The 72,089-nt window shown below is 37.8% G+C and overlaps 7 protein-coding genes across 9 annotated transcripts in view; 3 read left to right on the forward strand and 4 right to left on the reverse strand.

Annotated features, from left to right (window-relative positions):
• Nucleotides 1–1,119: 1,119 nt before the first annotated feature.
• LOC148563566 (uncharacterized) lies at nt 1,120–1,803 on the reverse strand. The gene is made up of 2 exons (XM_088486854.1): nt 1,348–1,803; nt 1,120–1,176 (listed from the first exon to the last, which is right to left on the reverse strand). Exons 1-2 carry the CDS (start codon nt 1,801–1,803, stop codon nt 1,120–1,122), a joined length of 513 nt encoding a protein of 170 aa, XP_088342980.1.
• A 306-nt stretch (nt 1,804–2,109) lies between these two features.
• On the reverse strand, nt 2,110–2,592 carry LOC107640339 (uncharacterized). Its single transcript, XM_016343864.1, has one exon. It carries the CDS (start codon nt 2,590–2,592, stop codon nt 2,110–2,112), a length of 483 nt encoding a protein of 160 aa, XP_016199350.1.
• Nucleotides 2,593–5,658: 3,066 nt separating this feature from the next.
• LOC107643285 (uncharacterized) lies at nt 5,659–8,144 on the forward strand. Of its 3 annotated transcripts, XM_088487921.1 has the most exons (3): nt 5,678–5,839; nt 6,274–6,369; nt 6,519–8,144. In XM_088487921.1, the coding sequence occupies exon 3, from the start codon at nt 6,565–6,567 to the stop codon at nt 7,981–7,983; it is 1,419 nt and encodes a 472-aa protein (XP_088344047.1). In that variant the 5' UTR covers nt 5,678–5,839; nt 6,274–6,369; nt 6,519–6,564; the 3' UTR covers nt 7,984–8,144. The 3 variants fall into 3 exon arrangements, with proteins under 3 accessions (XP_016202365.1, XP_088344047.1, XP_016202367.1); XM_016346879.3 differs by lacking the exon at nt 6,274–6,369 and having other exon boundaries at nt 5,659–5,839; nt 6,490–8,144; XM_016346881.3 differs by lacking the exon at nt 6,274–6,369.
• A 959-nt stretch (nt 8,145–9,103) lies between these two features.
• Nucleotides 9,104–10,769, reverse strand: LOC107643286 (uncharacterized). The gene has a single exon (XM_016346883.3). The coding sequence runs from the start codon at nt 10,571–10,573 to the stop codon at nt 9,305–9,307; it is 1,269 nt and encodes a 422-aa protein (XP_016202369.1). The 5' UTR covers nt 10,574–10,769; the 3' UTR covers nt 9,104–9,304.
• Nucleotides 10,770–27,484: 16,715 nt separating this feature from the next.
• On the forward strand, nt 27,485–28,003 carry LOC148563567 (uncharacterized). The gene has a single exon (XM_088486856.1). It carries the CDS (start codon nt 27,485–27,487, stop codon nt 28,001–28,003), a length of 519 nt encoding a protein of 172 aa, XP_088342982.1.
• A 24,363-nt stretch (nt 28,004–52,366) lies between these two features.
• On the forward strand, nt 52,367–53,293 carry LOC107640340 (uncharacterized). The gene has a single exon (XM_016343865.1). It carries the CDS (start codon nt 52,367–52,369, stop codon nt 53,291–53,293), a length of 927 nt encoding a protein of 308 aa, XP_016199351.1.
• An 18,281-nt stretch (nt 53,294–71,574) lies between these two features.
• Nucleotides 71,575–72,089, reverse strand: part of LOC107640341 (uncharacterized) — a 528-nt gene continuing 13 nt past the window's right edge. The window contains exon 1 of the mRNA XM_016343866.1: nt 71,575–72,089. This exon is cut by the window's right edge and continues 13 nt beyond it. Coding sequence (XP_016199352.1) covers nt 71,575–72,089 — 515 coding nt within the window.

A 72,089-nucleotide genomic window follows, 5' to 3' on the forward strand; every position in this document is an offset into this window, starting at 1 on the left:
AATTAAAGGAATAGAGGTAAGTAGCGCTCGGACTTTTAGTACGATCATGAGGTGCTAAAAGTTAGGGTGTTACATCCAGTCAATTGTTGCACGTCTTTGATTGTGCGTGGAGATTTCATTTCTATTATAGATCGGCACTTCTCTGGGTTTGCCTCGATCCCCTGATGGGTTAACATGAAACCAAGGAATTTGCCTCCTTGAACTCCAAATGCAAACTTCTCAGGAATCAATCTCATATTGTATCTCCTGAGCTGTTGGAAAATTTCCTCGAGGTCGGAGCGGTGTCTACTTTTAGTTTCTGATTTGACAACCATGTTATCAACATACACATCCATGTTTCGACTGATTTGATTTCAGAAAATCTTGTCCATCAACCTCTGGTATGTTGCTCCTGCATTCTTAAGACCAAAAGGCATTACTTTGTAACAAAAATTGCCATGATCAGTTATAAATGCGGTTTTATCCTAATCTTCAATATGCATTTGTATCTGATTATAACTTGAATAAGCGTCCATAAAGTTTAAAACTCTAAAACTCAATGTACTATCTTCCAATTTGTCAATATTCGGCAGGGGATATAAATCCTTTAGGCAAGCCTTGTTTAGATCTGTGAAGTCAATGCACAAATGCCACTTGCCAGAGGTCTTCTTTACCATGACCACATTTGCCAACCATGACGTAAACTGGATCTCCTTTATGAAACCTGCACTCAATATTTTCTGGGTTTCTTTGATCGCTGCTTCTTTTCGTTCTTGTCCGAGATTATGTTTTTTCTGACGGATTGGACGAGCTTTGGGGTCCAAAGCAAGCTTATGGCACATAACATTTAGGTTGATTCCAAGCATATCTGCTGGTGTCCATGCAAATAAATCCGCGTTTGCTTGCAGTAGGGCTACAAGCTTAGATGTTTCTTCTACATTGAAAGCATAGCCAATGTTAGTGCATTGTGATTCATTGGTAGTAAGATTTATCTTGCGGAGGTCATCTGTTGGTGTTGGTCATGCTTCTTTATCACATCGAGGGTCAAGCTCGGCTAGTAGAGGTATATCATCAGCATTGTACACCGAGTTGATCTGCGGGATTGATTCTGAGGTCGATGGTCGGACTTTTAGCCCAATGTTATAGCATTATCTTGCCTCCTTTATGATCGGAATGTATTGTTGCGATGATGTCATCCTGCATATGAAACTTAACACACAAATGAATCGTAGAAATAATAGCTCCAAAAGAATTCAATGATGGTCGCCCCAATATGATGTTGTAGGGGGCTTACACAATCAACCACTAGATATTGAATATCTAAGGTTTTGAGTGGGGATGGTATCCTAAAGTCGTCCTTAACCATACATAACCTGTTACTAGAACCCTTTCTCCGGAGAAGCCAACTAGCTCTTCGGATGAAGGTTGCAAAGTATTCTTGTTCAGCTGCATCTTCTGAAATGTTGATAAGAACAATACATCGGCGCTGCTCCCAGGGTCCATGAGGACTTTTCTAACTTTTGTGTCTCTTATGGTCACTAATATCACCACTAGGTCATCGAGATTTGGGGTTTGGGATTTGAAGTCAGATGCTTGGAAAGTGATACTCGGGGTGGAGCATGTCGGCTGATGTAGCCTTGATCCCTCTCCTTCGAGGGTTAGCATGGTCCTGTAGTTTCTTTTCCTAGTAGAGCTAAAAATTCGTCTGCAGGTGAACCCTCCTGAGATGTAATTAATGATCTTTCGAGTCAGGGGAGGTGGGTTTGAAGTAGTCCATCTTGCATTATCTTTTGCTACTGAAGTTGAATTTGGTTGTTCTGCCATTGTAGGAGAGGTTGTCGCATCCTTTTGGATTTTGCCGTTGATATATTTATCCAGTAGCCCTTGTCATGCCAATCGCTCTAGGAGGTCTTTTGCTACTACACATTCGTCAATTGTATGTCTGAACATCTGGTGAAATGCGCAGTGTTTGCTTTTGTCGACATATTTTCGGTCTTGATAGGTCCCAGCCCTACTGGGGGTTTTGATGATTTTGGCATGTAGGATCTCTTTGATTATATCTTCCCTCCTTGCATTGAACTGTGTGTATGAGTCAAACTTCGGTGTCAACTTAAACGGCTTTTTGTTGTCTCAAAGGTTGTTTGTTCGACCTTGCTTGTCATCGTCTCTGCGAGGTAATAGTTTTTCCAATCTTCGAGCTTCCCGTAGTTCTTCAATTTCAATTTGTCCAATCGCTTTATCCCTGAATTTTGCTAGCGTCTTTGGTTTTGTTACTACAATGGCCTTGTGAAACTTTCCAAGGCGAAGCCCGCTTTTCAAGGCATGTAAATGAACCTCGGGATTTAGATCGGAAATTTCCATCGCTGCCTTTGCAAACCTCGTCATGTAGTCTTTCAGACTTTTGTGTTGTCCTTGAGTAATTGTGCTAAGATAATCTGAGTCTCGTACATAGATTTTGGATGCTGCGAAGTTGTTTACAAATAGATCGGCAAACTCATCAAAACTAGCAATGGAACTTGCAGGCAAATTTGAAAACCAAAATAAAGCAGCTCTATTCAAAAAGGTTGGAAAGGATCGACACAAGATAGGGTCAGAGGCACCATTTAGTAACATTATGGACTCGAATGTGGTGACATGCACTTTGGGATCGCCAATCCCCTCATAAGGCTTCAATGTTGTTGAAAGTGTAAATTGGGCATTTGGAAGTTCATTATTTCTTTGAAAAACGGATTCGTTCTCCACCTTTCTGTCTTGTGAAGTGTTCCTCCCATCTTTGTGTTTTCATCATTAAGATTCTTGCGTTCCCCATTCTCCTTATCGTTATTTAGTTTAGCTGCTAGGGGTTCGGCCATTTTTTGAACCTCGACCTACAAAGCAGCGTTCATAGCCAAAAACTCCACTTAAGTTGGACGTGCTTGTGGAGCTATAGCATTGTCCGTCATGATTCAAGAAACCTTGCAAAAAGAAAAAGAAAGAAGAGTGGAAAAAGGTAGTAAAATGTGGGAACACATTTTGAAAAATAGGTCCATAGGCGCCAAATGTTCCTATCAAAAACTACCTTCTGAAGTATAGCTCGTTAACACTCGAAAGGCTCCTTCTCCAAGACCTTCAGGTGAACTGCAGCTCTTCAAAGGCCGGACTTGTGCGTTGAACCTGCAAAAAGGATTCTAACGCTCAAGTTAGTAATCGATCTTTATAAATACAATTAGAGTTCTTTTTTAAGAGTAAGTGAAAATGAATGAATCTATAATCCTATTTGCCCTGTATTTATTGTTGCACAATGGACCGTTATGTACATGTCATATCCGAAATATGTATTGGCACTTTGAAAATGCTCGGAGTCAGTTATTTTAATAGGACGAAGTATTTGAATTTAAAATTCAATTCCAAAATGTAGCATTACACATTCGAGTTATTCATGTACGGATCAATAGATAAAATTAAAAAATATAAATTTAAAAGATATTAAAAAATTAAAAATCATATTTTATATTTTTAATTAAAAAAATTTAAGAGAATCGATTTTTTTTTCTAGCAATAACCAAGATTTTTGTCATTTCGCAATAACCAACCATTCATTCATTTATATTCTTCTTATGAGAGAGATATTAATGAAAGATTGAACATTTTATGAACTTTTGATATTAACATTAAAATAAAGGAAAATGTGTATTTTTATTACGGTTACATGCATAATTTTTTAATTTAATTTTTCTGAAAAATGACTTTTTTTTATGGAAGTAAAAATATTGATAAATTTTAATATTATAACTTTTGGTGTTTTTAAAAAATGTGACAGATATATAAATTGGGGGGTTTGATTTCTGTACTTCAAATTTTTAAATTTTTTAACAAAAATCTCTCAGTCCGATTTCTATATCTCTCATAAATTGGATGGTCTGATTTCTGTATTTTTTACAAATCGGATGATCCGATTTTTACTTCTCGATTCCACATTTAAAAATAATACTTCATCAGTTTATATTTTAAAAAAAATAATATTGTTACTCCAATATCAAAAATAAAAAATGGTGAATAACATTTTGTATTTTTATGTTAAAGTTAATTTCTTAATTATAATGGAGAAACAAAAAGTTAAGGAGGCTTAGGATTCAATGGTCCCAAAATGTTTGGATCATTAAATGGTCCCATAACAAAACATGTTTTTTAAATTTTTTTAATAACTGCTAAATAGTCTTTTTTTTAATTTTAATTACAAATTAATCCCATATATTTTATTTAATTATAAAAACTATTTTTTATTTTATAAATTATTATTTTATCATTCATCTACTATGTTTATGAACAATCAAACGTTCGTCGAAATTGTGTTTTCTTGAAAATCAATCGATTGGATTACAGTTTATCACAAAACAATCGATTGGAAATTGCAAGGTAGCATAGTTTTCGCATAAATCAATCGATTGGTCATATTACCTAATTGATTGAACGATGAATTAAATGTGAATTTTTTATAATTCAATCGATTGTTTATACTGCTTCAAAATAATCTGAGGTCTCACAATTCAATCGATTGCTTTTGTTACTCAGTGGATTGAATTCACCAAAACAATATGGATTTGCCAAATTCAAAGACAATTACCCTTAATCAAAACACAAAACAGCATTGCATCACAAGCATGGGTTTAAGAAAGATCCAGCCCCACCACTTGAATAAGAATCCAACAAATCAGAAACTTATTTTCAGTCAGAATAAAAAGTGAAAAAAAAAAAGAAAATTGAAAAAGAAAGTGATTGAAAATGGAGACCATTGAATGTCTTTCTTCTGAGCCAACAAGCACTCGAGAATGCACTCTTTACAAAAGACATGACCTTTGTGGCAGCTCATGGGGTCAATGAAGGGCTTCAAGCAGAGGCAGCAAGCATCGAAGGGCTTGATGAAATCCTTGCCCAGCCTCTCCTTCTGGGTCCCATACCCTACTTTATTATACTTTCTTTATGCTGTTATCTGCGGACAAGGTGTGGCAAGTTCCATAGATGTTTTTTACCCTATTTTATGCTGTTTTGGTGAATTCGATCGATTGAGCAACAAAAGCAATCGATTGAATTGTGAGATCTCAGGTTGTTTCGAAGCATTCAATCGATTGGAGAGTATAAACAATCGATTGAATTATAAAAAAATCCACATTTAATTCATCGTTTAATTGATTGGATAATATGACAAATCGATTGATTTATGCGAAAACCATGCTACCTTGCAATTTCCAATCGATTGTTTTGTGATAAACTGTAATCCAATCGATTGATTTTCAAGGAAACACGATTTCACAGCCCTGGACAAACGTTACGGATCAAATATAAACTTATAATCGATTGGAATAGCAAAATCTAATTTGTTCTTGTTTTTGTTTTTGATTGTTCATAAATATAGTAACTGAATAATAAAATAATAATTTATAAAATAAAAAATAATTTTTATAATTAAATAAAATATATAAAATTAATTTATAATTAAAATTAAAAAAAAATTATTTAGTCATTATTAAAAAAATTTAAAAAATATATTTCATTATGAAACCATTTAATGATCTAAACGTTACGTTATGTGGCCATCAAATCCTAAGCCTAGTAAGGAAGTAAGGAACTACTTTAAGCTATAAAGAAAATGGTTAGGTTAGTTATGTGATGTAAAAGTAAAACAATAATAAATAATTATTTGAATTAAGTGTTAGCCAATTGCAGAATGTAGCATTGGCAGAAGCAGAGCGGAGAGAGGAGTGAGGTCAAAGTGGCATTCTCAAAGACGAGCTGACTACTTTTGGTGCTAAAAAAAAGTCTCAGGCTCTCAGCTCTCAACTCGTTGCGTGCTTCCCTACTTGCCTTCCCCTCCCTCACTCAGGTGAATTCCTTTCCTCTTCATTTGTGGACCAATGCTTGGCCTTCTTTCCCCATTCAAAGTTCCATACTTCTCTATCAATTTCCTACTTGCCTTTTTTTCTTCCTCTACTGGGGTTTCTTTTAGGGTTTTGTGTGTGCTCTCTTTTTTTTTTTTTTTTTTCGCGTGAAATTGTTTTCAGCTTTCTAACCCCTCCTCAGTTCTCTTTCTTCTCACTCTGTATTTCCTTTTTTAAAAAAAATGTTCCATTCTGCTGCTCCCTGTTTCCTTTCCTCGGTCAATAAATATATTCGATTTGGAGAATCCCTTAAATTAAACCATTATGATGCCCGCATTTGTAGAAATTTTCTGGTAACATAGATTGCTTTTTGCGTGATATTATCATTTCCCCTCTTCTCCTTATGTATGTTATATGATGGTGTTGCCATTTGTGCAAGGACAAATATTGTTAGCTGCTTCGATATAACTTTGTAGGAAGGGGATTCCTTTCGGACTTTACAGAGATGGATTTCTAAGCATGACGTCAAATCATGGTGAATAACTATGCATAATGACAGCCGTCCACCATGATTTGTTCATTTTCTACAGTTGTATTGGTTGACATTGTAATTTATCACTCAAAATGCATAGAAATTATCATCCAACTCCATTAGGACTCTGATCATTGCTTATTCGGTTCCAGGCTATTTGGAGAAAGTAAGAACTTGGGCGTTGTAAGTAAGTTAAGCATGATAAGGCGGTCGCCAAGTCGGAACCAGAGGTCCAAAGGCATCAAGGTGAAGCATGTTCTGCAGATTATTCTGTTGCTTTGTGTTTGCTTCTGGTTGATCTATCAGATTAAGCACTCACATGATAAGAAGAAGGAATTTGATGACAATACTGCACATCAGATTCCAAAACTTGGTAGAAAAGACCTTAATGCACAAAAGGTTGAAATAAATCAAAATGAAAAGCATGAGGAAGAAGTGGAAGATGAGAATATCGTGGAGGAAGAGGATGAAAACAAGCATGAACTCCATGAACAAGAAGAATTACAAGAAGGAAAAGAAGAGAGCCAGCACGGAGTGAGGGGACAAAAGGAAGAACAAGTCGAAGATGAAAACAAAGGTGAGGAGATGGAAGACAGACAAGAGGTAGGAGATGATGAGATAGATGAAAAGAATCAAGAGAATTCAGGGAGGGATATTAATCATGACGAGCTCATTGATGAAGAGAAAGATAAAGAAGAGGAGAGTGAGGATAAAGAAAAGGAGGAGGGTTCAGTTGAAAACCACAACACTCATGAGGCCCGGGAGGAGCATTACAAGGGCGATGATGCCTCCAGTGCTGTGACTCATGATACTCATTCAAGTAGCACTGAAACTGAGACTACATTTGCAGAAGAAAGTAGCGGGAATCAAACTGATTTGGATATTAAGGTCACAGGAGCTCAACTGATGACGGGGGAGACTTCTAACACAACTTCTGGTAAAGAAACTGTAAACAAGACTTTGCCCATCCCAGCGGATAGTTCATATCTAAATAATACCAACAGAACACATTCTCACAATAACTCGGAGACAAGCAGTAATTTGACAGTAGCACTAGCAACCAGTGCAGCCAGCAATAACATGACAGGAACTGGAGCTGACACTTCATCTAAACAGAATAACACGGGGATATTTTCCGAATCAGACCATGCTCAAAATAATACAGTGAACGTAACAGTCACAGGAGAAGGAACAGAGCAGGGAGGCAATAGAGGATCTGAAGAAAACCTTCCTGATTCTAAGGCAACAGACCCTATCAAAACAGAAAATGGAGAGGTCGATGCAGCTGCTGGTGAATTTCAAAAGGTAACAGGATTTGTAGCATTAAACAAAACTGTGAACAAGGATAACAGTGAAACAAGCAACACACGGAGTAATTCAAATTTGAACATGAAGAACACAGATGTCAACGACAATGACAATGAGAAATTGAAGGATGACACTCAGACAGGTGAAAGTGGAGAATCATCAGGGTCATTCACTGGGAAGGGAACTACTAGTTCAGATGATCATAATGCTACTGATTTTCATGTTATCAAGGATGTGATGACTGATCCGGATAAGTTGGCCGGTATTAGAAATGGAATAGATAATAGTGACAAAAGTGCAACAGAATAAACTCGTAACATGGTCATGTTTTGTAAGTGATAAAGTTTTTCTTTTTGACCTTGTGTAGTTAGCTAAACCCTTCCACTTGATCCCCTTGTAAGTGTGTTTGAAAAACGTACTAAGGTAGTTTGGTGGATATTCATATCAAAGTCTTTAATTCTTTGGTAGATTAGTCGAATGTCTCATGCTATACAATCCTTGTCTTCATACTAGAGTCGGATAAAAGTTACATACTTTGTGCTAAGAAAGGAAAAATGTGTTTCAAGAGAATGGACAGCAAGGATACAGCACAACGTGAACCAAATTGGTGACTAGCCAATTTCTTACGATTCATTTTGGGCGTTGTGTCGTGTGCTTTTCAAAATTGTCTAAATTGGACTACGTTACGTGTTTGGTCATTGCTTCTATACTTGAATCCTCACAATCCTATCACCGTCGTCTCTTAGTTGAAATTTCTTCAATCTTACAAACAACTATGGTTAAATTGAAAGAATGTTAACTTGAGGAAAATCCACTGAAATAAGCCCCAGGCTCTTCTAAGCCGTTTGCTCCTGGCCAATGGCCACGCATAATTTTGAAGAGAATTTCACAGCAAATGCTGTATCCTATTATTCCTTTTCCACTGTTCTTTATTCATTTATTTATTTTGTGCCTCTTTTATTTTGAAGTCAAGAACAATTTCATTCACGCAGAATTTTGGAGTGTAAATGAAAGAGGGGGATATAGGGATGAAATTCTTAAAATAAAAAAAAAATGGGGATACTATAAAAATTACAAGGTACTTCTTAAAAAAAAAAAAAAACTTATTAAGGTAGAATACATAGACATCATATGTTAATTAACGTATATGTTGGAGCGAAAGTAATGTGCGGGTTCCAGGAAACCTGATTAAGTTATTATATACATGTCCAGTAATGGTAGCAATGAAATCGTGCAAACCTAAGCGTGACAGAAGATACATGTACTTGAGACAGCACATAGGATTCTCAGGCTCAATCTCGCATTCCGTTACAACGCACGAGACATGAATTAAAAATTCTACTTGTGCCAGAACCAATTAATTGAAAAACAGAAGCTTTACGAGACCTAATCTGTAAGCAAAATACGAATCCAAAACTTCACCAAGAAGTAAAAGAATAACAAAAATAATACTAAACTGATACTTCCAATCTCCCAACTGTACATAGTTCTCATCGAAAACCGTAAAAAAACAAAAGGAGGGTTAGTGCTGAATTTGATCCAGCGCCAAGAATATTAGAGTAGTGTTAGCTGAACTGACAGAAACGGCACTCAGAATACGACAAAAAATACACACACTATGTTTTTAGTTCTACTGCCTCAACTCCTTTCGGAGCTTCTGAGAAAACAATTTGCAAGCGTCCATGCTCAAGTCCATCGCCGCCGCAAGAGCAACAAAAGCCGCAGCATCCTCCGTGCAAGTCACATGCTTCACCCCAACCTCCACCTCCGGCTTGCTGCACTTCCCCTCACCGTCCACCCTCGCCGACATCACAAACCCCTTATACATCAACATCGGGTCCAACCCGAAATCCACACCCGATCCCGATCCGGGTCGAGACCCGGACCCCAAATCCCAGCTCCCATGTGGAGTGCTCACAGGGGTCACGCCGGTAGCAACGTCGATGGTGAACTTTCCGCCATGCTGGGAGCTGATAGTAGCGGCGGCCAGGGTCACGGGATCGGCGGTAGCCGGAAGCACCTCGAATCGGTACCCTACGGCGTTGGAGCTGTTGGGTTCCCGCCAGGCCTCCAGACGACCCCAAGGCTTCCAGGTGCCGTCCCCGTCGGGTCGGATTATGAGCCATGCTCCTGGGTTGGATCGGCTGACCCGGTGCGACCCGGGTGAGGGAACGAAGGGCGTGACCATGGAGGCCGCGGCGACTGGCGAACCCGACAAATCGTGGACTGTGATGGACCATCCCTTCCGCTCCGCCATGTGATTCGCATTAGCCGAAGAAGATTGGAACTGTCCCTGATTCTTGTCCCGAAAGCTGAACTTGCAACTGAAAACCGGTTGCTTCACATCGCCTTTTACTTGAAAAACCTGCGGGCTGCACTCCGGTTCGCCGTCGAACCGGAACACAAACCTGGGGTCGGGCTCAGCCCGGACTGTTAGGTGCAGTGACTGGGCGGAGGAGGATTTGTCGTCTGCTTTGGCGAGGTTAACCCAGCCGGTGTGGAACGTGACGGGTTTTGAGTCTAGCATGGTGAAATCGATGGGAACTGAGATTTTGCCGAGGAGTTTGGGTGAGGAGAAGAAGGAGAAGGAAGTGGCTGCGCGGCCCTTGTAGAGGGAGATGGTGATGGTGGTGGGCTTCTTGGAACTCAGGAGCTTCTCAATTTGGGGTTTGGTGAAGTCGAAGCATGCGGCCATGGAGTGCGGAGTAGGGTGCGTGTCTGAGGTTATAGGAACTGTGGCCGCGTGGGATCGCTGTGAACCTGCTCCCCTGAGCTTGATCTCGCAGAAGCACGACGAAGTGGAAGGGTGCACCTTGCCGGAGAAGGAGGGCTTGGATGACGCCGGTGATTTCACGGCCAAGTTTCCAACGAGGAGCCGCACGTAGTGGCACGGATCCATGTTGAGATGAGACTTGATGAGTTTATGGAGGGAAGGAATAGGAGAAGACTGAGTATATATGCCAACGCCTTTTTCTTTTTTATTTTTAATTTAGTTGATGGCTGACAGAGTGAAGGCTTCTTTGTTGAGTAGGAAAACTGGAAAACTGGATGTGACAGCCTGTATCCTTGCATATTTTGATTTATTCTATTTTTCTTTCTGTTTTTGCTTCCTCCCTCAATTTTCTCTGCAATATTATGGTGGGGACGTTTTATCTTGCAACAACTAATTCTTAACTGTTATTTTTATTTTTATTTATATTTCATATTCGCTTGTTCTTTTTTGAAGAAAATATACTTATTATCAGTAGCAGATTACTTCAGTTATTTTTGGATTTCGTTTTCGTCTGGTTTCCCATTATTATTTTTATTATCAGTATCTCCAAAAATTGCACGTAATCACGCTAAATCACTCCCACAATCTTCCTTTTTGGTATAATTCGTACATAGGAACAATTTTACCTCAACAATTATTCTTTCCGGTTCTAGGCTTACCAATCTTCTTAGATACTATTTTCCAAAAGTAAATGAATAAAGAATCTAATTTGAGATCATCAAATATTAAATATAAAAGATATACCTGTATATGTATCCAAGAAAATATAGAGATGATAATATCACTTTTAGGATAATATTCTTTTTTAATTTATATAAAATATAATACAAAAAATCATATAAAAAATAATATTATTAAAAATAAGAATACTATTATCATTTTCTCAATATATATATACACACGGACGGATTTACGCACTAAGGTATGGGGACAAGTGCCTCCTAACCTAACAAAATTTTAGTAGCATATAATAATAATAATAACAATAATAATAATAATAATAATAATAATAATAATAATACGTGAAACATCCTAAATTAATTTATATTTTTTAATCAACAATATTAAATATACATTAAAATTAGTCATTAAAATTAATTATTAGTATTGTTCGTGCAAGGATGCGCGGCTCCGTGCTATACGTCGGCTTCCGTTGGTCAATGAAAGAGACTTTTGTTCTACAGCGGAGAAACGCCAAGCTTGAGCACGAACCGGGTGGAGAACCTGCAAAAAGGACTCCAACGATCAAGTTAGTGGAGAGCAGTTACAAAACAGAGTATAAGCGTAGGAAATGTGTACGAGAGTATTCAAGTGTTGCCGTGATTTTCCTATTCATTTGGTAGCCGCTTTTTTTATAGAGTTGTAGGTTGATTCTAATTGATGGTTTGTTAGAGTGGATTTCGGTTTTAACCGAGATTCTTGGGGTTGTTAACACGTTGTGATCATCTGCTGCTTGTGACTGACGTGGCCGAGATATAGGGTGGCAGTTCCGAGCTGTAAGGTACGGTACATAGCCCCCAAGCTTGACTTGCTTGGGTATTTGGTTTTTAGCAAGTTGAGCTTTTAGGATGACCTATATCTCGGCTAGTCGTGCCAGCCCCCAAGCTCAACGTTGCGTGCGTTTTGGGCGTGAAGCACTAGCCTTTGTTTTTGAAAAAAATGTTTAAACGAAACGACTGGCATAAGGAGGGCGTTTTCCCATTATTTTAGGAAAACGTGCTGCCATTACTTCACTTAATGTTTGTAACTGAACCGGTTTTGACCCTTGGTTTCTCTGCGGTTTTTGGTTTTGCATTCCCACTTTGTTAGTGGGTTGTAATAAGCTGTTTGTGTTATTGGTCTTTGGTGATTCTTCGAAAAGTCACTCTTTTTCCCTCTGATTTTGAAAGAAAATGTCTTCAAAAGGTTAGATTTTCCATTCCCTTTATCCTCTATTCTTTCTCCATCTTTTCGTAATTATGGTCTGTAATGGATAAAGAAAAGTTGAAGGAGAAGCAGAAAGTTGTAGAGGTAAAAAGGGATGACCTTTATCATTGGGTCCATGACGACGTTAAAACTCGTGCTTCCTCGTATGGTAGTTTTGATTTTCTCCAGGAGCTTCGTGCGATGAAGTTGGTGAAGGATGGCTTTAATGTTGGTGTCGAGCTTCTCCCTTGTTCTAGTGACGATAGAGTTTGTGAACGTAGGGGTGATTGGGGGTATTTTTATATGTATACTCCGTGTTTCTCTGAACTGTATGTTAGGTTTCCTTTTTCTTCCTTTGAGTGCGACGTATTGACTCAACTGAATTGTGCTCCTTCCCAATTACATCCCAACTCCTGGGCATTTCTAAGAGCTTACCAGTGTTTGATGTCCTTTCTAGAATATCCTCCTTCCCTTGGCGTTTTCTTTTCTCTGTTTCAGTCAAAAGGGGTTCGGAGGGGTTTATGGGTTTGTTTAAGCAGTTTTCCTGGCCGTTCTATATTTCTTCTGTACAAGTCGTCTTTTAAGAATTTCAAGTCTCTGTTTGTGAAAGTCCGATCTATAGAAACAGAATACCCTTTTTATCTTGATGACGAGCTGATAGAAAGATATCCCTTGTATTGGTGTTCTGAGCCTATGCAAGTACTTGAGGCGTATAGAAGTGACGAAGAAGACTTGATTATTGACTTTTTGGTGAAAAACTTTGCTTCCGGCGAGTGTCTCTCAATCCCTGAGATGTTAAATTTTGAAAAAGATAATGATAAGGAAGGGTTGCGTACTTATATAGGTAATGTACATGTTTGTCCCTGGTATTAGTTTTCTGTTTCGACACTGATGTCTTTCGCTTGGCTTTGCAGGTGGACGGGTACCGCATCTGAATTCCTCCAGGCTTCAATCTTTTCTTGACAGAAAAAGGGAAAAGGGTGTAACTACTTCTGCTGCTCAGAATGTTGATGAAGGGGGTGCTGCTTTTTCGACTGCGCAACCTGTTTCTTCAAAAAGAAAAAGAAGGGTGGCTGATGATTCATTGGAGGTGCTATCCGAGGAAGATAGGGAGGTGGCCGAGGTTTCTACTACTGTTTTTGATCGCCAGCGCAAACTTCATGGGTTTATTCCTGGGGCAAACGCCCATTCTTTGTGGAGCGACCAATTTCCCTTGGCCGAGCTCTCTGATAGAGCTTCCCAGTTTCCTGGGGATATGCTGCTTACTCGACGTGTGGGTCTGGAAGCTTTAGGCAAATATGTTCAGGTAAACTTTTGTGTCTGTCTTGTTCCTGTCTGTTTTGCTGGTTCTGCTTGTTTGTTTTTAATGCTGGGTTTGGTCAGGTTGTTGCTTCTCGTTTGCTGTGCGTCGGGCGTACTACTGAATTGCTTGGAGCTGAAAGGCAGGCTGAGGTTGATAAATTTGCTACTTTGGAATGTTTGGTGAAAGAAAAAGAGAGAGCCATTACTGATATGACAGCGAAAATGAAGGAGAAAGAAAGGTCGGTCTCTGATGCGGCTGCTAAGCTGGAGGAGAAGGGACGAGAAGTTGCTCGCCTTCAGGATCAGATTCGATCTTTTCAAGCCGAGATTAGGGACAATGATAAGACGAAAGGTGAGATGACTGGGGAGTTGTTCGTCAGCTCGATGTGACGAAGATAGTCGTTAATAGGGAGTTGGTTCAGGACGAGGCTGGTGAAGATCATGATGAGAACGTGCCTCCTCCTGTTTGAAAGAAATTTTTAATATTTGCCTTTAGTAAGTAGTTTGGACTTGTATGTTTTTTTGAAAGACTTGTTGGTTTTTATTCCGACTTTATCGACTGTTTCTCCGATGTATAGTGTCAGAGTTTGCTTTTGCGAATATTTTATGATTACAGCGTTTTATTGCTGCTTTGTATATCCATGTATGGGGAAATGTATGATTTTATTCAGATGAATTTGTCCCTCATGTTCGAGGTGTGCAGGATGGTCGGCCTCGTTAAAACCTACCCGAGTAAACCCTCCTTAGGAAAAAACCTCGTGGTTAGGAAAAAGAGTACCTCACCATCCTGTATGTTACAATATTGTGATCAACTATAGTAGTATTTGAGTGATGAGATGTTCCATGTGTTTGGTAATGCTGTCCCATTCAATGCTTCTAGACGATAAGCTCCTCTTCCGACCACTTTAGTGATTCGAAAAGGTCATTCCCATGTCACTGCTAATTTTCCATGGCCTGGTGGTTTTCGAACATCTTCTATCTGTCTGAGCACTAGATCTCCCTCCTGGAGGGTCCTTGGTCTCACTCTCTTGTCGTACTGACGTTTTATAGCTAGTTGCATTGATTTTTGCCTTAACTGCGTGAGATTGCGTTCTTCATCGATGATGTCAAGCTCGGCAAGCCGAGTTTGTTTGTTAGCACTGTCGTTGAAATGCTCGGTCCTAGTTGACCCTTGACTGATTTCCAAAGGGATCACGCATTCTGATCCGTATACTAAGCGGAAAGGACTTTCTTTAGTTGTTGATTGCGGAGTTGTGTTGTAACTCCATAGTATCTCTGGTATTAGCTCGGCCCAGCGACCTTTAACCTCGGTTAGTTTTTTCCTTAGGGCCTGCAAAATTACTTTGTTAGCCGCCTTTGCGAGTCCGTTGGTCTGTGGGTGCTCAACAGAGGAGAAATAGTGTCTAATATTCATGTTAGTAAAAAATGATGCAATCTTTTTGTCAGTAAATTGCCTACCATTATCAGAGATAATTTCACGTGGCATGCCATATCTACAAATGATAAATTTCCAAATAAACTTTTGTACCTTATCCGAGGTTATTTTTGCAAGTGGTTGCGCTTCTATCCACTTTGTAAAGTAGTCGATGGCTACCAAAAGGAATTTTACCTGGCCTGGTGCTATGGGAAATGGTCCGAGGATGTCCATGCCCCACTTGTGGAATGGCCAAGTTGCATCCGATGTATGTAACGCCTCGGCTGGGTTGTGTATTAGCGGCGAGCATTTTTGACATGATTCGCACTTTTTGACCTTGTCTGTGCAGTCCGACCTTAAGGTCGGCCAATAATATCCCGCACGTAAGATCTTTGTTGTCAAGCTTCTGCTTCCGATATGATGTCCGCAAATGCCCTCGTGGACTTCTTCTATTGTTAATCTGGTGTCTTCTCCTGCAAGACATTTAAGCAGAGGTCGAGAAAAACCACGTTTGTATAGATTATCTCCGATTAGGGTGAACTGGGTTGCTTTCCGTTTAAAAGACCTCGGATCACCATCTGGTACGATTCCCGTCTTCAGGTAGTGTATTATTGGCGTTCGCCAGTCTTCATCCTGTGACAAAAATACTGCAAATCTAGGCTAGGTTTTGTTAGTGTGAGATGTACCAAACTTCCTGATTGCTGATCTTCTCTGTGTGTTGCTAATTTAGATAATATGTCTGCCCTAGAGTTTTGTTCCCGTGGTATATGTGTTATTTCAAATTTTTGAAAATCTTGTATCATGTCCTTAGCAATATGTAGGTATTTTTCTAAGAGTGTATCTTTGGTTTGGAAATTACCGGTTACCTGCTGAACTATGAGTAGGGAATCGCAATATACCTGCAAGCTCGGCACGTGTACCTCTTTCGCGAGCCTTAGTCCTGCCAATAGTGCCTCATACTCGGCTTGATTATTTTTCGCTTGAAATTGGAATTTGATTGACTGTTCGGCATATACACCTTGGTTGTCTTTTAGCAGAATTCCTGCTCCGCATCCGTTGTCATTGGACGCTCCGTCCACATACAATTCCCATGGTTTTATTTCTTCTACTTCATTTGTGAATTCTGAGATGAAATCGGCCAGAGCTTGGGCTTTGGGGGATCCTCTGGATTGATATGTGATGTCAAATTCGGAGAGTTCTACCGACCATTTGGTTAGCCTTCCTGCTAGGTCGGGCTTGGCTAGGATCTGCCGGAGTGGTTGATTGGTCCGAACTATAATTCGGTACCCCTGGAAGTAATGCCGAAGTCTTCGAGCTATGACGATTAGTCCATATGCTAATTTTTCTATCGTCGGGTACCTTGTTTCAGCACCCTGTAGGACTTTACTTATGAAATATAGTGGGTGTTGTTCTTTGTTGTCATCTGTTACAAGTACTGAACTGATTGTGTTAGTGGAAATTGAAAGAAATAGGTGCAAGGACTTGCCTTGTTCTGGCTTTTTCAATATGGGCGGTGATCCCAAGGTGTTTTTGAATTTGGTAAAAGCTTCTTCGCATTCTTTCGTCCAGACAAATTCGTTCGACTTCTTTAAGGTGTTAAAGAAGTGGTATGACTTTTCCGCTGCTGCTGGCAAGAACCGAGAAAGAGCTGCCAGCCGACCTGTGAGCTGTTGGACTTCCTTTTTGTTTCTGGGGGATTGCATGTTGATTACGGCTGAACATTTGTCGGGGTTCGCCTCTATGCCTCTGTTTGTCAGCAAGAAGCCGAGGAATTTGCCCCCCTTGACTCCGAACGCGCATTTTTCTGGATTCAGTCTCATATTGTGTTTTCTGAGCTGTGCAAATACTTCGTCCAGGTCGTGTTTGTGCTGTTCTTCTGAAGTTGATTTCACCACCATGTCGTCCACATATATTTCAATGTTTCGGCCAATCTGATCTTTGAAGACTTTGTCCATAAGCCGCTGATATGTTGCTCCCGCATTCTTTAGCCCAAAGGGCATGACCTTGTAGCAAAAATTTCCTTGGTCTGTGATAAATGCTATTTTTTCTTCGTCTTCCGGGTGCATGAGAATTTGGTTATAGCCGGAATAGGCATCCATGAAACTGAGCACTGGAAATCCCGAGGTGTCGTCTACCAATCTGTCTATGTTGGGGAGGGGGTAACCATCCTTAGGGCATGCTTTGTTTAAATCGGTGAAGTCCACGCACATGCGCCACTTTCCCGAGCTTTTTCGTACCATTACGACGTTGGCTAGCCATGCTGAGAATCGAAGTTCTCGGATAAACCTTGCTTCTAAGAGCTTTTTGGTTTCTGCTTCTGCTGCTTTTCTCCTTTCGTCTCCCAAGTTTCTTTTCTTCTGTCGTATAGGTCAGACATTTGGATTGACGACCAGCTTGTGGCAAATGAAGTTAGGGTCGATGCCGGGCATGTCTGCTGGCATCAATGCAAACAGGTCGGCGTTGTTTCGTAATATCGTGATAAGGTCGACCTTCTGTCCTGCAACGAATGCCGATCCTATGTTAGTAAATTTCTCATCATGACCTATTTTTACCTGTTCAAGGTCGTCTGTTGGTGTCGGACGACTGTTGTCATTTCTGGGATCTAGCTCGGCTAGCGTTGGTATGTGCTCCGAGTTGTAGACAGTGTGAATCCGAGGTGTTTCCTCCTTCTTTACTGTTTTGAGGCTTGCGTTGTAGCATTGTCTTGCCTCCTTGTGGTCGGCATAAACCGTCCCCACCGCGTTATCCTAAAAGGGAAATTTCACACAAAGATGAACAGTTGAAACAATGGCACCAAAAGCATTTAATGATGGACGTCCTAGAATGATATTATAAGGGCTAGGGCAATCGACCACTAGAAATTGGATATCTAGTGTTTTGGTATGTGGAGGTTCTCCAATTATTGTTCTTAGCCAAATGTACCCGGATACCGATACCTTTTCCCCAAAGAACCCTACCAATTCTCCGGGTGACGGTTGTAGTGCGTTGTCGCTGAAATGCATCTTTTTGAAGGTGGAGTAGAATAAGACGTCGGCGCTACTCCCTGGGTCCAGTAAGACCTTTTTTACTGTTAGTTCCCCCATGTGAATCGAGATGACGACTGGGTCATCAAGATTCGGATAGGTTGTCTTAAGGTCGGCCGTGCTGAAGTCGATGCGTGAGGCCGGACTTGATGCTTGTCGTTCCAGGCGAGATCCTTCCATTGTCATCATTGCTCGGTAACTTCTTTTCCTTGCCGAGGTGGTGGTCCTGCCTCCAGCGAAGCCTCCTGAGATGTAGTTAATGATCCCTTTGGATGGGGGTGTTTCGACCTGTTTATGTCTGCTATCCCTTTCTGCTTCTCTTTCTGTATCCCGCTGCTTTCTTGACGAGATATATTTGTCTAAGAGCCCTTGCCTGGCTAATCTCTCCAGTAGGTCTTTTGCCACGATGCACTCGTCTGTGGTATGGCCGAACTTTTGGTGAAAAGCACAGTGTTTGCTTTTATCCACGTACTTCTGATCTTGGTATGATCCTGCTCGGACTGGTGGTTTGATCAATTTGTTGTGTAAGATCTCTTTGATTATATCCTCCCTTTTCATGTTGAATCTTGTGTACGTGTCAAATTTCGGCGCTAGTTTGAATGGTTTTCTAGAGTCTTTGCTTATGGGCCGATGAGACCTCTCCTCTTCCTTCTTCATCGGCTTTTCGCTCCTCCGTGCCTCCCTGAGTTCTTCGATTTCGATCTGGCCCTGGGCTTTTTCTCGAAATTCCTCTAGTGTCTTCAGTTTTGCCACTGCAATTGCTTCCTGGAATTTTCCGGGGCGGAGACCGCTTTTAATGGCATGCAATTGCACTTCAGGGTTAAGGTCGGGGATCTGCATTGCTGCTTCTGTGAACCACATCATGTATTCCTTCAAACTTTCGTGTTGTCCTTGTTTGATCGTGCTGAGGTAGTCTGAGTCCCGCACATAAATTTTAGAAGCTGCAAAATGATTAATAAATAATTTGGCAAATTCATCGAAGCTTATTATTGATCCTGCAGGGAGGTTAGAAAACCACAATAGGGCGGCCCCGTCTAAGAAAGTAGGAAAAGACCGGCACAAGATGGGATCGGAGTCGCTATTAAGAAACATCATTGATTCAAATTTTGTGACATGGATTTTAGGATTTCCGATCCCCTTGTACGGCGTTAGGGTCATTGGAAGTGTAAAGCTTTTGGGCATTTTAAAACTCATTATTTCTTCTGAAAAAGGATTCGTTCGTCGTCGTGCCGTTTTGGGGATAGTTTTCCCTGTCTTCACGTTGGATTCTGACTGACGTTCTTCATGTTGATCTGTGTGTATTTTCTTATTGGCCTTCTGTTCGTCGTTTTTCTGCATCTCTGCCAATTGCTCGGCCATCCGCTGGTTTTCCGCAAGCAGGGCGGTGTTCGCAGCTAGGAGGTCGACATTGGTCGGATTGGTAGAAGGCGTCACTGAGTGGTTCGTCATGGCTTGGTCCCTGAAGAAAAAGTGGAAAGCAGGGTGTTACGTTGTTAGCCTCAGCAACTTAAAGAGCGAGGTGGGGTCGGGCCTCACGGTGGGCGCCAAATGTTCGTGCAAGGATGCGCGGCTCCGTGCTATACGTCGGCTTCCGTTGGTCAATGAAAGAGACTTTTGTTCTGCAGCGGAGAAACGCCAAGCTTGAGCACGAACCGGGTGGAGAACCTACAAAAAGGACTCCAACGATCAAGTTAGTGGAGAGCAGTTACAAAACAGAGTATAAGCGTAGGAAATGTGTACGAGAGTATTCAAGTGTTGCCGTGATTTTCCTATTCATTTGGTAGCCGCCTTTTTTATAGAGTTGTAGGTTGATTCTAATTGATGGTTTGTTAGAGTGGATTTCGGTTTTAACCGAGATTCTTGGGGTTGTTATCACGTTGTGATCATCTGCTGCTTGTGACTGACGTGGCCGAGATATAGGGTGGCAGTTCCGAGTTGTAAGGTACGGTACAAGTATAAAATATAAATTAAAATATAAATACACATTAAAAATAAATTGAACAATATATATTTATATATAAATATATTTGATTTTGATATAAAAATAATATTTTTATTTTTTAATTAACCTTTTTTATTTCAACTTATAGAAACGCAAATTAAAACCAAAACGCAATAGGAGTAATGGTCCAAAAGCACTTCATTTTCTCCGAGGAAGTTTTGGGATTGTTTAACTTTTTTTCATGCATTTTATTATTTCAAATAATAACATTTTAATTTCCATCACAATTGCAAATGCTTTTAACATGTTCATGTGTTTGGTTTATGAGAATTTTGGCCTGGAAGGAAGAAAAAGTAATGAGAATGTGTTCATCAGTTTTTTATTTTTTATTTTTTTTTACCAGAGTTATTGTTGATTATTTGACGAGTTTTCAATTTTTTATTGTATTAAAAAATATTTTCCAAAATTCAAAAAGTGTTACAAAACTGCCTTTCTCCATGCACATCAGACGTGATCAATATGTCTATACCCTACTTTACCTATTGATCTAGTGGTCACCTCCCTCTTCCTCTTAGCAAACTTGCAATTAATCGGAAAATGAAGCAAATCCCCTCACTCTCATATTATAAAATGATTCTAACCCCAGTTAACCGAGAGTTAACTTGAGAGTTCAAGTGTTGTTGTAGGTAACTTCATTACATATATGAAACACTCGGACTTGATCTCGCTCGTTTTCCTCGCCATCCAACCTGAAGAACAGATCTCTGAAGGACCATTTCAAAGAAGTCTGACGATCCTGGCACCTTACTTGTCCTATAACCCGAAATACTCTGATCTCCATCATCGTACCTTTTAGACAAAAGACTAATCTTTTTTCTATTAAATCTTTTAAACTCGTGAATAAAATGGAGTTTAAATGCCTTAAACATTTTTTCTATTTTTTTTTTTCTGTTCTCTTTAAAATTTTTAATTTTTCTATGAACATTCGTTAAATAATGGTGAATTTTATCCAACTTTTTTAAAATAACATATCATTTATTTTTTATAATGCATTAAATTTTAATTGAATGTTATTTTAATAATAATTAACTATATTTATAATTTAAGTTATTTCAATTTAATTAAAATTAATATCTTAATTATAGTAGAATTATTTTGTAATTAAATTATTATTTAAAATGAGTAATTATCTAATTTTTTTAAATATTAATAACTAATTTTTTTTTAAATTATTCTTTTTAAAAAAATATTTTTGAGTTCTGGTTACTTAAAGCACACTGTCACTCTTTAATATAACTGCTTACTATCTACCAAGATAATAGTTGAATGCCTTGGATATATATATATATATATATATATATATATATATATATATATATATATATTTAAATTTTTCAAAATATATTTTAAATTTTTAATGAATCCAACTATTCATGCTAAAATTTTAATTTTATTAGACGAAACTAACATAAAGAATGATATATTATTATTAAAGGAGATAATAAAAATAGTCCAGCTACATATCTAAGTTTTTTTGGCAATCAAGTTCACTCAAGTTGATCCAAACTCAACAAAAACCATTCTCATTACACCAGTATGTACACACGTGCTTTACTAACGCAAACATATTTTTTTCGTCTTTACGTTATTCCTTCCTCTTCTTCGCATTCATCCTTCTTCATCTTCGCATTCTTTCTTCTTCGCGTTTTTCTTCTTCGCATTCCTCCTTCTTCATCTTCGCATTCTTTCTTCTTCGCGTTTTTCTTCTTCTTCTTCTTCGCATTCCTCCTTTTTCTTCTTCGTGTTCCTTCTTCTTCGTCGTGTGTTTTCTGTGAATTGTTGTTCTTATATTGCTGCGTTTTTTCTTTTCCCCCTTAGTTTAATTGAGGTTTATATGGATTTAGAAATGAATTCAATGTGTTTTTTTTATGATTGAGTCTTTTTTATTGTTTGTTCAAAACTGAGCTAATTTCGATTTATTTGTGTTAATTGACGTTCACCTAATGCTGCTGATAAGTATTGACCAAATTAGTTCAATTTTGAACAAGTAGTCAAAAAATTCAATCATCAACAAAACACGTATCGAATTCATTTTTGGATCAAAATGAACTTCAATCAAACTAAGAAATAAACCGAAATTACTTAAGGAATAAAAAAATTGGTCAATACTTATCAGCAGTATCAAGTAAACCTCAATTAACACATGAATGAATTGAAATAAACTAAAAAGTGAACCGAAATTATTTAATGATGGCACTAGAAAAAATTAGAACCAATAAAGATGTTAGCAAAATATTGGTATTATTAACGAAAGAGAAGGAGGAGGAGGAGGAGGAGGAAGAGGAGAAGGAGGAAACAGAGAAAAAGATGCGTGATTTAAAAAGCGGTTATAATAACTTGGTTAGATTTAGTTAAGTATTTTGCTTGAATGTAGAGATTTATTTTAATAAAAAATTAGATAGAAATGAGATTTTATATATTCACCTCTGCCAAAGTGTATTTAAATTAAGGACATTGTACTCAAATAAATAAAAGGAGAGAAAGCTTTACGTGATTGCAACAATTGAAAATTCCTTATCTGTATGTCCTTTTTTGTTATTATATAATCCGTGGGAGCTAATCACGGTTTCTTATTTACATGTAAACCGTGGCAGCCTGCAACGGTTTAACAAGGAGAAGTGCTGAACATAAACTGTGGTAGGTCACAACGGTTTAGCAATGCAGAAATTTACCCAAAAAACTCTGTAGTCAGCCACGGTTTATGAAGGATTTTTTAAACTCATAAATTCCTGTAGGATGCCACGGTTTATGAGAAAAATTATTAATGTTCAACAAATTAAATAGTGATGAGCATAAGGGTTTTGAAAAAGCTTGAACACCATTTGATGTCAACTACAATGCTATGATTTAACTGTAACTATTAGATTGAATAAACCTTATTAGTAGCACTATAATTTAAAGCTATTTTGACTAGCATACAAAAATTAATTTGACTTCAATTAAAAGTTTTAATAAATATAGCTGTTAGAAAAATCCTAACAATATATTTTAAAAAACAAAGTTTCATTAATAAAACTAATAGTTAAATTTATAATATTTAATTAGTAAGGAAGAACCAATGTTTAATTAAATAATATTTTACAATTATTTTGACTGTTAAATTATTTTTTAAACTTATTTTTTTAAAAATTTAGTATTTTTATTTATTTTTTACATATGTTTTAGTACATTCGAGTATGACGGATCAAGCATGGATCTGAATTTTATTTAGGCAAATTCATTGGTTAAATATCAAATTCTTAAATAAAATTCAGATCCATGCTTGATCTGTCATACTCGAATGTACTAAAACATATGTAAGAAATAAATAAAAATACTAAATTCTTAAAAAAATAAGTTTAAAAAAATAATTTGACAGTCAAAATAATTATAAAATGTTATTTAATTAAACATTGGTTCTTTCTTACTAATTAAATATTGTAAATTTAACTATTTAGTTTTATTAATGAAACTTTGTTTTTTAAAATATATTGTTAGGATTTTTCTAACAGCTATATTTATTAAAATTTTTAATTGAAGTCAATTTAATTTTTGTATGCTAGTCAAAATAGTTTTAAATTATAGTGCTACTAATAAAGTTTATTCAATCTAATAGTTATTCCTCATAAACCGTGGCAGTCTACAGGGGTTTATGAGTTTAAAAAATCCTTCATAAACCGTTAGTTACAAGATTTGTTGGGTATATTTCTGCATTGTTAAACTATTGTTATCTAATAACAAAAAAGGACATGCAGGTAAAGAATTTTTAATTGTTATAATCACGTAAAGCTTTTTCTCTTTTTATTTATTTGAGTATATTGCCCTTAAGTTAATTATTTGACGTGGTAAATGATTTTGGGTATGATTTTGGAAGGCGTTACAAAAATAAAAGAATGAGAAGAAGTGAAAGAAATTAAAGAGATAGTTAAAATACCTATTTTAGAGAAAGAATTTTTTTTTGTTTTAAAAAACATTATTGGAAGAAAATAGGATTTAGTTATTAATATTTTAAAAAATTATATAATTATTTATTTTAAATAATAATTTAATTACAAAATATCTTATTATAATTAAGATATTAATTTTAATTAAATTAAAATAACTCAAATTATAAATATAGTTAGTTATTATATTAAGATAATATTTAATTAAAAATTAATACATCATATAAAAAATAAATTATATATTATTTTAAAGAGAATTGAATAAAATTTATCTTAAATAATGTATGAGTTATATTAGTATGTTTGGGTTATTGCAGTTATGTTATTTTAAAAAATACTATTAAAAATAAAATAATATTATTAAAATAGGACCAGAAACTTAGGCTTATCTGATTAACCTTTTGTAATAATAATAATAACTACAACCTATAAAATAATGGAAAATAAATCGTTGGTTGGGGGAATTCAGGAATGAGTAAAATGGTCGCCTTAGAGAAAATTTCTTAATGATATTTACCAAAATGTAAGATAGTTTTAAAAATAGGTGACAGATAGTAGTCTAATCATATGATTAGAAGAGGAAGAAACAAGATGTTTTGTGTTGGCATATTGTGATAGTACTAAACTACTAATTAACGTATGGGTTGTGGACTTGTGGTGAAGTGGCATATTGATTAGAAAAAGGAGGAGAGGGTGCAATTTTAGTGGAGCGAAAGGCGAGTGAGGAATGAGCTGGAGAGAGAGAAAGGGAGAGAGAATCAAGCAAGACTCATTGTCGCTATGCATCCCAGTCCCCACTGCCTTGCCGGGGATGGATCCAACCCTCACACAGCTGTCTCTCATTCTTATTCTAATCACAAAGCTGCTAATGCGTCATCACCCTCCCCGTTATTATCTGGTTTATGTGGTCCCCCCTTCTCACTTTCACCCGCCACCCTCCAATCTACCTTTCCTCTCTTCCTATTCGATTAAAACTGAAATATGTATCATTAAATCAATTCAATTTCAAACTCACAAATTCTGTACATTTCAAAATTTTATATTCACTCTTTTTTTATAATTATTTTCATATATTTATCCAAAATAAATTCCATAATCACTTTATTATAATGTCTAAATTATCTAACTTATTTTTAAAAATAAAAAATAAAATATTTAAAGTAAAAAATAAAATATTTAAAATTTAGAGTAAAATATTATTTTAATTTCTGATGTTTGAGGTGAATTTCATTTACTTCCTAACATTTTAATCGTTCTATTTTTATCTCAAAATATTTAAAACGGCATTAATATTATCTTACCGTTAGATTTTTCACGAACAATTAACGAAATTAATGTACTATTTATAATGTTTTTGTTAAAGCTACGTTTACTTAATCCTCTCTTTCACCTTCACCCTCTCAACAAGCTCAAATTTTATTCTCTTACTCTTTTTTATACTGTTAATTTTTCAAGAGAGGTTTGAGGAGAAGGAAAAAATGAGTAGGAGATTGAGGTTTCACTACAAGAAAAATATTCGTTACCGTGAGATTTACCGTCGAATTAATCAAATAAATCCGTCGCTAAATACATTACAATCGAATTTACCATCGTTTTGTAGTTGACGGTATAAACGGCGCCGGAAACTCCTTTCCGGCAGATTCTTTAGTCCGATGCTAATTACCAGTGAATTTTCCGTTGGTGTTTTCAAATGGCACTAAAACTTACCGTCGGATTAATCCGAGGTACATCCACTGGTAGAATTTTAAATTTATATTTTTTGGCACAGTTTAACCACAACTAACAGTCAAATTAAATTAAAATTCATGTTAACAAAATTATTATCAGAAATTTAAAATTAATAAAAATCAACAAATTATTTTATTAAAAATAAATGTTATGAATACAATAAAATGTCACAAAAGTAGAGTAATATATCCTAAACAAACAAAAATGCATAAAATCCTAATCCTTATAGATCATGATAATTGTCGGCGGCGGCGACGGCTTCATGGTCCCCCTACTGAAGTGTCGTTGTCGGTGCCACACCAACAGCGTCGCCGCTGGAACCAAATCCTCAGTCGGATGACAGACAGTGGTGGACGGGCATCCTGCTCAGGGGTATCATCCACCGCAAGCTCTGTCGACATCGTCGCTGTTTCACAGGGCGTAGAAGAAGGAGGTACCTAGTTCGGGTTTGGGTCCATGATAAATTGCTGGTCCGATGGACCCGCCTGTGACGTTACAGGGGTCGATGGGATAGCCGGGGTAGAGGGAGATGACTGGGAAGTCTTGGAGAATTCGGTGGAATCCCGGCTTCTACCATGACCACGTGTCCCACTCAACCTACCTCTACTGTTTGTCATCATATCTGTACAGCAAATATATTAATAGCATATTAATAACATAGCAAACACCAACAAATAATAACATAAGAATAAACTCAAGAAATAATAAATAATTTAAAAAGTGGTTTAGTTTAGTAAATCAAAAAAAGAAAAAAAAATTACATAGTATTTTAGTTTCAAAATAATTAAATTAGACTTTCAAACCATTCTAACTTTATTCTAACAAAGCATTCTAATTCTCAAAGTATTCTAACTTTGTTAACAATTTTTTAAAATATTGTAATTTTCAAACCATTCTAACAATAAAAAAATTATCCTATACAAACTCAAGAAAGCACAAAATAACATGATGAAACATCACTAGCAATGCATACGGCAAAACGCTGTAATTAATCAACATAAACCAGCAGTTTCCGCAGCAATATGAATAAGCAAAATAAGCATCAAAATAGTAATTTCCTAACAAAGTAACAATAACCAGCGAATCATCAAAACAGTTGAGTGTTGCTCAAACAAATTTAGCAACAATTCTTCAGTCAAATTAACGATAAAACGCAGAATTAATAATTCAGATCAATTCAAATAATCCCAACAATAAAAATCGGCAATCTCAGATTATAACAAACATATTGAGTAGAGATCAAAACTTATCAATCTAACTAAATTATCCTAAACTTACCACCTAAAAATAATTTACAATAGAAATTAATCTACCTAAAATCAATGAAAACTAATTCAATGAAAATTCCTAACCACCTAAAATCAACTAAAACAGAAATCAATCTAATTAAAATAATTAGAGGAGAGAAGAGAGAAAACCTAGAACAAAAATAGACGGTTCGAGCAGCGGTGGCAGGGCAGCAGTAGTGGGAACAGAGAACAGAGAAGGGAGTGTATCGAGCAATGGCGGCGATCTTTCCAGCGGCAGCAGGGGGTTGAGCAAAGTAGTTCTGCTCACTGCCGGAAGTTCATCTGGAGAGAAGTCATCGCAAGGTTTAGGATCCCAAAAGTTGTGGTCATAGATAATGGGACTCACTTTACGGACTCCAAATTTTAGGAACTGCTAAGTGGGTTAGGGATTTGGCAAGTATTCGCCTCGGTAGAACACCCATAGACGAATGGACAAGTTGAAGCTGCTAACATGGTAATCCTAAAAGGGTTGAAGAATAGACTAGACGAGTCTCCGGGTTCCTGGGCTGACGAGGTATGGTTAGTATTATGGTTTTATCGAACTACAGTTCAATCTACTACCAAGAAAACACCTTTCATACACACTTATGGTGAGGAAGCAGTTATACCAGTAAAAGTTGGTGAGCCTAGCCCGAGAATGCTCTTGGGTACTTTGAAAACTCACGAGAGCATGGATTTGATTAATGAGGTAACAAATGCGGCTAACCTAGCTAAACAAGCCTTGAAGCAAAGGGTAGATAAAATATACCATACCAAAGTTCGACCCAGAAGTTTCCAAGTCAGAGACCTAGTGTTGAGACAGTCTAATGCTGGAACATTGGGAACTCGAGGTAAGTTAGCCTTCACTTGGAAGGGCCCTTTTAGGATTAAGGAAGTACTGGAAAAAGGAGCCTACAAACTAGAAACATTGGATGGCTCCGATGTTTCGAGAAGCTGGAATGTAACTCACTTAAAGAAGTACTATTCTTAGAATTTTTTATGATAGATCTATGGGTAGAATAAATGCACTCTTTTCCTAGAATAAATGCACTTTTCAATAAAACATCCCTTCAATATGTGTAAAAATAGAATTCTGGTTAAAATTAAAGCTCAAAGTATAATGGTTTAAAGTAATAGGATCCGATATTTTAATGCATCGAAACGGTAAAAATGTTAGAGTATTTAAGTTAATCCCAATTACACGAGAAACGTGCTACATAAAGTACTACACAAAAAGTACTATGAGTACTAAGAGCTTAGAACTACCAAGTTCATAACACTTAAGAAAATACCATAAAAACACTATAAAATAGAAACAACTTTTTCATCCACCACTTTCTTGAAAGCATCGACTTCGAAGACTCCAAGTCGGGAGCTCTCAGTTCGATTTGGTCAAGGATGTTCTGCTTAGCATTAAACTCTATCCATGGCAGTACGCTCTGCCTTCTTTTTGGGAGAATGGTTAGGGGAGTCTTCCTCCAGAATATGGACTTCAGGACCTTGCTCCTCTCTGCTTTTCTCAATTTTCTGAGGTTGCGGCTGACGGCTGATAGTGGCGGAAGAAGAAACTCTATCACCACCTACACTAATCGGTGGTTGAGTCTCCAACCTCTTCTTCATGGCGGCAATGGCAGCAATTCCTCTGGCCATATCAACTGAAATAAGAATATAAAATTTTGGTAGGGTAAAGAAATCATGAGTATATGAAATCATGAATATAAAAGGAAGCAAGGAACAAAGCTTACTGATAGCATTTCGAACAGTCTGTTCATTCACTATTATACCCCTCAAATTGAGAGGGCGCTCATTCCACAACGACATTAACAAATTAATGCTCAGAAGCTCGGAAGCATTAACATCGGTAACTCAGATTTTGGAGAGGACACATTGTAATTTCAGTATAAGTTAAACTTCTTTTTACCTTCTTAGGTCATGAAAAAAAGAGTTGTATCCTCTACTCTTTCAATATTAAAAAAACTTTTCTTTAAACCGATGGTAAGATTCTTTAAATAAATTAAAAAAATTTCTATTTGGAACACCTCGGAAGGAGGTGAACCCACGTCCTTGTAATCTAAAGAAAATTGTCAAAGTAAATAAATAAAAAAAAAATCCTAAGAGAGGGTTTGATATCCAAAAACGAGCATAAAAGCTCGAAACAGTGAATAATGATCCAGCTATTTAGATGGATTTAGGAAGGGACACATCCGGTGTGGGTTAACACACTCACTTGGAAGTTAATAAAAGGAAGTCAAATCCTAATTTGAGAGAATAAGGTCTCATACATCCACAACCAGTCTGAGACAGTACCAGCATGTTTGTTCATAAGGCATAATTAATCTTCAGACATGGGAACTGAGAAGATGTACAAATTACTCAAATCAGAATAAAAAATAACCCTAGCCTCCCTCAGGTTATCAAGCTCTTCTTGTATTATGGTGGAAGGGATAACCTTAACCTCCTTGGATACCCAGGAGTAAATATCCACCTCGAGCTCACTATTCATTTGCGAAAGGGGGCAGGTCAGGACCTTGGCTGGTTAGCAGCTCCACCATGTTCACGGTTTCTGATAACCTTTTTCCTTGCCATCTCAAGAAAACCTACATGGGCACTACTAGAAAATGCAAAATTTGTTAGAATTCTAGAAAATACAGATGAATGTGAAAAATAGAGGCAAAAACAGAAATCATCGCTATCGAATTAGGAAAACTTAAAATAGTGGTGGCCCTACTACGTTAAACCTAGTCAAAGGTAACGAATGCGAATACATTTCAAAGCAAATGAAGAAAGGAATGCCAGAAACCATAAGAGAGAACACATGAAGCAGTAGAAAAAATTGAAACACAAAGTAAAATGAGGAAGATTCTCCAGCAAAATAACAGAGAAAGGAAAAAGAGAAAAGCATAAAAGCTTCACTAACATTATCGAAGATTACTGTGAAATTCGTTGAAGAACACGCTTGCAAGGATGATTTCTTCTAGCACGGCGGAGGAGGAAGATCAAATGGAGAAAAATTTCTTGAAAGGAAGAAGAAGTATTTTCATGTGGAAAGTAAAGTTAAAGTGTGAGATTATTTTATTTAAAGTTAATGCTGCATTAATTGATGGAGAGAGAATTTATAAATGGATTGACGGTTCGCAAAACGAGGGAAGTTATATTCCCGCCAAGAGAGCCAAAAGAAACTATTTAGTTCCTTATAGATACTTTAGGTTCCGATTAAAGGACATCCCCTAAACCTGACTTCATAAACTCGGATACCCTTGACAAAAACATCAAAGTCAAGAGACCCGAGTTAGGGGCACTGTTTTAGATAAATAACGTGATAAAATAACAATTAAATAAACATCCGACAAACCTGACATTACTAGATAGCGTCGGATACAGTACAACGGCCACACCATTAAGCCTCAAAACTGTTAAATCGTAAAATTAAGAGCACGACATAAAGGCACTAAATGTTGGGAAAACGATAATCTCAGAATGCAGGGATAAAAGGAGAAGAAACTTAGCAATAAACCCAAGATAAGATATGCTATCAAAACACTTAGCTAACTTAAGCATTAGAGGGTATTGCAGGTTGTCCTTCTAACCTAGTTCTATAACAATCCGAATTTTTAAAAAATTAAATAATAAATTATTCATGATTATTATTTTATGATATTTTAAATTTAAAATCAATTAGAATTTTTAAATAATTTTTATTATAATAAAATATTTTAAAAAGAATAAAAGAATTTTAATAATAATAATAATAATAATTATACATATAAGCCATTATATATATTTTCATATTATATATATATAACTAATGACACCTGCTCTCTTTGTATATATAACCAAAAGAAAGCATTAGAAACGTGGCTTATGTGCTTTTGTGTGTGTATATATATATAATTGTTACATATGCCACCTTTATCTACTAATCAATGACACCTATCCTTTCATTTATTAATTACCATTACCATGCTTAGTTCATTTGGTTTCTTTCATCACCAAAACAAAAATCAAGGAATAAGGGAAAGAAAGAGTGACCGAGGGTGAGGAAGAGAAACCCTGGAATCTCCGAGTTTTTGACTCTGATTTTTTGTGATATGTAATTTTAATAAAAAATTTAATCTAAAAAAAAATATTTGTATTCTCCTTTTTTATACGTTGATGTTATTTTTGTCCCATAAAAATTGACGGTAATGTAACTCCTCTTCTCTTTGAGATCAATCAATTGAAGTTCTAAGAGGCATAAACGATTTCTGACGTTTTCTTCTTCAGCAGTTCAGTCAAAAAGTTTTTCTAAATCCTTCGTTGACTTTGATTTCGTACGGAGATAGGGAGTTTTATTTTAAAATTAACAGTTTTAAATTTAAGGATACCCAAAAGTATAGTAAATATTTGCAAATATGTTAGTAATTATAATGTATTGAGTTTGGATTTTTGCCTGTGAATGATTACTGTGTTTGTGATTGAGTTTTTGATTATGAAAGTGAATGGAAATTGATTTCTTAACTAGAAATAGTAATTTTGAGAGTTTATTAATGATTTTACAAGAATTGGAATTATATGTCGATTATTGAGAACCTTATGTTTAAAAAGAGCTAATAGAAAGCTGGTAAACTGTCGAGAAGTTATGAAAGTGAGGGAGCTCGTAAGGGTGGTGAAGTCGAGTTTTAAGGGAAAGTTCTGTCCGAGTTTTTGTAAAAATAAATGAAAATGTGGTTTTGGTTAATGTTAAATGTAAAAAGAATATGGTCGGAAGGTTTTGTAAAGTTTGAATGAATGTGCGAATTTTTCCTTTGGTTTTAATAGCAAAAGATTTGAAAGGGAGCTAAATTTTATTGAAATAGAAATAGGCTTAGCTTTAAAGAAAATGATTTGATTATTGAAAACTTATTTGATATTTCGAACGGTGTGATTATTGAAAGTGATTTGTTACTTGGAAATATTTTGAAAAGTGTTTGAAAGGTGGTTAGGTTGCTAATGCGGGAATGTCCGCCTAATTGATAACCTATGGTAGAATGGATGAAATTATAAAAAAAATAAAAAAATATATTTTTTATGATTATAAAAAAATTCTAATAGAATAATTAGAATGAGGCTAAACTGCTGGTCAGACCATTAAAGTACAGTACTCACAGACATACTTAAAACAACACTATACAAACAAAGACTAACATAAAATTAAACAAAACATAATTAAAATAAATACCTCAATATAATAAGATCTATACAAAAAACTATTTATCACCACTGGTTAAACACTTGTTGGTTTCTAATTATTCTTTTTCTCATTTCATATGTGGCCACAAAAATAAACTTTTTGACATCGTCTTTACCTAGTTTAAAATGTCACAAAAACTTATTTAAATAATTATTCCGTACAGAGAAGAGTTCATAAGATAAAGGAGAATCATAAAAAAAAAAGAGAGATTGCGGGAGTAAAGAATTGAATAGAAGTTATGATGAGTTGAAATAGAAGTTATGCGTGAGTTGAAATTTGTTAGTGAAATAAGTAACCGTAAAATATTTTTGAATTATGTTAGTAGGGTTAAAATAGGAAATAGAAAATTGGACACCAAACCCCCATGTTTTGGCATTATATATTGTTATAGATTTTTGGTGATTCAATATGGATGATCTGGTTTATTGAAATTAATTTATTCCAACATATTTTTTTCGAATGTACGTATATACGCTTTACTGCTTTTTCTTTTTTTTACTCTTCTTTTACTATTGTTCGTCAACATTTTCATCATAGCCGTCTTTTTCTTTTTTAATAACGTCATCGTCGCCATCGTCATACTTCTTCTTTTATTCTTTTTCAACGCTATCTTCTTTTTCTTCTTTTGTTTGATGTCTTTTCCTCCTTTTTTCTTTTTGATTTTCCATCGTTACCATACTTGTCGTAGTCTTCTTCTTTTATATAAATTCAGAAAATTAGAGTACATAAATTTTGATTCACAGTTCAAAAAATTTAATGTACAATATAAAAATTTTTGATACAGCACATAAATTTTTAAATAACTACATGATCAGAACATTAACACATAACTAAAAAAATATACACAACTTTAGTACACAGCACATAAAATTTGGTGTACAATACAGAAAAATTTTAGTGCACAATACATAACTTCTAATACATAATACAAAATTTTTTTATGTATAGCACACAAATTTTTAAAAAATCACATGTCCAGAATATTAACTCATCCAACCAATAAATTACAATCATAACAAAAATTTATGTGCTATGTACAAAAAGACTTTAATTTGTCGTATGCGTAAAAATTCATATGGTGTGCAAAAATTTATGTTACATCGATAAGTTTGTTATTTGCGTAAAAATTCTATATTATGTTAATAATTTTTTGTCTTATTCAATAAAAATTCCTGTACTAAAAAGCACAAAAAAACAGTGACGATGCATGTGCGCATTTTTTTTTTAGGGTTTAATATGATTTTGGTTCCTAAAGTATAGGTCGAAAATTTTTTTCATCCTCAACTTTTTTTTTTGCATGCAACATCGTCTCTAAGGTTTAACTTAGTTTTAAAATCGTCCTTCGTATCAAAATACCCTTCTCCTTCTTGACCAAAATACCCAATTCGTCTTCTCTATCACAGCAATACCCAATACCCAGTTCTTCATCACAATCACAACAATATTTCTTCTTCTTTTTCTTCCTCTTCAACTAGAATTTCAACAAAATTTCAACTACAATTTCAACAACAACAACATAATTTCAACAGCAGCAACAAAGTTTCAACTAAAAGATATAAAAAAATCAAAACAGAGAAGCAGAAGAATGGAATAGAATCAGAAGCAAAACCAAAACAGAAAAACAATAGAATCAATACCCATGATGGAATCAGAGTCAACAACAATAGTGTGATTAACAAAATCAGAATTAGAACAGAAGCAGAATAATCAAAAACAAAAATAGAATAATCAACTTAATCTGAGACAGAATTGGAACCCAGCGGCGAAGAGCAGCGACGAGCGACGAGAAGCAGCAGCGACATGCGAGGAGCAACGGCGAGATCCAGCAGCGAGGATGCAAAGCAGCGGAGGACCTTCGGCGACGGCATTGGGTTCAACGGACGGCAGCGGTGGCAGCTGGCGCGATGGCGACGACACTCCTCCTCTACCTTCAGCTCATGCATCCCTCTCTTTCTCTTCGCGGTCAGTGACGGTGGCAGATCTAGCGATGACGGAGCAGTTTAGAACGGCGACAACGACGCGGCTCAACGGCGGCGATAAACCCAATACGATAGTGGCGGCCTCCCTTCCCCCTTAGCCTGCATGATTCTCTTCTCTTTCTTCTTCCCTCTCCAGCGCGATCCCTTCCCCCTTTAACTCGTTTTCTTTCTTTTCTATTTATTTTATATTTTTTTTAGTTAGGAGTAATTTAGTAATAAAAATTAAATTTTTGGTAAAAAGAATGATTTTAAAATTAGGCTAAATTTTAGGAACAATTTTGTATGAAAAAAATGGTTAAGAACAAAAAAACTTTTCGACCTATACGTTAGGAACCAAAATCGTATTTAATCCTTCTTTTTATAATTTCTTTTTTGGTGTCTTCTTTTTATTAAATTTATACCAACTTTATTAGACTTATTATTTAAAAAAAAAAAAACTTATAAAAGTAACATCACCGTTATTTTTTTTTTCCTTTCAAACGGATTTCACTCATTTTCAGTAGGCCTTTTTTTTCATATTTTAAGGAAAATTTTTAGAATTTGATAAAATTTTGACTACGTCGATTGTGATATTATTTTAAGTTCTTTTTTAGAAAATAGATGGTTTTTTATTTTTTATAAAATATAAAAACTTAAAATATATTTTATATTTTAATATATTTAATATAAATAATTAATTTTTTATAAATACAAAGTATTTTTTATGTGTTAGAAATTGATATTCTACTTATGGAGTATTTTTTAAAAATAATTTGTCAGAAAAAACCTTAGAAAGTGAGGCTAATATTTTTTATACTAGGCTCCAGCATGTGATTTAATTTGTAAAAATATGGTAGATTTTGGTTAAATTTTGTTGATATGAAATTGTATTGTATTGGAAAAAGCAAAATAGCAAGTGGCGATTTTTTTTTATTTTAAAAAATTATAATTTATAAAATCATGAGTCACGATTTATATTTTTTATTTAAAAAAATTGTAATTTATGAAATTGTAAGCTATAATTTGTGTTTATTAACAAATCTACATTAGCGATTTCACTGTATTTATATTTGTTTTTTTTAAGGTTTTTTTTAGTTTGATAAATTAAAAATTAATATGTTGTGAATTTAAGTTTTATTTAAGGATTTATTATTTATTAGCTAATAGATTATTGCATAAATAAAACAAAATTTGAACTAACACTTATTTAAACGAATTAATGAGATAACTAATTTATATTTGTCGTTATTCCCATTACTAAAAAAAGATAAATTTTCAGAAAGTGAAGGCCTTGTGCCTAGGCCTAAAAATAACTAAGCCGACACTTTAATTAAGAAAGTTACGTTAAATTTTCCTGGTTTGCTTGTAACTTGTAAGCTAGTGTGGTGCTCAATTTCTATGGTACATTATTGTAGAGGAATAAACAATATTTATTTCAATAATGCTAAAGAATTAAGAGGGGTCCAGCTAATAAATATTTTTAAAATATATTCTATACTAATTAATAGTATTAATTGTCATTAATTAGTGGTTATTTATTTTTTTTTTGAAAAATACAAAATTAATCATTATTGTTACGTAGGTAATCTGAAATAGGTAGATTGGGCTCAAAGGATCGGCCCAAACGTCAGTGGAGGGCAATCTTCGACTTGGTTCACGTCTGGGAGCCGCCGTCCAACTTGTATGTGTGAAAGAATGGGGGGTGCATGGTACCTGCAAAGACAATCTGATGCCTAAGTCAGCAAGGGGTTAAGCAGGTTTAGAATATATTAGAACTTGGCGATATCTGAGGGGTGTCAGTGTATTTATAATGGTGATCCAATAACCACCGTTGGAGTGGTTTCACTTCTGAAGGTGGATAACCGCCCCTTTATCTTAGGGTGGTTGAGATGTTGCTTCTGGAAGTGGACTGAGAGATTTCAGGGGTAGTTACTTATTTGAATAAGTGTTATCTGTCAGCTCATGTCTAGCCCGACCTCTTTAGATGAGGTCGGGCGGGTGGTGAAGGCCAATCTTTGGATTGAGCCTTTTTGGCTTACTTTGGACCTGGGCCATACTGTTGGGCCAGGGTATGAACAGTGCCCCTACTCGAGTCCGATCTCTTTGATTATGAGTTGGATTCGAGTACTAATTGAACTCGAGATCGTTCAAGTTGGGAACCAACATGATTTTTAGCTCGAAACCGACGTGATTCTAGGCTTCTCAATCGTCGCGTCTAATCAAACGTCGTGTCCGTTTGGGGTTTCGTATTTACGCGTGGGGGCAGTTACATTGGTAACGACGCGTTTCTTTAATGATTGCGTCTTTTACGTTCGTGCCCCTGCCATGTTATAAATACTTTTCCCTCTTTTTCCTCTGTTTTCTTTTGTCTTCGAAGTTTATTGCTTTCACTTCTCACTCATTCCAAAGAAATTCTTTTAGCCTTCCCTCTTTGGGTGTTTTGCTGTTGCTGTGACTACCTCTCCTCAGGTCTACAGAGAAAGGTTAGCCTTTTCTTTATCTTACTCTATCATTTGCGTAATACTTTATCTCTACGCTTTGTGTGTTTTGAGGAGATTTTCATGCCTTTTGCTACTCCTTTGTTTGCATTGTGAGGTGTTGTCATTGTTGTAATCTGGTGGTTCTTTCTTGCTTGGCTTTTGGGGGAAAAGACTGCTTAGTTTTTGGGAGCCTTTTTTTTGATGATTTTTTACTTTTCTTTGTAGGTCTTATCGCTTTTATATCTACTTCCTAGTTGTCAGAAAAAATGTCTTTCCGTGTTACTGAGGCCCTTTCGAGATGGGTAGACGATTATGTTCTTGGTGAAAAACCTTTAGTAGATACTGACTACCTTATCGAACTTTGCGTTCACCATAAGATTTGTAGTTTAGAGGCCGATGAGCCTAAATATAAGTTGGTGGCCCCGGGTCCTGAAAACCGAGTTTGTTCCGGGAGGATTACTGACTCTGACCCTCACTTTTTCTTTATATATGATTGTCTTTTTACCTGTCTGGGGGTTTCCTTCCCCTTTTCTGATTTTGAGGTAGAGGTTCTATCGCACTGTCGAGTTGCTCCTTCTCAACCCACCCCAACTCTTTGGGTTTCATGAAAATTTACCAACTTGTCAGCCGAGAGCTAAACTTCCCGACTTCTTTGAAGATCTTTTTCTATCTTTTCCATCTGAGAAAACCATTTAGCGCTCAGAATAATAAACAACAGTGGGTATCCTTCCGAGCTATTCAGGCTCAGAAGGTCTTTTCGATCTTTGATGACTCCTTCCATGACTTCAAAAACTTTTTCCTTAGGGTCTAAGCCGTAGATGGCCACCATCCTTTTTTCTTGAATGATAACCATGAACCCCGATTTCCTCTTTATTGGTTGGAGGCCTCCCCTGTTGAGAAGTATGGTCTGGAAAATTCGGACGAAGTTGAGGAGGCCATTGTGGGGTTTTTCGAGAGGCTTGGGGAAAGGCTCCCCATCTGGATACTAAGAAGTTTCTTTTGGGTTCTCAGAGTTTTGTGTAGACCCAACTAGGTAGTTTTTCTTTTTTGTTGTTGCTTCTGAAGGTTTCCGACTTGTTGTGTTTTCCGATTTGTTAATTGATTGCTTTTTATTTTTCCCTGTCAGAGATGGTGAAGAGTGGCTCTAGTGCTTCTTACCAGAAAGTCTAGGACACCAAGAGAAGGGCTCGTGCTCGAGCTGATGCAGCTAGAGTCGGGGCTACTGGCGTTCTTTTTCCTCCTCCTCATGGCTTGGGAACCTCTTCTCGCCCTATCCTGGTATCCTCTACCTCTGCTTTTCCTCTTCCTCCTCCTATCCCCCCAATCCGACCTCCTTCCGAACCTGAAAAGAAGAAAGGCAAGACCTTGAAGTCTGGCTCTTCTCCTTCTGGGGAGGCCAACTTCGATGGTCCCAAATTCGTTCAGAAGCATATCTTTCCTCATAGCCAAATTGCTATGGATGATGCTTCCCTTCGTAATCATCTTCAAATTCTGGTTTTGGGGGTGTTAGGACTGCTAGAGTCTACACTACTCTACTTGATATTTTGGACAAAACTCCTTTGAGTTCTTTGGGGTCTTCCCAAAAAGTTGTGGAAGAGCTTCAAAGGAGGATTGTCCTTTATCAAGAGGAGGAGAAGCGGCTTCAAGGGGAGGTTGACTGGCTGAAGGAAGAGCAGGCCCGGCTTTAGGAGAGGGAAAAGAAGCTAATGGCTCAGTGTGCCATGGCGGAGGGTTTGAAGGAGAAGGCGGAGCAGAATTACATCAGGGTCTTCACTGAAAATATTGATCTTGAAAGGCAATTGGAGTCTAATCGGGAAGCTTATCAGGAGCTGGAGGATTCGATTGTGAAGAGCTCGGGGGAGGTTTAGAGGGTGTTCAAGGAGCAGGTCGGAGTTATTGCTCCTGACTTGGACCTTTCTCCTCTCCATCCTGAGACAGAATCCGAGCTGAAGACTCGCGGGCAAAGGATTGTTGAGTCTCCTCCTCGTGAGGAGCAGCAGGAGGGATTCCTGTCGAGTTCTTCAAAGGCTCCGACTTCTGCTGCTGAAGAGACCGCTCCGACTCCTCCTGTTGCAGATCCGAGCTCCCTTCCTCTTGGTGATTCCAATCCTCCTTCCAATTAATTTTAGCTACTTGGGGCCCAGCTTGTGGGCCCCCTTTGAACAATTTATCTTTCTTTATATTTGTTGTGGTGGTTCCTGACTTTGGCCTTTTAACAAAAAGAAATTGCTTTGTTTGACTCGCCCTTTTTTGGATAAGGGCTTTTTATGAAATACTTTGCGTGTGCATGCTTTGTTGTGATTTTCATAAGATTTTTGTGAAAACCTTTTGATTCTGAAAAAATCTTTTTACTACGCAACCTGTTTTTGTCTAAATTAAGATTTTTCGAAGACTTGAAATTGCCTTTGCTTGTATTTTTGAGGGATTTTTCTTATCTCTTTTGTGTTCCTTTTCTGTAACCTCTTTACACCGACTTGTACCTCATCATTTCATTCTGCCGACCACTTAGGTCGGTCTTGGGATTTTTACATTTTTTCGAACTTAAATCGGTGCATTTCGTAGAATAATGATGACAATAATGGAATTATAAAGAGATAGAATAAAATCTTTATTTATTGATGGAGGTAACTTTTGATCTTTGCTACTAAGTGAATTTTAAAGCTTATTGACCCTTTGCCTCCACTTTGATGCCTCATTAAAACTCCTTCAGGAAAACCCTTTTTGAGAAAAAGCCATGAAGTCGGGAAAAAGAGTACATCAGAGAGTGGAGTTCACTTCTAACTGTAATACCTCCTCATGTTGCAAACATGCCATGATCTTGGGAGCTCGGCACCGCTCAAGTCGGTTACTTTGTAATATCCTTTTCCTAGGACTTCAATTATCTTATATGGCCCTTTCCAATTAGCAGCAAGTTTTCCTTCACCTAACTTGTTAACGCCGATGTCATTCCTGATCAGGATCAAGTCGTCTAAGGTGAAGCTTCTTCGAATGACTTTCTTGTTGTATCTATTTGTTATCCTTTGCTTCAGCGCTGCTTCCCTTATCTAGGCTCGTTCTCGGACTTCTAGGAGTAATTCAAGTTCTTCTTTGTGTGCCTGAATGTTGTCGACCTCATCGTAGAACCTCACCTTTGGACTTTTCTCGTTGATTTCAACTGGTATTATGGCTTCTATGCCATAAGCAAGTCGGAAGGGTGTTTCTCCTGTTGTAGACTGGGGTGTAGTTCGATATGCCCATAACACTTGGGAGAGTTCTTCAGCCCAGGCTCCCTTTGCATCTTGTAACCTTTTCTTTAATCCGGCCAGTATAACTTTGTTGGCTGCCTCAGCTTTCCCATTTGCTTGTAGGTGTTCAACCAAGGTGAATTGATGCGTAATCTTCATGCTGGCTACCAAGTTTCTGAATGTAGAGTCGGTGAACTGGGTACCATTATCAGTGGTGATGGAGTGGGGATTTTCATACCTTGTAATGATATTCTTGTAGAGGAACTTCTGACTTCTCTGAGCTGTGATAGTTGCCAATGGCTCTGCTTCGATCCACTTTGTAAAGTATTCCACTCCCACTATTAGGTACTTCACTTGTCTAGGCGCTTGGGGGAAAGGTCCGAGTAAGTCCAACTCCCATTTTGCGAAAGGCCATGAAGAAGTTATGCTAATGAGTTTCTCAGGGGGAGCAACATGGAAGTTGGCATGCATTTGGCATGGTTGACACTTCTTTACGAACTCGGTGGCATCTCTCTGCAAGGTTGGCTAATAGAACCCAGCACGAATAACTTTCCTAGCCAGGGACCTTGCCCCGAGATGATTCCCACAGATACCATTGTGAACCTCCTCTAGGACTTCTGTTGTCTTCGATGTCGGGACACATTTTAACAATGGTGTGGATATCCCTCTTTTATAGAGGATATTTTTCACCAAGGTGTAGTTTTGTGCCTCCCTCTGAATTTTCTTGGCCTCTTTTTCCTCTTTGGGTAGGATGTCGAATTTTATGTATTCGATTAGTGGGTTCATCCATCCAAAGTTTAATCCGGATACCTCAAGAACATCTTGCTTAGCCTCTGTTTTTGTGACAGAGGGCTCTTGGAGAGTTTCCTGGATCAGGCTTTTATTATTCCCTCCTGGCTTGGTACTTTCTAACTTGGAAAGGGTGTCTGCTCTGCTGTTGAGATCTCGAGTTATATGTTTGACCTCGGTCTCTGAGAACCACCTAAGGTATTCCAAGGTTTTGTCTAAATACCTTTTCATATTTGGGTCTTTAGCCTGATACTCCCCATTGATTTGAGAAGTCACCATTTGAAAGTCGCTGAAGACCAATACTTTGATTGCACCGACTTCTTCTGCTAGTTTCAATCCAGAAATCAAGGCCTCATATTTGAGTTCCCTCTTGGTTGACTAGTATTATGCCTGAACTGCTTCCGATTTTGTTGGAAGAGTCATCCACATACAATTCCCAATTTGTGGAGGTCTCCTCTTGATCTCCTACATATTCTGCAACGAAGTCGGTCAGGCATTGCGCTTTAATTTCCATCCGAGTCTCGTACTTTAAATCGAACTCAGACAGCTCTATGGCCCATTGAACCATTCTGTCTGCAATGTCTGTTTTTTGAAGAATTTGCTTCATGGGCTAGTTCGTTTGAACCCTTACGGTATGGGTTTGAAAATAAGGTCGTAGCCTCCGAGACGCCACTATTAAGGCATACGCAAACTTCTCGAGTTTTTGGTACCTTAACCCGAGGCCTTGTAGAACTTTGCTGGTAAAGTACAATGGATGCTGCCCGAACTCGCCTTCCCGTATTAGCACTGATGCCACAGCTTTGTCGGCTACAGATAAATATAGGACGAGTTCTTCCCCGACCTTAGGTCGGGTCAGAATTGGAGGTTGGCTTAAAAACCTTTTGAACTCCTGGTCAAGAGTCCATTCGAACTGGCATCCTTTTCGTAGTAGAGAGAAAAGTGGTAGGAATCCCAGTGATGATCCTACCAAGAACCTGGAGAGAGCTGCAAGTCGGTCATTCAACTGTTGGACCTCCCTTAAACAAGTCGGGCTTTTCATTTCTAGGACTGCTCTGCACTTATCGGGGTTGGCTTCAATTCCCCTTTGTGTTAACATAAATCCTAGAAATTTACCAGCCTCCACCGCGAAGGCGCACTTTCGGGATTCAGTCTCATCACGTGCGTCCTTATGGTGTTGAAGACTTGCAAGAGGTCGGTCAAGAGGTTCGTCTCATCCTTGGTTTTTATCAGCATGTCGTCCACATATACTTCCATTAAACTTCCAAGGTGAGGTACAAACACATTATTCATCAATCTTTGATATGTGGCTCCTGCATTCTTTAACCCAAAAGGTATAACCATGTAGCAATAATTTGCTCTAGGTGTGATGAAAGATGTTTTTCTTGATCCGTGTTGTACATCGGAATTTGATTGTATCCCGAGTACACATCCATGAACGACAAGTATTGATACCCTGAGCTAGAGTCTACTAAGGTATCAATGTTTGGGAGTAGATATGGGTCTTTTGGACACACCTTATTCAGGTCGGTGTAGTCAACGCACATCCTCCACTTGCCGTTCTGTTTTTTTACTAGCACCACATTTGCCAGCCACGCCGAATATTTGACCTCTCTGATGAAGCCAGCTTCTAGGAGGGCTTGTATTTGCTCTTCGACTGCTTGAGCTCGTTCGGGACCGAGTTTCCGTCTACTTTGCTGAACAGGTCGCGATCTGGGGTATATTGACAACTTGTGCGTCATGAGCTCGGGGTCTATCCCGGGCATGTCAGAAGCTTTCCCGACAAAGAGGTCAAAAATTTCTTGTAGGAGCCTTATTAGCTTCTACTTCAAGTCTTCTTTCAAGTTGGCTCCTATGTTTGTATTCTTTCCGTCCCCTTGCCCGATTTGTACCTCTTCTATCTTTCTCCCGGACCGTGGTCGTAATTCTTCTTTAGCTCAAATTCCTCCGAGCTCAATCGTATGAACCTCCTTGCCTTTACCTCTCAGGTTTAGGCTTTCATTATAGCACTCTTGCTAGTTTCTGTTCTCCCTTGATGGTTGCAATTTTCTCTGGTGTTGGAAATTTCATGCACAGATGGGGTGGATACCACTGCTCCCAGCCGATTAAGGGTCATTTTTCCTATTAAAGCATTATAGGCCGAACCCACATCAACGACTATGAAGTCGATGCTTAGAGTTTTGGATTTCATCCCCTTTCCAAAAGTTGTATGTAGGGCTATGAATCCTAGTGGTTATATGGGTGTATCCATCAGCCCGTATAGGGTATCAGGGTATGCCCTTAACTCCTTTTCGTCCAATCCCAGCTTGTCGAATGTTGGTTTGAACAGGATGTTGGCCGAGCTCCCCTGATCCACCAGGGTTCTATGTAGATGGCCATTGGCGAGAATCATGGTAATTACCACTGGATTGTTATGTCCAGAGGCAATACCCTGGCCGTCTTCTTTGGTGAAACAAATTGTTGGAAGGTCGGGTAGCTCGTTCCCGACCTGGTAGACTTCTTTCAGGTATCTCTTACGAGATGACTTTGTGAGACCTCCTCCAGCGAACCCTTCTAAGATCATATGTATATGTCTCTCCGGGGTCCATGGTGGGTCTCTTCGATCTTATTCATCTCTCTTTCTTTTTCCATGATTGTCCGACCTCTCTATGAGATATCTGTCGAGTCTGCCTTCTCGAGCTAGCTTTTCTATCACATTTTTTAGGTCGTAGCAATCATTTGTTGAATTCCCATATATCTTATGGTATTCGCAGTATTCGCTACGACTCCCCCCCTTTCTTATTTTTGATGGGCCTAGGGGAAGGCAGCTTTTCGGTATGGCAAATTTTTCTGTAGACGTCAACTATGGAAACTCGCAGAGGAGTATAAGAGTGATATCTCTTTGAGGAGTGAAAGTGCCCAGGTCGCCAGCTTTGCTCTCCCAGCCTGGCATTTTCCTCCATGTTAATGTACTTTTCAGCTCTTTCTTGTACATCACTCAAAGAAGTCGGATGCCTTTTGGAGATGGACTTGGAGAAGGGGCCTTCTCGAAGTCCAATTACTAGGCCCATGATCACAGCCTCTGTAGGCAGGTCTTAAATTTTTAGGCACGCCTTGTTGAACCTTTCCATGTAGTCCTTCGAAGATTCTCCGACCTCCTGCTTTACTCCCAGGAGACTCAGTGCGTGCTTGACTTTATCTTTTTGGATTGAGAATCGCATGAGAAACTTACGGGAGAGGTCGTCGAAACTGGTAACCGACCTTGTGGGGAGGCTATCAAACCACTTCATCGCTGCTTTTGTTAGAGTTGTCGGAAAGGATTTGCAGCGAGTAGCATCAGAAGCGTCGGCTAAGTACATCCGACTTTTAAAATTGCTCAGGTGATGTTTTGGGTCGATAGTCCCGTCATAGAGATCCATGTCAGGGCTTTTGAAGTTCTTTGGAACTTTTGCCCTCATGATGTCTTCAATGAACGGATCCTCTCCCCCAAAGGAGAATCTTCTCGGTCACTGCGAGAACTCTTATCTCGGAGACTAGCTTCTATCTTTAAGAGCTTTTCCTCAAGCTCTTTTCGTTCGTCAACCTCTCTCCTTAGGTTTCTCTTTGCGTTCTCTATGTCACTCCAGCTCTTGTTCCAGCTGCTCTAGCCGTTCTTGATGGCCATAGAATAATCCCATGAGATCGGCAGCGTGAGGTTGTCCCTCTTGTCCTGGTTTGTGCACCTCAGAGGGGTTTCCCCTAGGGTCTTTCACACCAGAGGGACCTTCGCGGTGTTGACCCCCTTCTCCTTGTAGGGATATTATAGCCCGATCATTGTTGACAGCATCTTGCTGCTCTTGCTCGGACTCTGATGCGGTGTGTACGTCCTCATTCTGGTCGTCCGCCATTATTAGGTGATCTCTTAGGTAGATTGGGCTTGAAGGATCAGCACAAACGTCAGTGGAGGGCGATCTCCGACTTGGTTCACGTCTGGCAGCCGCCGTCCGACTTGTATGTATGAAAGAATGGGGGGTGGTACCTGCAAAGACACTCCGATGCCTAAGTCAGCAAGGGGTTAAGCAGGTTTAAAATATATTGAAACTTGGCAATACCTAAGGGGTGTCAGTGTATTTATAGTGGTGATCCAATAACCACCATTGGAGTAGTTCCACTTCTGAAGGTGGATAACCGCCCCTTTATCTTAGGGTGGTTGAGATATTACTTCTGGAAGTGGACTGAGAGATTTCAGGGGCAGTTACTTATTTGAATAAGTGTTATCTACCAGCTCATGTCTAGCATGACCTCTTTGGGGAGGAGCCTATGTCGAGCCCGACCTCTTTAGATGAGGTCGGCAGGTGGTGAAGGCCGATCTTTGGATTGGGCCTTTGGCTTACTTTGGACCTGGGCTATAGTGTTGGGTCAAGGTATGAACAATTATTAATTGTCTCTTCTTACTCTAATTCATCTTTTACCATTTACACAAACACTAATTCCTCTTTCTAAAAAAAAAACTTTGAAACTCCAAAAAATAAAAAGCACCAAAACATAAGATAAAGAATCATCCAAATTCTAAGGAAAAAAACATACAAAACATAGAAAAAAGAATCATCCAAAACTAATAAAAAGAATCATCCAAATCCTAAGAAAAAAACATACAAAATATAGGAAAAAAATCATCTAAAACTAATAAAAAGAATGATCTGAAATGTAGAAAAAAGAAACATAAAAAACTAGTTAAAAAAATCGTTCAAAACCAAATAGGAGAAGGAGAAGAAGAGGCGTAGGGTGACCGGCAACGATGTCTTGGACGACGTTGCGTGGACAGTGGGGAGACTAGCGGTGGCGTGTTGCGATGAGTGGAGGAGTCGCCATGGATCGAAGTAGTTGATCGCGCGTCGCGAATGGGGACCTGTTGGTGGTTGCGTCGCGACGGATGGAGAGTCGTGGGGTGCAAGTGGCGAGCGATGGGGAGTCATGAGCGGCAAGAGTGTGTCGGACGAGTGACGGGGAGTCGCGATGGGACGCGAGGAATGTGAAGTAGAAGCGCAATGGTAGCTGTCTTTCCTGCGCGAACGGCATATTAGGCGGCGGAGAAGGATGCAAGGACGACCGGTGATTGCGCACGAGGACGGTGCTGCGGCAACGCTAGCAGCGCGAGGACAAAACTGCGGCAACGTGGGACGTTGGGAAGAGGGATTAGGATTTGTGGTTTTGTGTGGTGAATATTGAGTAGAAGTGAAAATAAATTAAAGTAAGTTTTGATTCAAAAATGTCATTAATGTCAATTAATCAAATTTTGAATTTAAAAAATAATTTAAAATTAATCATTATTAATTGAGTTATTCAATTTTTGATTGGTGAACACTTGACTCTCTGTACTTTTCCTATTTTTTTTCGTGGATGAAGAGATGTGGAAACGCCATTCAATACAATGTTATATACGTTGCAGATGCAGTAGATCAGCAGCCATGCCCATACTCATACACTCGCAACAGGGAAGGTTAAATATGACAGTGCCGTCTTCATTAACCTGGAGCCATGTTGATATCTGGTTTAAATATTTGTGATATAAAAAGATTAAATATTATTTAAAATTTATTAATTTATTTTAATATATTTTTATTTTTATTTATTTTATTAGATTAGACTTTATGTTTGTAAGTTTTAGGGTTTTATTTGTTTTAACCTAATAAGAATTTATAAATACCTCTTTAACTATTGTAGTCGCAGTATTTCGTTATTAGAGGTTTGAAAACCTCCTTTTAGTTTCATGATCAAACCATGATGTGAAAATTGGGTAGAAGGTTGAGAAATTCTTTCGATTCAATTCCTAAACTATGGTGTGGACAAATTAGGTTGAGAAGTCCCTTTTTTATTGCGTCAAGAAATTAGATAAAAAGTATAATGATTCTTTTTATATTCAATTTCAATCTATCTTTTTTATTTTTATTTCAATTTTAATATATTTTTTTATTCAATTTAAATTTTTATCTTTTTGTTATCTTTTATTTCTTATCACATGTGGGCTGTCATCTTGTTGCTAGTCAAACAAAAGGATTAGATTGGATTAACTATTTAATTTATAATTTAAATGCTTAAATTAATTTCTCAGTACATACTTGTGAATATTTTTTATTTTCTAATTTTATATAAATTTAGAGAAATTTTTTTAAATAAATAATTTAATCATTTTATTTATCAAGATATGTAATTTATAGTGTATTTATTAATTTATATCACATTGATTTATTTCGTTTACACTGTAAATATAAAAATATAATTTTAAAAAATAATAAAAGTATTAATAATTTAAATTAGACAAAACTCTTTAAAATAGAATGTTTTAAATAATAAAAAAGATATACGGTTTCAAATAATAGAAAAGATTGATAGTTTTAAAATAACAGAAAAAATATGCAATTTTAACTCACACGTTGACCAACGACTGAATATATTATCTAATTTAAAACTGCTCATTTAAAATTAGTATATTATTTTCTTAAAAACCAACCCGTTTAAATTAGTATTCAAAAAGAACAAAAAACATAATATATAATAACTATTATCATATTATATTTAAATTTAGTTATGTGTGTTAATAAACTTAATATTATTATATGCATTGAGACAAATATCACGTATTGGTGGTGGCGAAGAATACAGACGTTCTCTAAAAAGTGAATGGCTTATTAGCGTGTGATTGTGTGAAAAGACTGAATGGCGTATTGGCCTGTGAAAAGACTGTATTAACTAACAAGAGTGATCAGGTAATGGAAGTGATGAATAAATCGGTGGAGTGGAATGTGTCTAACCACAATATGGAAACATTGTAGGATTGGGAAAATGTTTTAGCAAAAAGTTAAGTAAACCCCAAATCGGTGTGCATAACGGGGGTTATGACCAAATTTTCAAAGTATTCTTTTAGATTTATCACTTTTATTATTTTAATCTCTTAAATTTAAAATTTATTATATTAGTATTTGAGATTTAATTTTAAATATTATATCAGTCTAAAAATTTTTTTTACTATTGAATCAGTAAATAAAATGTTGAATCAATATAATATTTGAAATTAGATTTTGAAAATTAATAAAATAAATTTTAAATTTAAGAGATTAAAATAATAACAAAAAAAAACTAGATCTATAAAAATTGTCATCCAACCAAAAAATTCTATCAAACAAATTTTGTGAAACAGATTGTGGGTGAACTTCGTTAAGGAGAAGAGTACGAGATGTAATAGTCTTTATTCTACGTTGAAAGTGGTAGTTACCGTAGGAAGGGTCGTAGATGGACTTCGCTAAGAAGATTAGTACGAGGTGTGATAGTCCTTGTCTAAGTTGAAGGTGGTCGTTCCCATATGTAGAAAGAGTTGTGGAGGTCATCGGAGGCAAGCTAGCGGAGGAGCAGTGGTAATGAAAGTCTAAAAGCCGCACAATCTGTGAATAAATTGTGTAATATTTGATAGTTACGGTTATGCATGTAATTGTGTGAAAGTTTTTAAATAATAATTTAATAAAAAATATTAAATTATCTAATAATTTTTAATTAATTTTAGATAAAAAATAATTGTATATAAAAATAACTACACGTAAATTTTTATTTAATTTTATACAATTTTGTCATTTAGGTTAAAGCGTGTGTATATATAATAAAAATAAGAATTATTCATAGAGCATATTTAATTTGAAGAAAAAAAATAATAGAAATCGAATATAAAATCTCTCATTATTCAAATCAAATAAATAAAAGATAATTACTAAATAATTAATTAATTAACAAGTATATTTTTGTATGGTGTCTTTTATAGTGTTTAATATTTATTCATAAGATTCAAAAATAAAAAATAGTCCACTTTATATTATTTTTATTTTTAGATAACTTAAATAAAAATTTTATAAGCACAACAAAAAATCTACATTCTTGTATAACAAGTGTTTTATATACCTATCCTTTCTTTTATTTCCTGTGTATTCAGTGGGGGAATAGATATATATCATTTTTTTGTGTAGATTTTTAATTATAAAAAAATAATAAAATATAAAGTATGTGTTTGATTTAGTATTAAGAACTTTAAATTTGTATTTTATTTTTTTTAATTTTATTTTTTTATTTAGTGTTTTTTTTTCTCATTCTAAACGTAAAGGTAAAATGTGATTCTATAATTTAACCTAAGTTCGCTACCAAAAATTAAAAATAGTTATTTTTGTGTTTACTTTTTTAGTTAGACTATTAATTAAAAAAATTTATTTTTTATTTATCAATTTTGTCCTTTATTATTTGTATCATGAATTTTATTACTTTGTTTTTATAATATTTTTTTTATCCTCTTTCATACATGTTATTATTTTTATAGAGTTTTTGTTATTTTTTATTATATGAATTTTTATTACACTCTTGTTATTTTTTTTTTATAGTTTTTTTTTATATTGTGTTGAGTTAAGAAATTAACTAACATAATTGATGATGACAAACATTAGAATATTGGACTAATTACCCAATTAGTTTTGATTATTTTGGTTGAGTGATACGGTAAAAAATTAATATATAGCTGCAGTCCATTATGGAACAAATTGAACCTGCTGGTGGGCTGATAATCCAAAGGAAGCCCAAAAGAAACAAAGCAAAGAAATTAAACGGGCTAATTGAATCCAAGCCAACCTAAGCCCGATTTGATATCACTCAATGCTGATCCCTCCATTTTCTTCCACTAAAGCAACGTTCACATTTTCTCTTCGGTTAGAACTCAGAGAAAGAGAGAGAAAGCTTAGTTCCTAAGCTGTTCACCAAAGAAGCAAGAAAGAGAAGGTTAAGCAAAAAGGTTGAAGTCTAATCACCCACATCAAACTGTATCAAGAGAAGTCAGAAGCTAAAGGTGATTTATTTCCTTTTACATACATCTTATTTTCTTCTCTTCATCTTCAACTTTCTGCCAATCAAATTTAGGATACATGGGAAAGATGATCTCTGATAAACACTGCTGTGAATCAAAGGCCAAGATTGTTTCTTGGGGACCAAGTAGTATTTCAATGGATCAAATCTGTGTTTACCATTGAAAATATTTTTTTTTGCTATCCTGAGGCTTTCGATCAAGAAAGAAGGTCAGAACCAAAGTTCCTAATTTGAGGATTAATGGAAGAAAGTGAACGGCTGAGTTGGTGAAGCACACAACTCGAGGGTTGACCTAGGAGAGAGCAACTCAGTAACATGCAAGGAGATACAAAAGAAGATTTTTCATCATTCAGAAGCAAAGGAGAGATAATCAATGTTTCAAGGTGTATGTTGACTATGTTCTGAGAAGAGTTCTCTGAAAAAGTTCATTAACTTGGACAGTGCTTCCTAGTCAAAGGAGCATTCCGCCAGAATGAGGAACTAAATCAGAGGCAAGCAAATCTGGTTCATCACATAGCAAAGAGGCTGTTAAAGCATCAATCTCCTTCATGTTTTACAGATTGTAATTTTCTTTTTAATGTTTATCTTTCTGTAATTTCTTGAGGTAAAAGACTGAATGAGAAAGTTCTTGAAAGAGCCTAAGAGTGGAAAGAGGCAGAGAGAAACACTTGAGTTAAAAGTCTAGAGTGATTTCAGATTTCTTTAGATTGATTCTGTGTCTTGTATCTTGTACCAGTGAGGTATCCCTTACTTAGTTGGGTTAGCATTAAAAGTGAAGAGTTAGGTATTAGCATAACCAAGTCAAGTTAGGTTAGAACTTGAGTGTGAAAGGATTGTGTCAATCTTGTGGAATTATGTATGTAATACTTTAACTATAGTGAAATTCTACCACTGTTATGGTGGAGACTGGATGTAGGTTGCATTGCACAAGGCAACTGAACCAGGATATATACATGATGGTGTTAGCTTTTCTCTTTCCTGCTCTGTTCTGTTTTCTGATGTTCATGAGACAAAATAAAATTGTCTCATAAATTTTTCGCTGCTGAGTTCAAATAGATTTAGATTGAAAGTTTATTTTAAAGGGTTATTTCATTAAAGTGAAAGAAGGCCATAGATTCAACCCCTCTTCTCTAAGCCTTCTACAACCTTCTGTTACGGCCTGATCCAAACCACTAGTGGGCCGGCCCGACCCGAGCACCACCCGACCCGGACGGTCGGGAGTGAGACGCTCAGTCGCCGACCCGGACACGTGTCCCTGCCAGCTATGCTTCACCTGTGAGAAGGAGGCACCAAGGAAGGTGGGCCTGTCCTTGATGGGCCCACCTCTGACATGGTATATATGGGGAAGGTCCTGCCCTTCCCCCAAGTACGTTACATCCCACATACCCCTTTTTTGCCTGCACATATCACTGACTAGAGCGTCGGAGTGTCTTTGCAGGTGACACCCCACTCTTCATGCGAAGTGCTCGGAACATCGCCTACCCCAACCCGATGACGTACGACCAGGCGAGATCTCCCCCCTCTTCAACCAGGATACCAACCCGAACCATCCGGTACCTGACCTACCAAACATTGGTGCCGTCTGTGGGGATTAACCACCTAAATGGAAGTTGTATTGGGCCCAGGAGGAGCAGGCCGTGAGACCGAGTGCAGAGGGGAAGCCTCTGCGGCCCCTCCCCGGCCACGCACGAATTCCCCTCTGCGACAAACTACTCGATCTCCCGAAAGGCGACCCTTTGGGAGAACTGGCGACAACAGCGCCAGAATAATGCAAGAATTACGCCACAGAATGCAAGACCTAGAGCGCCGGCTGGCAGACCGGGAACATCGTCAACAAACTCCCGAATCAAGCCACTCCCGCTCTGTCTCAAGAAGCTGCTCCCGACGAACAGCTAGCCCAGTCTCTGAGGCTGAGAACGACAGGGAGGAAGGACGCGTTAAAAGACGTCACGACCCCCTCATATACGCCAGGTACGATAGGCGTACCATGGAGCGAAACCGTGAGGATGCCCGTCGGGAGGATGACGAGGGAAGAACAATCAGAACGCGAAGACTAGTGATAATGGGTGCGACCCCATTCCATCGTTCCATCCTCGAGGTCCGGCTGCCAAAACACTTTGACAAGCCAATGGACATGAGGTACGACGGAACCCAAGACCCACAGGAACACCTTACGGCTTTCGAAGCCAGAATGAACCTGGAGGGAGTGGGAGACGAGGTAAGGTGCCGAACTTTCCCGGTCACCTTAGCGGGACCTGCAATACGGTGGTTCAATAACCTCCCGCAGGGCTCGGTGACCAGGTTCTCGGACATCAGCCGCGCCTTCCTAGCCCAATTCACAACCAGAATCACAAAGGCAAAGCACCCAATCAATCTACTTGGAGTGACCCAGAGATCCGACGAGCCGACCAAAAAATATCTAGACCGATTCAACGATGAGTGCTTGGAGATTAACGGGCTGACGGATTCGGTCGCAAGTTTGTGCCTGACGAACAGACTCCTAAATGAGGACTTCAGAAAATACCTCACCACAAAGCCAGTGTGGACAATGCAGGAGAACCAATGTGTAGCCAGGGAGTACATTAACGATGAAGAAGTCAGTCAGGTCGTGGCTGTCAACAAACGGAAACCCACTTACAATCAAGCCCGGCATCACGGGAGCGGTGAAAGACAAAAAGAACACGCCAGGGACGGCGGTCCGAGTAAAACTCCCAGGCTGTTTTCTCGTGTCAGGAAGTTCACCAATTACACCCCCTCACCGCGCCTATTATGGAAGTCTACTAACAAATAGCCGAGAAGGGGATCTTGTCGAAGCCCCGACCTCTGAAGGAACGAACAGGAGGGAATATGAACCTCTACTGTGATTACTACAAGGGCTACGGGCACAAGACACAAGATTGCTTCGCCCTGAAGGACGCACTGGAGCAAGCGATCAGGGACGGAAAGTTATCCGAATTCTCCCACCTCATTAGGGAGCCGAGGAGACGGAACCGAGATCACGAAGGCGAAGACAAGACCCGGGCAGCAAAGCGACGCCAAGTGCCAGAGGACCACGACCACGGCCTTACCATAGTGAACGTGGTAACGGCGAGAAACGTGGCGCCCAGGTCCAAGTCGGCACATAAGAAAGACGCCAAAGTCCTGGCGGTTTTCACATCCTCTGCGCGAAGCCACAAGAAGCTTCCATCCATTTCATTTGGCTCGGACGACCAATGGTTCGACGAGGTCGCGGAAAGCCCTCCCATGGTCATTACGGCCAGAGTGGGAACCGGCCTCGTCAAGTGGATCCTTGTTGATACAGGGGCAGATTCGAACCACATGTTCCGCAATGTGTTCGACGCCTTGGGTTTAAAGGACGCCAACTTAAAGACTCACCAGCACGGTGTTGTAGGGCTCGGCGACCACTTTATCAAGTCGGACGGGATAATCTCCCTGCCGACCTCCGTGGGACAACGCCAAGAGAGAAGAACGGTAATGGCAGAGTTCGTGATCCTACGAGACTTCACGGCCTACAACATCATCCTAGGGAGGAAGACCATCAACGACCTAGGGGCGGTCATCAGTACGAGGATGCTGATAATGAAGTTCATAACTGAAGAAGGATCAGTAAGGTCTATAAGAGGAGATCTGGAAACGGCAGTCGCTTGCGACAACGCCAGTCTCTCGTTAAGAAAGAAATCCAAAGAAGTATCAGGAGTATTCCTCGCTGACTTGGATGCCAGAGTCAGCGACAAGCTGAGACACGAACCAGAAGGGAGCCTAGAAAAGTTTTGAGTCGGCGACACGGAGGAAAAGTTCACCTTCGTGAACAGAAACCTCCCTCACGAGCTGAAAGAACCTTTAATCGAACTGATTAGGACCAATGGCAACCTATTTGCCTGGACACCGGCCGACATGCCGGGAATAGACCCCCAACTCATGTCGCACCATTTGGCCGTCAAGCCAGAAGCCAGACCGGTGGCTCAGAGGAGGAGGAAGATGTCACAGGAAAGAGCAGAAAAGGTGGCCAAGCAGACGGCCAGCCTCCTCAAAGCAGGATTCATCCGGTAACTTGACTACTCGACCTGGCTTTCAAACGTAGTCTTGGTAAGAAAGCATAGTGGGAAGTGGAGGATGTGCGTGGATTACTCCGATCTCAACAAAGCATGTCCCAAGGATTGCTACCCCCTACCCAACAATGACGCAGTCGTCGACCCAGCGGCGGGGTACCGGTATCTGAGCTTTATGGATGCTTATTCCGGTTACAATCAGATACCGATGCACCGGCCAGACGAAGAAAAAATGGCATTCATAACGCCAGGGGGAATCTACTGCTACAAGGTAATGCCTTTCGGCCTGAAGAACGCAGGGGCCACATACCAAAGGTTGATGAACAAGATATTCGGCGACATCATTGGCAAAACGGTGAAAGTCTACGTGGACAACATCCTGGCCAAGACCACCCGACCCGAAGACCTTCTAAGTGACCTGGAAAGCGTATTCGCGGCTCTCCGACAACACGGCATGAGGCTCAACTCTCTCAAGTGCGCCTTTGCCATGGAGGCTGGGAAGTTCCTAGGATTCATGATAACCCAAAGGGGGGTGGAAGCCAATCCTGAAAAATGCCAAGCAATACTCCAAATGAAGAGCCAGGGCTGCGTCAAAGACGTCCAGAGACTGCGGGAAGGCTCACCACGCTATCTCGCTTCCTCGGGGCGTCGGCTGCAAAGGCCCTACCTTTCTTCAACCTAATGAGAAAGGGAATAGCATTTGAATGGACCCCGGCATGCGAGGAAGCGTTCAACCATTTCAAAAAGATACTCGCAACACCACCCATGCTCAGGAAACCTGTGGTCGGGGAACCGCTCTACCTGTACCTGGCAGTAACGGAGGAAGCGCTCGCAGCGGTCTTGGTGCGGGAAGAAGCAAAAGCCCAACAACCAATTTACTTTGTGAGTAAGGCACTACAAGGAGTAGAACTTAGGTACAGCAAGTTGGAGAAACTGGCACTAGCGCTCCTAACCTCTTCCCGCAGGCTACAGAAATACTTCCAAGGTCACCAAGTTGTCGTAAGAACGGATCAGGAAATTCGTCAAGTGCTCTAAAAATCCGACCTAGCGGGAAGGATGATGACCTGGGCCATCGAGCTGTCCCAATATGATTTAAGGTACGAGCCTCGACATGCAATCAAGGCTCAAGCAATGGCAGACTTCCTGGTGGAAGTAACCAGAGACCCAACCGAGGACACGGGCACACAGTGGAAGCTCCATGTTGACGGAGTCTCCAACCAGACGTCCGGGGGCGCCGGGATCATCTTAGAAAGTCCAACCGGGGTCATTTACGAACAATCGGTCAAGTTTGAGTTCCCAGTGTCGAACAACCAAGCGGAGTACGAAGCCCTCCTAGGCAGTATGATTTTAGCCCGGGAAGTCGGGGCTACGAGGCTAGAAGTATGCAGCGACTCGCAGATCGTCACGTCGCAAGTGAATGGAAGCTACCAAGCTAGGGATTCGCTATTACAGAAGTACTTAGAGAAGGTTAAAGAACTAAGCAAACAGTTTGAGGAGGTCACGATCCAACACGTTCCAAGGGAGAGGAACACACGGGCAGACCTCCTGTCCAAGCTAGCGAGCACAAAACCTGGAACCAGTAACCGCTCCCTCATCCAGGGTATCACGAAAGAGCCAGCGTTTGCCCTCCACCTGACCAAGATGAGCCCCTCTTGGATGGACCCCATCACCGATTTCTTGCAAAACGACAAACTTCTTGGAGGCGAGAAGGAAGCCAAAGCGTTAAGAAGGGAGGCTGCCAAATACACGGTGATACAGGGCCAACTATTCAAAAAAGGGCTTAGCCAACCTCTGCTAAAGTGCCTACACCCCGACCAGACGGACTACGTGCTCAGAGAAGTCCACGAGGGGTGCTGTGGTCACCACATCGGGGGCAAAGCCCTAGCAAGGAAGCTCATCCGAGCTAGATACTACTGGCCGTCAATGATGAAAGACTCCAAGGAGTTCGTGAAAAAATGCGTGAAGTGCCAAGAGAACGCTAATTTTCACAAAGCACCAGCCACCGAACTGAGCCTGATGACGGCCTCCCGACCCTTCGCACAGTGGGGAATCGACATCTTGGGACCTTTTCCGGTTGGCCCAGGGCAAGTCAAATACCTCATAGTCGCCGTCAACTATTACACCAAATGGATAGAGGCCGAGCCACTGGCCACTATCTCCTCATCCAATTGTAGAAAATTCATGTGGAGGCAGGTGATAACTCGGTTCGGCATCCCGAAAGTCGTCATCTCAGACAACGGAACGCAGTTCACCGATAAGAAATTCGTGGAGTTCCTCGCCGGCTTGGGCATCAAACAGAAATTCTCTTCAGTAGAGCACCCCAGACAAACGGACAAGTCGAGTCTGCAAATAAGGTCATCTTACTGGACCTCAAGAAACGGCTAGACAACAAGAAAGGAGCATGGGTTGATGAGCTCGCCTCTATCCTTTGATCCTACCGTACAACCGAGCAGTCCGCCACGGGAGAAACCCCCTTCCGCCTGACATACGTGGTAGACGCAATGATACCTATAGAGATCGGCAAGCCAAGTCCACGGTTACTTCTCAAGGGGGTGGAAGAAGCTGTAGAAAAGGACCTAGTGGATGAGACCAGGGAGAAGGCCCACCTGTCAGAAGTAGCACTAAAGCAAAGAATGGCCCTGAACTACAACACCAAAGTGCTCAAGAGGGAATTCGAAGAGAACGACCTTGTCCTACGGTGCAATGACATCGGCTTACCGGCCCAGGGAGAAGGCAAACTGGCGGCGAACTGGGAAGGCCCCTACAGGGTCAAAGAAGTGATTGGCAAGGGTTCTTTCAAATTGGAGAAGCTCGATGGAAGAGAGGTCCCGAGAACTTGAAATGCGGGCAACCTGAGAAGGTTTTACCCCTAGATCAAGCATGCCGACCGGGCGATGTAATGAGCTTAATCGCTTACCTTTGTATCTACTATGGTAACAGACTTGCTTAATTAACGGTTAATCTTTACTTGTCTTTTCTACCAATTTTATTTCTATTATTCTTTTTCCTACTTAAACATCACACGACAACAAGTTCCACGACGCATTAAACGGAACCACAATACGGCACCCCAGGACTGATTACCCCGGGAGCCACCTAAACCAAAGCCATTACAAATGGCTACAGCGATAATAAAAGGCCACGACCTGGCTCCGACAAACTACCAATACAACGGTAAACAAACACGAGCGCAAAGCTCACACCAACAAAACGGTAACACGACAAATTAAAAACAATACCAGAGGCAAAGACGACGGTAACGATAAGCCGACCAAGCGACTTTTAAAGTATAACAATATAAAATTCTACAATATGAACAAGTTCTACAACAAAAACCACAAATCCATACAAAAACACAAGGCACAAGAGCTCATTTCTTCGGCATGTCAACGACCTTTCCATCCTTGATCGTCTTGAAAACTCCAATCGCTGATGTGTCGAAGTCGGGAGCTACGATCTTCACCTGGGCCTTAAGGGCCTCCTCAGTCATGAAGATCGCATTCTTTCCCTGCTCTCTAGTCGCCTTGTGTTTCTTCTTAAGCTCTTCAACCTCGGCCTGAACAGCCTTAGCCAATGAGACGGCCTCGTCACGCTCTTTCTTCAAGGCCACTACCTGACCTTGCACGGCATTCAGCTGGCTCTCCAGAGTCATCTCGCCCTCGGTTAAACGGGACACGGTCTCATCGGAGGCTTTCATCTTCTCCTCGGCAGACACAGCTTTCTCCTCAGCAGCCTTGAGCCTTTCCCCCGCCTCGGACAGCTGCTCCTGAAGCAATTCGACTTGAACTTTGAATTCATTGTTGGCCGTGGCAGCAGATTCGAGCTTTCTTCGCAGTGACTGCATCTCCGACAACTCGAACTCGGCCTTCCGAGCTATCACAGCTCCACGGAGCAGCGTGCGATACATCCACCTCGCCTGTCCCGCCAACTCGGTACCAAGGAAGTGATCTTCCATGCCGGGGATCAATTGGGAGTCGATGAAAGCTCCAGCATCAAATTTCCTCTCCATCACAGTGAGAGTCCCCTCAGGGCTGGAAGACGCCCTCTGCCTCTTGGGAGTGGGGATAAGTTTCAAGTCAGAATCCTCTTGTCGGGAGGAGGACGAATGACCGATGCCGGCCGTCTCCTCGAGAACTGGGGAAGCATGCGGCCCGGCAAAGTTTTTGTCGGACATCTCGGTGTCACGAGGTGAAGGCACTGATTGATCTTTTTTCTCCTCTGGAGGGTTTTCCGGTTTCTTGTCAACCTTCTCGTCGGCCTTCTCCTCATCACTCTCCTCCAGGAAGGTCTTATACAAACCCTCAAGCCCCGTCACCGAAGCCGACATCTCCACTGCAACGGACAAACAAACGTGTTAGTCGTGAAGCCGGCAAAACCAAATAAAAGCGATCACAATGCAAAAAACACAAGGCAAAGCAGCTCACAAATATAATTCCTAGCGACCTCCCGCTCACCCATGAGCAGGTGGGGGTTCACATGGTTCTTCCCAAAAATAGCCCACAACACGTCGGTAATTCTCTTGTCTGCGGCAGACATCCCCTTATACGTCACAGTAATAAAGGTGTTAGACCCAGCCCCAAAACTCCAGTACGTCGGGATAAGCCGTTCCCCCTCCAACGACAACCAAAAGGGGTGGCGACCCTTAACTGGACGCACCTTAAAATACTTATCCTTGAACACATGATATGAGTCCTCGAACAAGCCAAAGATCCTCTGACCCTGGGCAGATCGGAAGGACATGAACCCCTTCCTCACTTTCCCCTCCTTGGAAGGATTTGTAAGGTTGAAGAAAAAGAGAAAAACATCAACAGACACCGGCAGCTCCAGATACTCGCATACCATCTCAAAACAACGGATAGAAGCCCAGCTGTTGGGGTGCAGCTGTGACGGCGCAACGGATATCCGATTAAGAAGCGCCATTTAAAAAGAGGAAAACGGGATACAAACTCCCACCTGGGTGAACATGGCCTTATAAAACCAGATTCAGTCGGCAACCCGGGGGGAGTGGAAATTAATTTCGTATAACCGCTCGCTGGGAGCAGGGACGAAAACATCATAATTAGCCCCCTCGTCTGTCCCTCCGCACAGATACTCGCCTTGTCGGAACTCCGTCAGCTCCTCCTCGGCCATCTGGTTTGGAGAGTCCTTTAAGTCGGAAACAACCCAGGCGTATGGGTCATAGCCCACGGTGGAGGTGGAAGCTCGTGAGACGACGCGAGGCATACCTACAGTGGGGTTACCACTCGGTTAGTCTGACAGGCTGGGAGCTCAGAAAAACCCAGAAACTATACTCAACCTACCCAAAAACTAAAATCAAGTATGGCTAAGGCGCAATCCAAGTCAAGAAAGTGGACATCGTGGAATGGTAACCCCCTAACGCACCTATTTAACACTAAAACTATCTATCATACGAATCAAACAAACAGCAAATACAAGAAGCAAGCACAAATAGTAAACGTACAGAAAAACCAACAGTAAAGACAAGAGAGCCTTGAAGCAGAAAAGAGAAGGGATCAATGATTACCTGAATTGGTTGCGAAAACTTGGAAGAAAAGAGAGATGCACAAGGATGCTAGAACGAGGCTTTGGAATATTTGGGAGTGAAGAAGAAGAAAATAGGAGAAGCAAGAGTGGGAAAGGAAAACAAATGCAAAACTGTTTAAAACTGCCACTCAGGAAGCGCGAAAGGCCTAGGGGCAAAATGGTCTTTGCGCACAGGATTTTCCAACCCATTATGAGCATTTAATGCTCCGCGCGAGGAACGAGGCGACAAACGGTCACCTCAGCAACAAACAGTCACGCGCGCAAGAGGCACGTCCCCTCCATGGGCGGCCGACCTGGCGACAACACACGGAATAAGAGATAACACGCCACCAAACACCTTCACGATCATTGCTGACGCGTTGGGGGCACTGTTACGGCCTGACCCGAGCACCACCCGACCCGGACGGTCGGGAGCGAGACGCTCAGTCGCCGACCCGGACACGTGTCCCTGCCAGCTACGCTTTAGCTGTGAGAAGGAGGCACCAAGGAGGGTGGGCCTGTCCTTGATGGGCCCATCTCTGACATGGTATATATGGGGAAGGTAAGCCCTTCCCCCAAGTACGTTACATCCCACATACCCCTTTTTCGCCTGTACATATCACTGACTAGAGCATCGACGTGTCTTTGCAGGTGACACTCCCCTCCTCACGCGAAGTGCTCGGGACATCGCCTACCCCAACCCGGTGACGTACGACCAGGCGAGATCTCCCCCCTCTTCAACCAGGATACCAACCCGAACCGTCCGGTACCCGACCTACCGAACACCTTCATATTGTAATTCTATTAATCTCATTAGAAAGATTAAATTAAAATAAAAGTAATATTAAAATTATAAATAGTAAAAATTATAATTAAAAGAATACTAAAGAGTACTGAAAGTACTAAAAAATATTAAAATTGAAATAAATTTTTATTAGTTTAATTATTCTGGTAGTTTTTATAGTTTTACCAAAATTACAATTAAGTTTTTATATTTTTTTTCTTTTTGATTGAGTAGTATAGGAATGCAATTAAAATATATATATATAAAAATTTAATTATAAATTTGATGAAATTATAAAGACTAATAGAATAATTAAATTTTTTTTATCTAAAGAGTAATTTTAAAAAATATAATCCAAATAACATTTAATTTATTATAATCTATTTTAATATAAAAATTATCAAACATAAACTTCATTAATACTAACTCATTTTTGATTAAAAATAAATTTTATTCAAATGACTGTACAGTATACTAACTTTAATTCGAGTACACACAAAAATATTGGATTATTCAACAATAATAGATGAGGCTGGGCATATTAATTAATTAAGCTTTGACTCAAACTATATGATAAGTTTTTTTTTGTCAGATGAAGTTTATTTATTAGATTTTAATTTTAAATTATTTTTTTTGTTGATTGTTTCAATTTTAAAATTGATACAGGAATAAAAGCTAAACTGACGGAGAAACAACTGTTTCGAGAAAAAATTTCTTTATTCTTTGTTAGTTTATTTTTAGTTAGTAATTATAATAATTTCTAGTTATTTAAAAAATGATGGATTATCCAACAAGAATAAATGGCTGTGGGTATATTAATTAATTAAGTGTTATATATTAATTAAGTGTTAACTTAAAGAATCTGCTAAATTTTTGTCAAATAAAATTTATTTGTTGAATTTTAATTTTAAATTTTTTTAATTGATTGTTTTAATTTTAAATTTGACATAAGAAATAAAAGCTAGACAAATGGAGAAACAACTTTTTTTTGAGGAAAAAAATTATTATTCATTAGTTTATTTTTAGTTAGTAATCATAATAATTTCTAATTCTTTAATTAGTAATAATACAAAAAATTAATAATTTTTAAAATGTTAATAATTTTTTTTATTATTTATTTTTAGTTAGTAATCTTAATAATTTTTTAATTATTTAATTAATAATAAAAAGTATTATTTGTGTAAAAAAATCATTTCAATGTATTTATGTACAAAAATAATTTTTAAATAATTAGAAATTATTATGATTACTAACTAAAAATAAAATAATAAAAAATTTTTCGAAAAAGTTGTTTCTCCATTTGTGCAGCTTTCATTCGCTGTATCAAATTTAAAATTGAAACGATCAACAAAAAAAAAATTAAAATTAAAACCCAACAAATAAGATTTATTTGACAAAAACTTATCAGATCATTCGAACTAACGCTTAATTAATATATAACGCTCAATTAATTAATATGTCCACTGTGTTGTAAAATAAATAAAAGATATATTAAATATAAAATAAAGATATATAAATAAAAGACTCTAGTATTAATATAATTAACTCAATAATATTTCATATATATATTTACTAATATTATATGTCGTAATATATATATATAAAGAGAAAAAGAAGTATTCAATAAAGAAAGAGAGAGAATTGATTTTTGTTTTATTGTTTGTATATTGTACGTAAGGCTATGAAGTCTTATTTATAACTGTACAAATTCAACCTTTATTAAAGGTTGGTCTTTATATTAATCTCAAATCTCTTTTTCAAAACTTCAGCCGCCCATATCATTAATGGGCATCCATCTCTCATCCTTATCACAACACTCCTCCTTGGATGACCATTTAGGATTATTGCCTTGTTAAGACCCTACTAAAGAAAAATTCAATGAGAAAAAAAACCTTAGTGAAGGAAAAAGAGTACAAATCCTTTAGTGATGGGGACTGCCTCATTAAAAACCTTGTCAAGAAAAACCCAATAGGAAAAAACCTGACCAAGGGAAAAAGAATACAGTCTCCCTCTATTGCCGACATCATTTAATGTCTCGAAATCGACGCATCCCAATCTCATGTACCAATCTTTCAAAAGAGGATTTTGGGAGTGACTTTGTAAATGAATCTGCCAGATTATCACTTGAGTGGATTTGTTAGACATCAATTGTTCCTTGATTCTGAAGATCATGAGTGAAGAAGAATTTGGGAGAAATAGGCTTTGTTCTATCACCTTTGATGTATCCACCCTTAAGTTGAGCAATGCATGATGTATTATCTTCAAACAGGACAGTTGGAGCTATCTTCTGATCAATCAGTCCACATGATGACAGAATATATTGGATCAAACTCCTCAGCCAAAAACACTCGCGACTAGCTTCATGTATCGCTAGTATTTCATCGTGATTAGAGGATGTTGCCGCAATCGTCTATTTTGTGGACCTCCATGATATAGCTGTACCACCATATGTGAACAGGTATCATGTTTGAGATCTTCCTTTGTGTGGATCAGACAAGTATTCAGCATCTGCATAGCCAACTAATTGTGACTTGTACCCATATGGATAAAACAATCTCATATCCACCGTTCCATGAAGATATCGAAAGATTTGTTTGATTCCACCCCCAATGTCTTCTGGTTGGGGAGGAGCTATACCTTGCTAGTAGGTTCACAGCAAATGATATATCGGGTCGTGTATTATTAGCAAGATACATTAGTGCTCTAATGGCACTAAGATATGGTACTTCAGGACCAAGGATATCTTCATTTTCTTCTTTACAATTATTGGAGTACTTAATGGATGAGACTTATCCATATAAAATCTCTTTAAAATCTTTTCTGTGTATGTTGTTTGATGAATAAAGATCCCATTTTTTGTATGCTCGATCTGCAAGCCGAGACAAAATTTAGTCTTTCCAAGATCTTTAATCTCAAACTCTTCTTTTAGAGTTTTTATAATTGTTGGAATCTCTTCAGGAGTTCCAATGATATTTAAATCATCAACGTACACAGCAATTATAATGAATCCAGATGCAGATTTCTTTACAAAAATACACGGGCAGATATCATCATTCTTGAATCCATTTTTGGCCAGATACTCAGTAAGACTATTATACCATATTTGTCCAGATTGCTTTAGACCATATAAAGATCTTTGCAATTTGACTGAGTATAATCCTTGCGAATATTCATTGGATGGTTTAGATATCTTTAGTCCTTTAGGGACTTTCATATAGATATCCCGATCTAATGAGCCGTATAAATAGGCTGTTACCACATCCATTAAATGCATATGCAGTTTATGATATGCAGATAAATTGACCAAATAACGCAATGTGATCGCATCCACTACAGGGGAATACGTTTCTTTATAATCTATACCGGGCCTTTGTGAAAAACCTTGTGCCACAAGTCGGGCTTTGTAGTGCACAACTTCATTTTTCTCATTTCGTTTCTCACAAATACCCATCGGTATCCAACAAGTTTTACATCTTCTGGTGTACGGACTACAGGTCTAAAGACTTCACGTTTTGCAAGTGAGTCTAATTCAGCCTTCATGGCTTCTTTCCATTTTGGCCAATCATTTCTTTGTCGACATTCTTCAACTGATCTTGGCTCAAGATCCTTATTTTCATGCATGATATTTAATGCCACATTATATGCAAATATTTCATTGACAATTGTCTTATTTCGGTCCCATTTCTCTCCTGTAAAGACATAATTTATCGAGATTTCGTCATTTTCACAATTTTCAAGTACCTGAACGTCTTCTGGCGTTAAAATTATATCAGAATTTTGGACAATTATAGGTGTCTCTAATATGTCTTTTCCAACAGGAATAGTATTTACCTCTTTTCGCTTTCGAGGATTTTTTTTCTTTGGAACCGACAGGCCTGCCACACTTCTGGCGTGTATTTGCTTCGGTGGCAATTTGTCCAATTGGGACATCAATTCGAATTGGGACATTTTCTGCTGGTATATAAGATTTGGTTATCCTTTTTGTATCGAAAAATGCATCAGACAATTCATTTCCTATTCTTTGAAAATGTATAATCTTTTGAACTTCTAGTTCACATTACCCTGATCGAGGATCTAAATGCATCAACGATGATGCATTCCAATTAAGTTCCTTTTCATAAAACTTATTCTCTCCCCCTAATGTTGGAAATTTTGATTCATCAAAATGACGATCCGTAAATCGAGCTTTAAATACATTTCCAGTTTGTATCTCAAGATACCTCACAATAGAGGGAGAATCATATCCAGCATATATCTCCAATTTTTTTTTGGGATCCTATTTTGGTGTGATTAGGTGGTGCAATGGGAACATATATCGCACACCCAAATATTCTTAAATGGGAAACATTTGACTACTGGCCAAATGCTAATTGCATAGGAGAGAACTGATGGTAACTCGTTGGCCTCAAACAAATAAGTGTTGCGGCATGTAAAATAGCATGCCCCAAACTGAGTTGGGAGATTTGTTCTCATAAGTAAGGGGCTAGCAATTAATTGGAGGCGTTTAATAAGTGATTCTGCTAACCCATTTTGTATGTGAACATAAGCTACTGGATGTTCAACACTTATTCCATTAGCCATACAATAAGCATCAAAAGCTTGGGAAGTAAATTCACCAGCATTATCAAGACGAATTGCTTTAATTGGATTTTCTGGAAATTGTGCTTTTAATTGAATAATTTGAGCCAGTAATCTCGCAAATGCCAGGTTGTAAGAAGACAATAAGCACACATGTGACCATATCGAAGATGTGTCTATCAGGACCATAAAATATCTAAAAGATCCATATGGTGGATGAATAGGTCCACATATGTCACCTTGAATCCTTTCTAGGAATTCAAGGGACTCAAATCCAATCTTTACTGGTGATGGCCTTAAAATTAACTTCCTTTGAGAACACGCAGCACAACAAAATTCACTAGTTTTAAGAATCTTCTGGTTCTTTAGTGAATGTCCATGGGAGTTTTCAATAATTCTCCTCATCATGGTTGTTCTCGGATGACCCAATCTATCATGCCAAGTTATGAATTCATTTGGGTTAGTAAACTTCTGGTTTACAATGGCATGTGATTCAATTGCACTAATTTTGGTATAATACAACCCAGATGAAAGTGATGGTAACTTTTCTAATATAACCTTTTTATTTAAATCATGAGTTGTAATACATAAATACTCATGATTTCCCTTATTCATTGTTTCAATATGATATCCATTTCGGCAAATATCTTTGAAACTCAACAAGTTCCTCAGAGACTTGGTAGATAATAGCGTATTATTTATTATAAATTTTGTTCCTTCAGGAAACAAAATTGTAGCTCTTCCGGAACCTTCTATCACATTGCCTGAGCCAATAATAGTATTAACACATTATTTTTTTGGCACCAGATGGGTAAAATATATATCATTTTTGAGAATAGTGTGCGAACTTGCACTATCCACAAAGCATACATCTTCATTATATATCCTTGATATTCTCTTCAAAGACATATAATAATAAAATGAGTAGTATGCATAGTTAAATTGAATACTTGATCGAAATTATTTTTCTAAGAAACACTGTACATAAAAATAATATCATATACTAAAATTTCATCATTATCACTATTATTATTTAATGATTAATAAGTATAAACATTAATATTTCATTATTTATATACATCATTTTTAAAACTTAAATATATATAAAATAAAACTTAACAATAAGTTCTTTACATTATTTATTTACATGGATACTTAACAATTTCACACATTAAACTATTCCATCATTGATCAAATGACCAATATTTCCTTCAGGATCCTCAAAGAAATCGGATACATCATAATAAGTGGTGAAATTTTCAGCATCATTTGAAACAAAATTTGTTTCCTTTCCTTTGTCATCCTTTTTCAAAGATGTCTGGTAAAGATAGACTAGGTGCCTTGGGGTACGACAGGTACGTAACCAATGGCCCTTTCCACCACAACGGAAACACTTATCCTCTATTGATTTATTTTGTCCAATATTTCTTTCTTTATCCCACTTCTGGTGAGATCCTCTCTTTTGAACATAATTCATTTTCCTTTCATAATTTTTCTTGTTATTAAAACCTTGCCATTTACCTCTTCTGGGGTAATTTGCCGCATTTACTTCAGGAAATGGGGCGGCGCCAGTTGGGCGCGCTTCATGATTTTTTAAGAACAACTCATTGTTGCGTTCAATAACAAGAAGGCAAGAAATTAACTCAGAATATTTTTTAAGTCATTTTTCTCGTTACTGCTGCTGCAGGAGCACATTCGAGGCATGGAAGGCTGAGAAAGTTTTCTCTAACATATCATTATCAGATATCTTTTCCCCACGCAATTTCATTCGTGAGGTGATTCGAAAACATTGCCGAATTATATTCATTTATAAATTTAAAATTCTGTAGACGCAAGTGCGTCCATTCATATCAGGCTTGAGGAAGTATCACCGTTTTTTTATGATTATACCTTTCTTCAAGGTCTTTCCAAAGATCTGCAGGATCTTTTAATGTGAGATATTCATTTTTTAATCCTTCATCAAGATGACGATGAAGGAAAATCACGGCTTTGGCTTTATTCTTTTGGGATGCATTATTTTTAGCCTTAATGGTATCTCCAAGATCCATTGAATCAAGATGGATTTCAGCATCTAATATTCATTATAAATAATTGTTTCCAGATATATCAAGAGCATTGAATTCAAGATGAGAGAGTTTCGATATAATAAAAATTTGTTACCTGAGTCTTCCTAAAAATTTGATCAGAGTCTCGTGCTGATAACGTGTTGTAAAATAAATAAAAGATATACTAAATATAAAATAAAGATGTATAAATCGAAGAATCTAGTATTAATATACTTAGTTCAATAATAATTCATATATGTATCTACTAAAAGATATATATATATATATATATATATATATAAATAAAGAGAGAAAGAAGTATTCAATAAAGAAAGAGAAAGAATTGATTTTTGTTTTATTGCTTGTATATTGTACATCGTAAGGCTATCAAATCTTATTTATAGTTGTACAAATTCAACCTTTATTAAAAGTTGGTCTTCATATTAATCTCAAATCTCTTTCTTGAAAACTTCTGCCGCCCATATCATTAATGGACATCCATCTCTCATCCTTATCACAACACACCGCCATTTATTATTGTTGGATAATTTCAATATTTTTGTGTGTTCGGGTTAAGGTTAGTATACACTGTAAAGTTATTTGAATAAAATTATTTTTTAATTAAAAATGAGTTGGGATTAACAGAGTGTATGTTTAATAATTTTTATATCAGAATAGATTGTAATAAACTAAATATTATTTAGATTATATTATTTAAAATTATTTTTTGATAAAAAAAGATTTAATTATTCTATTAGTCCTTATAGTTTTATCAAATTTGCAATTAGATCTTTATAATTTTTTTCTTTTTAATTCCATTCCTACTAACCCGCAACCTCTAAATAAGTACGAGGATTAATTTAGTCTTTCTAACGAGATTAATAGAATTACAATATTAAATAACAAAAAAAACTCCATACAAAAAGAAATAATAATAGCAGTAAAAAAAGCTCATATAAACAATAAATAATAAAAATTCTAAAAATAATAACATGTATGAGAGAATATTAAAAAAATATTACAAAAAAAAGTAATAAAATTTATGATACAAATAATAAAAAAATTGATAAATAAAAAATAAATTTCTTTAATTAATAGTCTAATTGAAAAAGTGAACATAAAAATTATAATTTTTTATTTTTAATAATAAACATACACTAAACTATAGAATCACGTTTGCTTTTGAAATAAAAAGAATAATCAAACAAAAAAATAAAACTTTAAAACAAACTAAATATACGATATAAAGTTATTAATACTAAACTAAATATATTATATATATCTTATTATTTTCTTTTGATAATTAAAAATTTATACGAGAAAAGGATGTCCATCTAATCTCCCACTAAATACAGAGAAAATAAAAAAAAAGATGGATATATAAAACACTTGATTAGTTGACTACATATGAAGCTGGATTTTTGTGTACTTAAAATTTTTTTATTTAATTTATCTAAAAATAAAAATAATATAAAGTAGACTAATTTTTATTTTTAAATTTTATTTTTTATTAATTATTTTAATTTTGAATTTGATATAGGGAAGGAAAGCTAGACAATCGGAGAAATAGAAACAACTCTCTTAAGAAAAAAAATTCTTTTTTATTTATTAGTTTATTTTTAATTAGTAATCATAATAATTTTTAATTATTTACTTAGTAATAATATAAAAAGTTAATAATTTCTAAAATGTTAATAAAAAATTATTAATTATTATTTATTTTTAGTCAATAATCTTAATCATTTTTAATTATTTAATTAGTAATAAAAAAATGTTATATGTGTACAAAAATTCATCACAATATATTTATATATAAAAATATTTTTTAAATAATTATAAATTATTATAATTATTAACTAAAAATAAACTAATAAATAATAAAAAAAATTTTTCCAGAAGATTTTTTTCATTCTCTATATCAAATTTAAAATTGAAATAATAAATAAAAAAATCAAAATTAAAAGTCAACAAATAAGATTCATTTGAAAAAAAAATTTATTAAATGGCTGAGTCAACGCTTAATTTTTAGACCGGTTGGATCGCTTAATTAATATATAACACTTAATTAATTAATATATCCATCGCCATTTATTATTGCTGTATAATTTTAATTAGGGGTGTTCAAATTCAAACCGATCTAAATTAAACCGCTCATCCAATCCAATCCAAATCGAAAACCGATTAAAACCGTACTAATTCGGATTTGATTGAATTCTATTTTTTGCAAACCGCTGAATTGGATCGGATTTCGGATCTATTTTTCATAACCGATCCATTCCAATCCAAACCGCACAATGTGCTATAATATTATTATTTTATTATTATATTTTTTTTCAAAGATATATTTTTTATTGCATAAAAGAACTTTATACTTGGAGTACATTATGTTCTCTTGGAGTACATTATGTCAAGACAAAAAAATTTTTCAATCAAGATGTTAAATAAAAATTATCTAATGGGTAAAGGAGAGAAAGAAAACAATTAAGAAAGAAAGAAAGAAGTTCCAAAGTGCTAGTTACTACTGTTCATAAAGAAGGTGGTCTAAGAAAATGATGTCGCCGATATTCCTCCTCCAACAATATTGCCTGAGACAGAATTTTTCCAGGTTTCTGTGGCTGGTCCTCAAAGACTAAAGCGTTCCGTGCCAACCAAATCTGCCATAGAAGGTAAGCCACCTGAGCACTTTTGATTCTGAAATTGGGTTTGGATTTCTCAACTTCCATGAATTGACTCCACTAATCCCAAGCTTTTAGGTTAGGGTCGCGGGGAATAGTGCTAGCTACTAGGAAGCTGTTCCAAATTTGAAGAACTTCTGGGCAGAAGACAACGGCATGCATCGGTGTCTCCGGCGCCGATTGACAGCGGGGACAAAGGCTGCTAACATGTGATACTTTCTCGTTCAATTTTGCTTTAACTGCAATGCTTTCATGGGCTAATCTCCAAGCAAATAATTTGACCTTTGGTGTTACTCTCATTTTCCATAAGGTCTTCGACATTTCTGAGTCTGCATATCGGGGATGGAGTGAATTCACTGGAGGGTGAAAGAATTGGTATGCTATACTATACCCAGATTTTACCGAGTACTCTCTTGAGTTGTTATTGCACCATATAATCGAGTCTTCCTCTTCTGTGATAGGAATTTGTTGAATTTGCTTAGCTGTGTCTAGTGGAAAGGCTTCCATAAGGAGTTGTTGATTCTATTCTCCCTCGGCTGTGATTAGCTGTCTAACCCAGGTAAGCGATTCATCTCTGCATTCATTAACTGCAATGCGAAATGGTGGTTGGTCCCCAAACCATGGGTCTTCTCTGATTCTGACAGATCCCTGAATTGAAACTTTGCACTTAACTCCTTTCTCCAAAATTTTCCTTCCTTCCAAAAGACTCTGCCAAGCCCAGGATGGTCGATTTCCTGGTTTGGCTTCTAGATAGGATATATATCTGAAGTACTTATTCTTGAAGATTTTGTAGAAAAGAGAATGTGGTTTAGTCATCAGCCTCCATCCTTGTTTAGCTAACATGACTAGATTGAATGCCTTTAGGTCCTTAAACTCCATACCCTCGAAATTCTTTTCTCTGGTCATAGTGTCCCAACTGATTCATTGTATTTTCTTTTTATTCTGTTTCTGTCTCCACCAAAATTGCATCATCATTCGGTGCAGTTCATCCAAGAGGGTATCTGAGAGTTTGAAACAACCCAGAGTATAAATTGATATAGCTGAACCCACTACTTTGATCAACACCTCCCTTCCACTAGCAGATAGAAATGATTTCTTCCAATGCGAGAGCTTCTTCGCCACCTTCTCTTTTATAAAAGCAAATGTTTCTTTTTTGGATCTGTGTACTATAGAGGGTAGCCCCAAATATTTATCCTGCGTCCCAATATTTGGGACTTCCAAAGATGCCGCTAGTTCAGTTCTGATGGGTAAAAGGGTGTTTTTGCTGGAAAAACACAGCAGACTTGGAGAAATTAATTTGTTGTCCACTTAGTCTGCCATATAGTTGGAGAATTTGGGATAAATTAGAGCAGTTGTATTGGGTAGCTTTACAAAATAAGAGTGAATCGTCGGCAAATAGGAGATGATGAATAGTCGGACATCTACTGTTCAATCGCAGTCCTTGAAAGAGGTTATTCTGTTCTCCTTTGTGGAGCAGATAGGATAGACCCTCTGTGCAGAAAAGAAATAGATATGGTGAGAGGGGGTCTCCTTGTCTGAGACCCCTACTTGGTTTGAAAAAATCAGTTGGTGTACCATCCACAATAACAGAATAGGATATAGTAGAGACACAAGCCTTCATCCATTCAATCCATTTTGAGCAAAAACCCAACTTCTTTATAATAAACCACACAAAACTCCATTCCACCCTATCATATGCCTTACTCATATCAACCTTTATCGCCATGTCGTTTCCCCCATGGGTTTTATTCTTTAGAAAATGCATGCATTCATGAGCCACAAGAATGTTGTCGCTAATGAGTCTTCCCCAAATAAAAGCACTCTAATTGTCGCTTATTAACATACTCATAAAAGGTTGAAGTCGATGAACTAGAACTTTTGAGATAATTTTATAGAAGACTGTGCTGAGACTGATTGGTCGAATTTGATTCATAGAAGTAGCTTGGGTCACTTTAGGTATCAAACAAATTTGGGTGTGGTTAAATCCCTTTAGAATACTGCTGCCACTAAAAAAAACTTCTCACAGCCTTGCATACATCCCCTCTAATCTTGCCCCAATAGAACTGATAAAATTTTGCAGTGAATCCGTCGTCTCCTGGGGCGGCTTCTGCATTAATGGAAAATGCAGTCCTTTTAATTTCATCATCTAAGACTGGTTTAGTTAGACTCCTATTCATTTCAGAAGAAACTTTGACTCTAAGTTCGGTGAAAAATTGAAAGGGATCTTCTGGAATATTGCTTTCAAATAGATCAACAAAAAACCTCTGTGCCCTGTCGCCAATTGCCTCGGGTGTGGTGCACCAATTCCCCTCTTCACCTCTAATTTCCATATCTTGTTTCTTTTGTTTCTGGACTGATTTTTTGCATGAAAAAACTTGGTATTTTGATCTCCCCATTTTAGCTAGCTCACTCTTGATTTTTCTTTCCAGTAGCGTTCCTCACTAATGTGGGCGGCAGCTAGTTCATCTTCTAATAATAGAATCTGTTTTTTATCTGCTGTTGTTGGGTCTGCCTTGACCACTGATAATAGTGCTTTCAGCTCGTCTATCTTCTTTTTAGAGTTACTTGTTCTAGCTGATTGCCATTTAACCAGTTCATGTCTGCACTTCTTTAATTTCTGAAACAGTTGGTACATTGATGAACCTGGAAAAGAAGTCAGCCATGCCTCAGATACAATTTTATCAACCTCTGCCATTCCACACCATCTCTCTTGAAATCTGAAGCGCCTCTTGCCCTTATGTGTTGTCTGGTTAGTGCACATCAAGAGTGGTCTGTGGTCTGATCCTGTGTCTTCTAAGTGAGTAACACTGGCCCAAGGATACTCCTCTCTTAGTTTAGGAGATAGGAGTCCTCGGTCTAGTCTTTCTCGAATAGCACTATCTTGGCAACTTCGGTTCCACCAGGTAAACTTATCAC

This window comes from Arachis ipaensis, chromosome B5, assembly GCF_059453495.1.
Source record: "Arachis ipaensis isolate K30076 ecotype BB chromosome B5, ASM5945349v1, whole genome shotgun sequence".
Taxonomy (NCBI): Eukaryota; Viridiplantae; Streptophyta; class Magnoliopsida; order Fabales; family Fabaceae; genus Arachis; species Arachis ipaensis.

Bases quoted from the DNA above. Each gene is read 5' to 3' on its own strand.
- LOC148563566 (XM_088486854.1), bottom strand. From the start codon at position 1,803: ATGGCAGAACAACCAAATTCAACTTCAGTAGCAAAAGATAATGCAAGA. The intron at 1,177-1,347 runs GTATGGTTAAGG...TTTCATATGCAG, and splicing joins GGGTTCTAGTAACAGGTTAT to GATGACATCATCGCAACAAT.
- LOC107640339 (XM_016343864.1), bottom strand. From the start codon at position 2,592: ATGTTACTAAATGGTGCCTCTGACCCTATCTTGTGTCGATCCTTTCCA.
- LOC107643285 (XM_016346879.3), top strand. From the start codon at position 6,565: ATGATAAGGCGGTCGCCAAGTCGGAACCAGAGGTCCAAAGGCATCAAG.
- LOC107643286 (XM_016346883.3), bottom strand. From the start codon at position 10,573: ATGGATCCGTGCCACTACGTGCGGCTCCTCGTTGGAAACTTGGCCGTG.
- LOC148563567 (XM_088486856.1), top strand. From the start codon at position 27,485: ATGGTAATCCTAAAAGGGTTGAAGAATAGACTAGACGAGTCTCCGGGT.
- LOC107640340 (XM_016343865.1), top strand. From the start codon at position 52,367: ATGAACCTCTACTGTGATTACTACAAGGGCTACGGGCACAAGACACAA.